Below are 72,089 nucleotides of genomic sequence, written 5' to 3'. Positions count from 1 at the left end.
TGCTTCATTCTTGGGAGAGGAGACTAGCTTTTATTTTTTTCTTTTTCTTTCTTTCTTTTTTTTCCACACAAACCTCTGAACTTATCATTGAGACAGGACAGGCAGGGAAGAAAGGAGAGATCATCTTCTGCAGTCCTGACTATGTGCCGTGCATTGTGCATTGTTCCGGATGGTGACCCGCACGCTGTTGCATTTGGCTCTTCCTCCAGCCCTGGAGGTGGTCATAATAATGCTCAGTTCCACTTAAGGATACTGAGATTCAAGAGACAGCAGATGCAGTAGGTAGTTGCTGTAATGCCCCCCTGGGTCCCTGCTTCCTGGTCTTCATGCTCCTGAGCAGGTCCCTCTCTGGTAGTGTGGGCTGGACCTAGAGACTTGTTTCTAACAAATGGATATGGCCAAAGTGGTGGGATGTCACTTCTAAGATTAGGTTATAAAAAGGCTGTAACTCCATGGTGCCCCTTGCTGACTCAGTCTGATGAAAGACAGCTACCACGTTGGGAGCCCATGAAAAGGTCCACATGGCAAAGAACTGAGGGAGGCCTCTGGGCAACAGCCCGGTAAGGACTGAAAATTTGACAATCACGTGAGTGATCTTGGAAATGTCTCCTTCTTGGTTGGGCCTTGGGAGGTCTGCAGCCCCTGCTGACACCAAGATTGCAGCCAGGGAGACCTTGAGTAGCGGGCCCAGCTAAGCAGCCTCTAGATTCCTGACCTACAGAAACTAAAATACTAAATGGGTGTCATTTCAATCCACTAAGTTTTGGAGTATTTTTATTCAACAATAAATAATAACACAGAATGGTCAAATAACAGTTAAAAAATGACAGAGTTCAGACTCAAACTTGGGGTTGATTTTAAATTATCATGATCTTTTCAGGATACTACATTGGTTTTTTTAAAAAAGATTGACATGCCTGACTAGTTGGTAGTGCAATGGATGGAGCATCGACCTGGGATGCTGAGGACACAGGTTAGAAACTCAGAAGCCATTGGCTTGAGTGCAGGCTCATCTGGCTTGAGTGCAGGCTCACTAGCTTGGGTCGCGGGCTTGAACGTGGGGTCATAGACATAACCCAATGTCGCTGGCTTGAGTCCAAAGGTCACTGGCTTGAGTCCAAGGTCTGTGGCTTGAACAAGGGGTTACTGGCTCGGCTAGCGCCTTCTGGTCAAAATACGTATGAGAAAGCAATCAATGAACAACTAAGGTGCTACAATTATGAGTTGATGTTTCTCATCTCTCTCCCTTCCTGTCTGTTCGTCCTTATTTATCCCTCCCTCTCTCTCTCTCCATCTCTCTCACAAAATAAACAAAACAAAGAAACAAACAAAAAACAAACAAAAAAATGATTGACACATGCCTGCAGCAGCATGAGGAGCCCCATAGAGGTGAATGGAGTGTGCTGGGCAGGGACCTGAGCTACGCAGAGGCAGCTCTCATGGAGAAACATGGGTTCCAGTGTCTGTCTGTACCAGCCAGTGGGCCTGGGCCAGACAGAGCTACAGGGTGACTGTGCATCCCCTGAAGTCTCTTTCCTATCAGTTGGACTGTACTTAGGAACATCTGCCCAGAAGCACTCCAGCTGACTTCAGCATCTTTGCTTTTAATTTTTGGTACTTCTCAGAAGGAAGGAGAAAAATAAGGTAGTTTCCTGAAGTGTAATTGTTTCAGGCAGTTATTTATTAATGAAAAGGAACAACATGTCAACAAGCCCTGGGTTTAGCTGTAGAACTAATGTTAGCCAACACACAAGTTGTAAGAAAGGTAAGCCCGCTGTCAGTCTGTATTTGTCCAGGCCCATGAACACCCATTAATCACTTCTTCTCTGGGCCTTGCTTGGGGGAGGGTCTCTGCTTTCTCTCCACCAAGGGTTGCTGAGCTCCCAGGGGCAGGAGATGCACCTTTCCTGACATAACCCTCTGTGCAGAGTTTTACGGTCTGACAGCTTCCCCCAAGATTCGGAAGACTTGATGTCTGCCTGAGGCCCAGGATGATGAAAGAATAAGGTCGACTGCTTCCTTTGTTGAGTTGTGTGAATCTATTGCATTTGGAGTCAGTGAGATTATGGAAACTTGCTTTAAGTTTCCTCATGTATAAAACGAGGAATTGTAGAACAGGCCTCAAAGGGATTGATAGAAGGATAAATGTGAGAGTGTACATGAAAACTCAGGCGACAGAAAGCCCTCTCCAAACTGTGCGTATGTTCCTTGAGTTTGATCCAGTTGGAGTTATGCTCATGGAGGCACCCACGGGAATGGAGTATTTATCTGGTGAACTCACTTAACTAGCAATCAGAAAGGTATGTAGGGATGTTTTCAGCAAAAGTGTCTTTTTTATTTTTCAGAAAAAAATTTAACAAAATTGCTACTTAATAATAGTTTAAACACATGAGGGCATTAATAATTCTTTTGCTGGGACAGTCTCACAGCACTGTATTGTCACCAAGGAGCTGGGCTGCTCGACCTTGGGAGTGCTTTGTCTGCATGCTCACCACCTTGTTACTGTAAATGGCTCACAACTCAAGAGAACAGGGAAAAAGCAGGGCCATCGTAAGAACCATCTGCCCATTTTATCTTGGAAAGAAAAAAAGATTCTCCGAAGTCTCTGTCCAGAATTGTTCACATGGTTACTTGTGTTGTGTGGGGACCTGGGAAAGTAATTGTCTTTTCATTTTACTTTACATTTTCAAAAGCAGGAAGATGGCAAGGGAGACGGGACGTAGAAGTGGATGTGTTAGCTTATCAGTGGGGTCTTCCACAGGGCATCAGAGGCACGTGATGTTAGACTTGGAAGGGACATTGAAGATGATGTGACTTAACCTCATAGAAAGAGATGTGATGCCGAAAGTGGTTATTGCTGGCCCCAAACCACAAATTAAGTGGGCAGTACTACTGTGCTTCAAAGGAGCATGAATAGACTATTTCCGTGTTTCACATGGACTATGAGGCATTTGAGGAAAAATTCCTTGTATAGAATACCTGGAAACCTATCTGTAGTTTCTACCTAAATAGTTATGTGGGTCTCTAGAGTATGAAGGTAAATTAAGCTCCAGATTTAAAGGGGAAAACAGAGGGTATTGGCCATTGAGGAGCTGACTGTTTGGCAGATGGCCAGGAAGGGTTGGGTAAGCAAGCTCACTGGAGCCCAGAAAACCATGTACTTCTTCACTATGCAATCATGAAACATGGTCATGGTATGAAGGAGGCTGAGGGGCTTGGAGGTGTTGAGGAGCTTAGTTCAGATCTAGCAGCCAGTATTTAGTGTGTGCCTACACTTTGCCCAGCACCAAGCTAGGCCCTATGATAGCTAAAAAATGAGTGCAATTCAATTCAATCCAACTCAGCTCAATTCAACTTGACCCAACAAACATGTATTGAGCGTGATTCCTCCAGGCATGATAAATGTATAAAGATAAATGCATGCTGCTTTCCCTCTCAGTGCTCACAAGCAGACTGGGCTGCAGTAGGAACAAGTTAGTGAAACATGTCCGGCCTGTGGTGGCGCAGTGGATAAAGCTTTGACCTGGAACTCTGAGGTTGCCGGTTCGAAACCCTGAGCTTGCCTGGTCAAGGCACATATGGAAGTTGATGTTTCCTGGTCTTCCTCCCCATTCTCTCTCTCTCTCCTCTCTAAAATGAATAAATTAAAAAAAAAAAAACAAACAAACAGTGAAACACTCTGAAATGTTTACTGAAATCTAAACATAAATGAAAGGTCATGAGAGTCTGGTGGACCCAGCCAGAGGAGCAGTTTTCAGTTGACCATTCTGGAGCTCAGCAGAGCAGAAAAGAGATTATATCACAAGTTCTCAAACTCCCCAGGGTGAAGGAACTGATTGGGCACACAGTCCAGCACACAGTCCAGGCTTGTTAAGATGGGAGGTCTGATAACACTGTTAGAAGGTAAGAGGAGAAAATGTTGGCCAGGACTGGCCTGACTCAAAAAAGACTTCTTGGGGTTGTGACTTTGTGCTGGAACTTGGAAGATTGTACTTGAAAGAAGAACACAGGATGGGATGAGGGGTTGGTGGGAATTGAGCCACGCCAAGGTGGTGAAAGCATGCATGATACATTTGGAAGTCTTCCTACTGTGCCAAAGGCCCACAGGCAACCCTTTTTCAACATCTCTTCAAGCTCTCAATCACCAAGTTCCAAAGAGCTTTCTCACATGATCTTAAGCCTAGGTCAGGGGTCAGGAAACTTTTTGGCTGAGAGAGCCATGAACGCCACATATTTTAAAATGTAATTCTGTGAAAGCCATACAGCAACCCATGTACATTACCCATTATCCAATAAAAATTTGGTGTTGTCCTGGAGGACAGCTGTGATTGGCTCCAGCCACTGCAACCATGAACATGAGCAGTAGGAAATGAATGGATTGTAATACATGAGAACGTTTTATATTTTTAACGTTATTATTATTTTTATTAAAGATTTGGCTGCAAGCCAGATGCAGCCATCAAAAGTATCACATCTGGCTCGCGAGCCATTGGTTCCCGACCCCTGGCCTAGGTATTCCTCTTGACCTTTGAGCAAAGGAGCCCTTCCTCTGTGTCTGTACTAACAGAGAGGTAGAATGATCAGAGCCCTGTGGAGATAGATGCTCAAATGCGGGAGGAGATTGGTGGCCCATTTTAACTACGTCTCAAATCTGGAAAGTACTTAAAGGATTCATTCTTAGCACCCCCACCCAAGGGATAGATTAAAAATCAGAGAGTTAATAATTTTGCCAAAGATGGGGAAAATGCTGGTGTTGTTCCATATGGCAATGCAGTTATAAGAATTATTTAAAATTCAACATTCATATGCTCCTCTATGTTATCTCTAGATTACTCTCTTCAGGGCATCTAAAGATATAGAAAGCTCATGGAAAGTTCTGGATAAAGATATAGGATGCTAAAGAATCAGTATGTCCTGAGTGCTTAGAGAGTGCCAAGCATAGTTCTCAATGCTTTACATGCACAGCTCACTTAACGGGGAGAAGGCCATGTTGCCGCTGCTGCCAAGCTCCCACTGGCCTCAGCATAGGAATAGTGGGCCGGCCCAATGCAGAACACTGTCTGGGCAAACAACGCTCTTAATAATGGTCAGGAAAAGACATGACCATTGGGAGCATGTCAATGACTTCATTCATTTTGCTCAACCTCACATCTCTGCCCTTTAATCATTTCAGCATTCTTTCTCACACTAGCCAAAGCTTTTCTGTCCCCATGAACTCTGCGTAGGCTGCAGGTTGATCAACCATTGTTTATACCCGTCTCCTTCCTGGGGAAGTGGCACTACTCATTGAGGTTCTGAGCAGCGCTATTGCTGGGGCCAAGATGTGGCACAGGGAAGAAACCCATCAACAAGGGCAGGATGAGAGCACTCCAGAACGTTGTCTGATTGTCATGATGGCATGTTGCAAAAATGGTCACCTTACTCTGCCTAAGGAGAAACCTCTGCACGTGACCACCAATCATGCAAACTAGACTCTTAAAATGAGATTAGGCGGAAACACAACCAATCAAAGTTGAAGTATCAATTTGCTCTGTGACTTCATAGAAAGTCCCCATTACCAGCAGGAAGAAAAAAAGAAATCAATACTACATTCTCTTCATCATCAATTTTGCTTTTTGCTAAATGAAAATGCTTTCATTTCCCCTTCTTGTTCCCTCTGCCATCAAAGAAGTGCTTTCTGCCCATGTTACTATCTTTGCCTCTTCCTGTACTGTTGCTTGAACATGTGCAAAGAGCTGCATGTACCGCGATACTAGGAGTGCTCTCTCTGTACAAGCACTGAAGAGTATTGCAAGGGATGTCTTCTCCATGCACCTAGGGTCGCAAAGTATGGTGGTCCTTGTCAGCAGGCCTTCCTGCTGCTGCAGCAGAGTCCCTCCACATGCTGTGCTCTGGGGGACTGTTGGCTGTTCTTACTTTTGTAGATGAGGAGTCACTAGCACACTTATTCCAAACAGCTCCTGAGGTCCCAGGGGTACACCCTGACTCATTGCCCTGTGCCGGGCTGCAGAACCATGTGTTGTAGAACAGACTCCCACAGGCAAGGTGGGTCCACTTGAACTCATTCATGGCTTTGGTTGGAGAAGCAGCAATAATATCTCATTTTAAGAATGGAAAGAATTTTGCTGAACAATATGGTGGCTGGGCTTCCAGAGCTGTCCCGCAGACGTGACCTGTAAGAGCTTTCAATCAGCGCTTGCTTATACTGGCTCCAGGACAGTACCAATCCAGGACTTGACTCACTTGGCAATATCTGGAAAGTAAGAAAGAAAGAAGAAAGAAAACCCCACTGTTCCTCAGGCTGGAAACCTCATTTCCTGAGGAGTAGGGGCACATAGCGCGCTCTCTGGGACACACCCAGTGCCAGGAAGCTTGACCAGTCACTTAATAAGTCATCGAGGACGTGTGGTTTAATTAACTCGCCCAAAATTCCTCCTTTCCCTTTCTCACTTCTGCTATTAATATTTTTCGATCTCTGATAACGCAGTGTAGTTAATTCTTTCTGGCTTTATAATGAACACTGCCATAATGAAAAAGGTTAGCAGTGCTTCAGGCAGCTTTTAATTATCCAGCCGAGCAGGTAAAAGCACTTTTATTCTTCTCTTTTTTCCCCCTTACTTAGCAATTAATGGAGGAGCTCAGTGGCACTCACTGTACCTTTTTTGTTTTCTAATGGGTGATGCCGCCTGGAGCAGGAAGGCCCTACTGTACCGCGCTGTTACAACCAAGTGGAAGCGCTGGAGGCCGCATGGCCACACTTGGAGACTCTGGCTGGTGTTGCGTGGTGGAAGCGCTTCTAGGCTGGCTGAAGGTTTATGTAATTGAAAAGCTGAGTTACTTAGACTTGTTGCCAAATCCCTGTCTTGTATTTTTTTGGTCTTTGTTTCTGTGTCCAGAGACACCCCCTCACACACACACACACACACACACACACATTCCCCCTGAAATGCTCGTGCAGACCAGCTGGCCTAGTATTAGGCAAGACATTTCCCTGGTACTGTCTCACTGGGCCATCTTCCTTCTGTGCACCCCCCCCCCAGCAGCAGCCTTGAAATTGTACTCCCTACTTTACAGACAGAGAAACTGAGGCCCAAAGAGGCTATCTGTCTGGGCAAAAGCCCTGTCTTCAGTTTTAGTGATACCATCTCTGGATAGGAAGAGAGACACTGTCAAACTCACTGTCACACTGCCTTATGTGAGGGAAGTGTTTAAAAAATTATCTGAGACATGTCCAAGTCTACTAATCAATAAAGTCACAGTATGCAGATTTTTATTACAGGTAGAATTATTTGCATGATTCCTCTTCATTTTGCAAATGTGAAACAAAAAATTGTTGAAGGAATGTATCACACGTTCTTCTGTGGCTTGGTAAAAGCTGGCTGTCCCCCACACTGCATATGTAGGTCTGTCTAGATGGCTGGACCAATTCTTGTGAGATCTCAGGATCTTCTGGGAAGGAAGGGATAGAGGGCCTATGCTCTGTCAGAAATGAAGTTGAGAAAATCTCTAGTGTACAGAAGGGTCTTGTGCAAAATCTGCCCGAAGGAAAGGACCCTAAAAGCAGAAGAAGGGGATGCACCGGGAGGGAAGGCAGCCCAAGTCACCCATCTGTACTTGAGCCCAGACTCCTGGGTTCCTGGGGCAAGCCGATAGTTGGATTTGCCTGGTGATGTGCTGGGAATGACGATGGCACCCTAAACGATCATGGTGAGGGCAGGAGACCTGGTAAAGATGGTTTAAAATGTGACACTCATCACTCAGGGGCACTTGTCTAAATGTCTCTGTCCTACAATATCCCCTTGTTGATAAGCTTCAAGAAAAGGGGAGACAAAAGGCAAATCTTATTGCATCATTTGCACCAAACAAGGGGTGCAGTCTCTCCCCACCGCACACTGGGATCAGAAAATCCTGGCTGCAGAAAGATCTCACTAACACAATGTGGCAAAAGGACTCAAACATTGAACTTAGTAGATAGTTGGTACACCCTATGATATTTTGGTTGCTTGCGGCCCCTGGAATGTGACTTAATTCCACTGAAGTTAAAATACTCACTTTCATTGCCAGTGCAAACTTTAGCAGGAGCAACAGCAGTGCTGATTGTGAAACCTGCCTGCAGGGGCAGTGCGCAATGCCTGGGTCTCTAAATCCACCAGGGTCATCAGCTGCCTGCATTTGAGGGAGAACTCAAGAATACCATCTGGCAGCCCGCAGGTACCGCTGAGATCTCAGGTTCACAGGACTGTGCCGGACTAGCCATCAATACTGGCCTCTCCTGGCAGCCACCAGCACACAAGGCTGGAGGAGTGACCTCACACTCCAGCTCTCCACCAGGCATTTGGGACCAGGACTGGCCCCAATGAGCCGAGTGTCTCACAGGCTCTTGGGCACCTGTGGGTGGGGTCAGAGCACTAGCTTTTCTGGGAAGTCTCAAGTTGGTAAAATTTGTCAGAGCAAATTACTTTACACTTGAAAAGTACTTTGAAGTTTTCAAAACAATATCATATATGTTATCACACCTGATTCAAATAACAATTTCAAGTGGCATTTGGGGAAATTCTCCCCATTTTACAGGTAAAAGAGCTAAAACAATTCTCCCTCTAAAAGGCAATGTTTCCCAATTAGAGGGAACAGGTTGTGCCTGCCCCCCGTCCCAGGCAGAGATATTTGGAAATGTCAGGAGATATTTTTGCTGCCATATCTGAATCGGGGTAGGGCATGCTACTGCTATCTGGAGGGTAAAAGCTAGAGATGCCACTAAATATCTTATCACACACAAGATGGCCTCCCCAAGACAAGGAATTAACCGTCCTAATGTGGCGACAGCGTGGAGATCGATATATTGTACAAATCACGAGGTTGCACACCTTAGGCTAATGCAATGTAACCCTGATCTACGGGCATAAACTAACTGTGGGAAGAGCTGGCGATTTCAAAAACTGATGTCACATGACTATTCATGATAACATTTGTCATTTGTTGAATATTTACTGAGCACAATTCTACGTTACTTCACACTCATCAACTTGGTCCTCAAAACAACCCTGAGTTATTTGACTTGTTTTATGACTCTAGTTGGAAATGAAGTGAATAAGACTCAGGGAGGCCAAATAAGTTGCCAAAGGGCAGGTGACAAAATTAGTCACAGAGCCGGTGCTGCCCCACTTTGGCCCTCTCCTGTCTCTGTCTCTTTGCAGGCTTCCTACAGCGTAACACTGACAGGTAACTCTGCCTTGCCTGGCCGGCACCAAGCACAGAATGATTAGCTGGTTAATTTTTAGATGGTCGGAATTCTTAGGTTCCAGGATCACCACAGAAAACTATATTCAAGAACACTGTCTCAAGAGATAACACACATTAGCATGGATGTGGAGGATGGGGAACCCTTATGTGTCTTGGTGGGCGAAATTGGGTCAGTCAGTATAAAAATGGTATGGAGTTTCCTCACAAACTAGTATTACTATATGATCCAGCAATTCTATTTCTGGGTATAATATGTGAAAGAAATAAAGTCATTATCTCAAAGAGGTATCTGTACCCCATGTTCACTGTAACATTATTTACAATAGTCAAAACATGGAAAAACTCAAGTGTCTATATACATTAGGCGAGTGCATTAAGAAATCATAACTATATGGGGTTATAAATGTTAATTAAACTTATTGTGGTAAACATTTTGCATTATATACATATCTAAATCACGAGGTTGCACACCTTAGGCTAATGCAATGTAATATGTCAATTATATCTCTATAAAATTGGAAAAAAATTACATTGTTTTCTCTTTGCTCTTTCCAGGGTACAAATTCAAGATTCATGGAGCCAAACAGCCTCAGCAATTTCTGTTTATTGACACATGCACCTTCTTCTCTCATATACCTGTGGCCCAATTCCTGATATGCATACACATCCTTTGTTCATTCATTCATACACTCTCAAAATATCTACCAGAAGTTACAAAGAGTAAGGAGATATATACAGTCTCTATTCCCAAGTTACTGAGTCTAAGGGGTCAGATGAGCCTAAGAGTCCTTGGATTACAATGTGCTTAGTGTGGTGATGAAGATGTGACTGAGCTCTCAGCCCCTAGTCGGCCTCTTGGGAGCGGGAGTCATGAAGGCCCTTGGAGATGATGACTGAATGGAGTATTCCAGGCTGAGATGGAATTAGACAAAGGGAGAAGGGGAGAGGGGACAACATGGGAGTCGGCTCACAGGACGAGCCCTTTGTAGTGACAGTGAATTTGCTGGAAGTGGAAGCAGTCGGGTGTTGCTGGAGTGACAAGCACAAAGCAGGGAGATGAGGGTGGAGGAATGGGCTGAAGTCTGAAGTGGAGGTTAGGGAGACACTGAGGAGGAGGACAATGAGTCTTTTGTTTTGTTTTGTTTTGTTGTAGGTGAGAGGAGAGGAGATAGAGAGAAACTCCTGCATGTGCCCTGACTGAGATCTACCCAGCAACCCCAGTCTAGGGCCAATACTTGAATCAACCGAGCTAATTTTAGTGTCTGAGGCTGATATGCTTGGAACAACTGAGCTATCCTTAGTGCCTTAAGCTGTCACACTCCAACAGAGCTATGCTCAGCTCCCAGGGTTGATGCTCAAACCAACTGAGCCACTGGCTGTGGGAGGAAAAGAGGGAGAGAAGGAGGTGAAAATGAGGGAAAGAAGCAGATGGTTGCTTCTTGTGTGTGCCCCAATCAGGAATCAAACCCAGGATGTCCATCCACTGGGCCAATGCTCTATTCACTGAGCCACTGGCCAGGGCCATGAGTTTTAATATTCAGATTACAACCCCTTGGGAAAAGCCACCTTGGATTTCAGTTTAGACTTCACTGAAAGCCTTTGTGGAAGACAAACTCGAGGAACACAAGCCAGGACGTCAGCCAGGATGTTTTTGCAAGAGTACAGGTCAAGAGACTAAACCAGGGTTGGAAAATAAAGGTTAGGGGTTAAAAATATTTCAAATGTAAATTCAGCAGAATTAGGTATCTAGACTCGGGAGCTAAAAGAAAAAGATCTTCTGTGTGGACCTGTTGCAGGAGCTATCTGTGGGACATCAGGGTAGATCTGCCGGTACAGTGACTATCGGATCTACAAATGAACTGAGAAATGGGCCGGAGATTGAGATTTTGAACTTCTCAGTAGAGGAGTGTCCTCCCCAATCCAATGATCTCTGACAAAAGTGCTGAGCAGAAGCACAGACATGGCTGTTGGAGCCCACTCGTATAGGCAGCAGGAGGTCATTGCAAGCTGAACAAACAGCCCCAAATGAGGCAACGACAGCCCTGCCATCTAGCATGATATTCCTATTCTGCATAAACACCACGAAGAGGCTCCATGGGAAGCTGCCTGTTCCCTACTCTCTACAAAGAGATAAAGCTGTTCTTTGGGACACAAGGTTACCTGTTCACCAACTTTACAATCGTTATGGGCTTAGACTTAGACTAGTCTTAATCTATACTCACTGCAGGGCTGTGGACCATGGGGTCTATCTGGGCTCTAGACTCCTGTCCAGGCCTGAAGGTCGTTGAATGTCCCACATCATTCCTCTTTCTACTGTGTCACGGTACCTCATTAACAGCGGGATATGTCCGCTCACACGTGGTTGTGAACATGAAGACACAGGCATCTCCTTGTTCCCCTAACACACACACACATGCTTCGAGTAAGAAAAACATATCTTTCCACATTAACACCTGGCACCTGGTATAAAATAAGCCCAGGTTTGGTAATTATTCTAGGACTTTGCAGCAGCTTTCTTCTGACCAGTGTTGAAGGCTGGTGCCAGTGGCCATAAGTAGGTGTGAATTAACGTCATAGTGTCTGTGCTGCATAGCCCCCTGGGCTTGTGTCTGAAACACAGGGCTGTGTCTCAGAGCCATGGATAAAGTTCATTAATAGGTGCGAGCACAGTTCTCAAAGGGCAGTCCTGCCATATTTCCAGTCACTGTTCAGAATTCTCATTAGCCAATTACCCTGCTTCCATCCTCCCAGCTCCTGTGGTAATGTGTATTTTAAAGCCTCTGATAAGACACAGCATGTTTTAAATATACCTTAATGTGTTGGAAATGCATGAGCCCCCTTCGGGTTTATATATCTTAACCACTGGTCAATTTTGCAAAGTTATAAATAAATGTTACAGGCATCAGCTGCAGTTGTGAATCAGCTGGGGATATTTAAAAGCCAGTCTAAAGTCTAACTTACCTCTAAATCTGAGGTATAAAGCATGGCGAGCAAAGCAGGTAGAAATATGCAGATGATTTTCTGGTAATAAAATCAACAACCTTGACAGATGAAGAGAGATTGAGTGGGAATAGCATTGGTGGGGGCAGCAGCTTGGTTGAATTAACAGATATCTTTGTGCAAATGACTCTGCTCGACGACATTGTGGAGATAAAAAATGAAGAAAGCCATGATTCTGTTTGTCAAAGTGTTTACAAATGTGGACATGGTGATAAGACAAAGTCAAGGTAATAATCAGCGGTTGAGGCGAGTGTTCCTGGAGAAGGTCAGACTCTCATGGGGCCCATATTGGGCAGGTTCAGAAAAGATTTCTTTGAAGAAGTGGCAGTTGAGATGGACTTTGGGAAAATGGGTCGTATTTCATAGGCAGAGATTGGAAACTTACAGCAGGGGCAGCAAGGATATGAGCAGGAGGTGGGAGATGGGGAAACAAGGGCCTTTTGGGTGAGGGTGTTGGTGTATAGAACACAGCTGTGGAAAATAAATCTGGAAGGGGAGATAAGGGTCAAAGTGCTTAAGGCCTGGAATGCTAAGGTAAGAAGTTTTAAACAAACCCAGTGGGAAATGAAGAGATAATTCAAAGCTTTTAAGCAGAGAAAGAATAAGGTAAGACTCACATTTCAAGAGAGTGAATCTGGCATTAGGTACACAAAGGACAAGAATGGGAAGCTATTGACCCTGGCCAGTTGGCTAAGTGGTAGAGTGTTGGCCTGGAGTGTGATGTCCCAGGTTCAATTCCCAGTCAGGACACACAGGAGGAGCACCCATCTGCTTCTCCACCCCTCCCCTTCTTGCTTCTCTCTCTCTCCTTTCTCCTCCTGCAGCCATGGCTCAATTGTAATGAGTTGGCCCCAGGTGCTGATATGGCTCCATGGCCTCCACCTCATGTACTAAGAAGAGCCAGGTTGCTGAGCAACGGAGCAATGCACCAGATGGGAAGAGCATCGTCCCCTAGTGGGCTTACTGGGTGGATCCTGGTTGGGGCACAAGTGGGAACCTGCCTCTGCCTCCCCTCCTCTCACCAAATTAAAATAAAAGAATGGGGAGTTATTGAAGTAAAACACAAGAGAGAGAAGGAAGACCTGAACTAGGGGTTAAGCAGTGGAAATGGAAAGGAAGTGCCTTTGAGAGATCTCAGAAGGGAAGATGAACACTCAGGAGGACCACAGCCATCAGACTGGACATGATAGCATGAGTATTGGGGACCACTAATGAGACAGGCTGTCAAAGACGGAGCCGGTGTTGTTAGCCCCACTGGTTGGTACCATGGACCGAGCCTGGAACAGGAATAATACTGCCTCTGGGGTGGGGATGGGTGTGCAGGCTAAATGAAAAGTTTCAGGAGACATCCCCGTGACGAAAAGCCAGCAAGAACCTGAGAGCAGAGGTAGGTGTCTGTGAGATGGGAAAGTAGGTAAGACCCATGAGAAAGGGGAGAGCAAAATGAGAAGCAGGCCAAGGACAGCTCTGGGGATGCTGTCATTTAGGAGTTTCCCTTCCTTTATGCCTAACAGGGGCTCTTATGAGTGCTGATCTTTTGACCAGCATGTGAATATCTAGTCACTTTCAAGATTTGATTTTGCCACTGTCATTCTTATATGGAACAAGAGAAGACTCGAAACAACATAACCAGAGTCTGCAGAGAGATTAGACACATTTTAGAATGGGAGCACCAGGATAGTGGGGAGGTGGTGTGGGGGGTAGCACTGGAGAATGAGAAGGATTAAGCGGCATATCTTCCTGAGAACTCCTTCAGTGAAGTCCTAGGAGAGGAGTGAGTCCACTGATGCCTCACCTACAGGGGAGAAGAGACACATATTAGTTGTGGAAGAATATTCTTGAAGGTGACGGTGAACCAGTTAGTGTTCACTCAGCTAAGTAGACCATTAGGAGCACTTTTTGTGTGTGTGTACAACCTGTACATATACACACATGACTATATCCATATATATGTTTATATCTACACATCTGCTTACCTCCCTCATTCCCTACCTACCTACGTACCTACCTACCTACATACCTACTTACGGTGATTTGATACAGGATTTGGACCCTACATGGTTGTGGGAACTACTCAGACAGTTTTTGGAAACCTGCCATCTTTCATCTGATGCTGAAACCTAAAGTCCACAGGCAGGCAGGCAGGAAAGAAGAAAGATGGAAGTGGGGAGATCAAGGACGAGCTGAGCCCCCAAGAAGAGCGGGAACACATGAGGGTGGACTGGAATCTGGGCCAGTTCTTAGTACCTCCAAATGTGACAAAATGCAGACATCTCTTGCAGTGAAAGTGGTACCGTTCATGGAACTAGGTGCATCTGGCTGGGAGTTGGAGAAGCTGAGGGGGTCCAGGAGAAAGGGGAGCAGATGCTTGCCCAGCTGGTGCCCGACACCAAGAGCTGTGGGAACTGATCAGAGACAGCATGCATGAGCCAGCACAGCCCCTGCCCTGACTTCCGAGCGTGAAAAAGACACAATTGGCTGCTGCCTCACTCTCACTTCCACCCCCCCCCCCCCGCCCCGTTCTTGTAGAAAAACCTCTCTTGTGGCTCTTCCTAACCAGATCTAGGCAAGGAGGGACGCTGGGAAACGTTTGTTTGCCCTAGATGATCTGACACTTATAAAGGCACCAAGGCTAAGTGAATGAAAGAGAGGGCAGGGAGGGGAAGGAGAGGCCAAAAGGACATGGCAAGGCTAGGAATCCGGCTTCCCTGCTCAGCAGGCTCTGACTGATTCACCAGCCCTTCTAGAGTTTCCTTGTAATTTCTCAAGGCCGAGAGCTACATCATAGCTATCTGTTCTCCTCCTCAGCATTTAAAGATAGGCCACCAAGCACCTATGCACTGTAATATTGTATATGCCTGTGTGAGTTAGTTACTATTCAGCATAACTCCAAACCAGAGAGTTTTATTTTTATTTTGCTGATAGGGAACCCTGGGCTCTGCAAGGTGAGCAATGGGTCCTAGGCCACACAGCTAGAAAGTAACACCTCTTACGTGAGCTTCAACTAGCTTGACTCCACAAAGTTTTTGCTCTTAACCACGACTGTATCTAAAGTGTCCTGAGTTCCCAACTGAGTGTACGTTGCGTAGGAGGCTTTCAGTAAATCGTAATTAAATAAGTGGATGGATGTATAGCTGAGTGATGGAGAAACGGGTGGGTGAGTGGACAAAGGGTGGTGGACAAAGAAGCAGCCTGGGAGACAGGAGAGCTCCAGTGAGCAACAGGGTCAGGGGAGGACGTAAGTGGCGCTTACAAAGGCAGAGTTGCCTCTGTGGCATGCTAATCTTCCGCTGCGTAGGGAGAGGAGGAGGCGAAAGCCAGACAACTGCTGAGCCCAGCTTTCCTCTTGTCACCGAATTAATCCTTAGGCTCTTCCATGAAAAACTGCTTCTAATGGATCATCGTTTGTATTATTCACTGAGGCGAGGTAAGCAGTGAACCAAGAATTGGATGCCTGATTCCTAAATCTGCCTTCACAAGTGACTTGCTGGTGAACTTGAGCATCTAATTCTCCATCTGCCCCTTGTAGTGGCGACGCTTGCCAAACCTGAGAAAAATGAGAGCCTCTTTTTGCTCCTCGGTTACCTCACAAGAGCCAGCAGTCCTGAATGTAGGTGTGGTACCCCTTAGAAATAGGAGGAGACCCGGACCCTTCTAGATTGTTTGTGAAAATGTATTCTGTCTGTTGAACACAGGCCTCACCAGAGCTCTTCCTTGACAGCCTGGCTGTCCCAAGGGCGGGGGACATGGCCCCTCGGAGTGGGAGCTGGTCTCACAGACAGTTTGTCTGCTTTCTCCCCAAGCTTCCTGTGTGTGGGAAACGAACTCCTCCCCTCCATGCCCTCCTTCCTCCTTGGCAGACTGCTTCCTGCTCTCTCTTTGAGGTTCCAGGAGCCTGTGACATTATCTGCTAACTCCCAGGAGAGGCTCTGGATCTCGCTGGATCCCTGATAATGATGGATATGCAGGAAGGGAGAGTGTGCCAGCCAGGGGGTGTGGTTGGCTGGGCCGGGCCTCCAGGCAAGCCGAGGTGAGCAGGGCTGGGCTTGGAGGAGGGACATTTTCTCAGGGTCTGAGCACCCTTGTAGAGCTCAGCACTGTCAAGCTGAGCTCTTCATGTGCCAAGCCCATGTGCCATCCTTAGGAGCAAGGAGCTTGCATGTGTATTTCTGCATTCTCCAGAGCTGTGGACTCTAGAGTCTTAGAAATCTCCCTGGCAGCTAGCTGCACATTCCACTGGCCACAATGAACCTTTTCCATACTAGGTCAGCACCTTTGCAAAGAATGTTTGCTGATGGCATTCTACCGGATGTACTGGAACTGTTGATTCTGGTCCACAGAAAACCTGACATGTCCCTAGTGGCAGAAGAAAGCTAGGAGCAAATTCTGCCTACATCACAGAATCCTTAGGCTGAATGTGACATTTAGAAGTCACCTGGTCTATCTAACTTGCCTTCAGGTAAGCCTGGACATAAACCAGCCTAGACAGATGAGAACAGCCTGTTCTCTTTCTCTGCCTTCCAAAACTTTCACCCCCCCAGAAGGATGTATGGTGCATACCTTTAGCATCTATTATTCATCAGCCTTGAGATGGTTCTTCCTTAGGGCTCATCTGTACTCTTCTTGCTCCCAGTGGTTCTTTGATTAGTATATCAGTGGATATGGGCTAAAGAACCCATCAAATGTATGCAGTGGAGTTCTGGAGCATTTTTCCTGTGGGCTTCACAGAGCCAATGGTGTGAACTCAGGGTTCAGTGACATCACATTGGTAGCTGCCAGGGTAGGAGTATTTACACCATGGAAATTGGCAGACATTGCAAATCAATCCCTTCCCCCAAGGAACCAGTGGTACCTTTAACAGCACACAATGGGTTGTGTATCACAGCACTCCTTCACGGAACTTGAGTGACAACTATTTTCTGTGTACACTTCACTCTAGTGCCTTCCGGGGAAGCTCACTCTTTGGCAGGATGATGGTTTTCCAGAGAACAGAGGCTGTGACCTGCACCCCCCAACACACTGGCTGCATGTCAACTGTGTGCTGAAGGAGTGGAGGACACACGTCAGATCATCAGGCTGAAAGGCTCTAGGTCCCCACTGTTCTAGTCCTAATGTAATCCCACTCTTTGAGACAGGTTTGCCAACAGGAGACACGTTTCTCTCAGTTACTGCTGAGCTGTGGAGTTCAATTCAAGCAGGATTTATAAAACCTCTACTCAGAGCTTCCCCCGTTCTAGGTTCTGGAGCCCAAGGGAAGCAGAGGTTTATGAGTAACAATAGTCTATCACTTCTTTTCTCAAATAACTTTATAATTTGATTTGGATGCTATGCGTATAAGCAGAGAGTAAGAGACCAATATATATATTCTTGAAGACTTGTGCTTGAGGGGTTTGGTGTGGTCATATGACAGTGTAGGAACAAGGGGCTTCGGGGTCAGAGGGCCTGTGTTCAAACTCTGGGTCGCCACCTCGAAGCTGTGTGGCCTTGGAAGAGTTGCTTAACACCTCCCACCCTGCCCCAGCCCAACTCGGGTCCCTCATTCTAAGGGTATGAGGAAATTTATCTCATAGATTGATGTTCGAAAAGCACTTCACACGTCGTCGTGATATAGCAAGTGTAAAATAGGTAGTAATTATTATGTTTATCTAGAGCCAACTGGCCTCTTTAGAAAATATGAATAAACTGAGGCCCAGAAGTGGAAAAATAACTATTTACCAGTGAGCAGTCAACCTGGGATGAGCAGCAGGGACTAATTTGGTCAGGATAGGAGAAGGCACATGCTGCGGTGACAAATCTCCGAAGCCCAATGCCATGACACAATATGTGACACCGACCAACTGTGCACAGTCAGCGGCCCGGCAGGGGCCTCTGTTCCTTTCTGTAGCTGCAGCTTGGAGGCCAGGGGCTCCGAGGCTTCTGCTACAGGGCAGATAGAGGTGGAGGAGGTGGCGGGCCAGCTCCTAACTTACCTGGCCCCCACCCAAGAATGCTGGGAGTTTGGGCTGGCATAAGGAGGCCTGCTGAGCACAGTGCTTGCCACACTAACTATGTAGAAGATGCTCTAACGTGGCACAGGATTAAGGGCTTAATGGCAGGACAGACACCTTGTGCAACAGCCTGTGATTAAGTAGCCCAGTGAGGGGTCTAGACAAGTGCTGCTGGAGATTAGAGATTAGAGAAGGGCAGATAAAAAAAGGACAAAAGGGCCAAACAATACTTGTTGAAGGACCCAGGATGCGAACAAGACTGAGAAAGACGGGTAGAATCAAGCCATGAGGACAGAGGGGGTGCCCTCTTAAAGCAGCATGAACGGAGGGGCCGACTTCCTGGGGTAATGATCCTGACCATCCCCAACCATGGTCACCGGAGATCAGGGTGGGGGCAAAGGAGGACATCACTGGGATCACTGGCAGTTCCCAAAACTCAGGCTGCAGCTCCTGTCTCTATTATTCGTCTGGAGAAAGTCTCACGAAACTCAGCTTCCTTGCTCGTCCCGGAAACAAACGCTTCCCGGTGGAGCACAGCCATGGAAGGAAGAGGACTGCACACACCATCAGTACACGTGAGCTTCCTGATCCTGCTTTGGCCCCTGGCTCCTGTGTGAATTCGAGCAGCCTCCCACCTCTCTGGGCTGCAGTCCTGTTGGTGAAATGATGAGTTCCTTCAGGCCCTTTACAGATCTAGGGCTCTGAGCCTCTTACAACCACCACTTCCAGGATAAAATTTTTAAAGGGCTAGCCTGGGACTATCCCCTGGGGAGAACTCCAGGGGAGGAGAGGATCTGACCAGGGACATGGCTGAGAAGGAGAGCAGAATAGAGCAGGGCATATGCACATCTTCTGAGAGGTGGGACAAGGAGGCAGCTCTGGAAGCTGGGCCATCCTCAGATCTCAGCACTGACATATTCGTCAGTCATTTCAATCAGTGGCAACATTTATTTTTTCTTTTGGAAATAAAGAAGAAGGTAAGTGATACCATCTAAACAGGCAACTACAGACTAGGGTGGATAGTCACATGGCCCCTGGCTCCTGGAGCTGGATTCCGACGGATGCTAACAGGCTGTGTCTGATAAACCAGGGGCCCGGGTCCAGCAGATCAGGCTCTTGTTTCATCAACAGAGACTTACTGCCATTCACTTGTTCACGGGTGAGATGCTGCGTCAGAAGGTTAATATATAAATCTGTTATGTACGAGGATTTCCATGCTTGGTTTTTAAAAAATCAAACTTATAAATCATATACGTCTCAGAGAGAAATTTTTCTGGTGTAAAGTGTCTCCTTTCTTCTATAAATCTGGCATTTGCAATCCTTCCTGATCAATCAGACTTCGCACACTTGGGGCAGGAGACCTGGGAGTGAGCGGGCGGGGTGGGGGGATGCAGATGGGGAGGGAAGGGAGAGGCTGGAGGCAATGGCATGGCTGGGCTAGGGGGTCCGAAAGAGCACAGGAATCATTTGTTCCCCATTTCAGTTTGGACTCCTTTTATTTATTTATTTTATAGCCTATCTGGCTCTGGAAGTTCACTAATCTAAAAAAATGTTTCCAGTCAATAAAATATGCAACAGGAGATGAATTCTGGAACTGGTTTATTAGGCAATTTCCTGCCTAGTTCCCTGGGGGAACACAGGGACCTCAGATCTCCACACACCATTCATGGGGACTCTTGTCCTACATTAACCCTTTCAGGGCCTCCAGGCTCCACAGGGTGCCAGAGCCTCACTCCCTGAAGGTCCCAGGCTACCTGCTGCTGTCTTGGCCCAGGGTGCTCTCTTTCCCAAGGCGAAGGTTTTTCTAGGGCCCTGAAAAGGACAGAAATATCCCTGCTACTACACCAGTCCTCTACCTTCCTGTCTTTGTTCCCTTAGGATGCCGCCTCCTCCAAGAAGTCTTCCTTCCCTAAAAGTGCATATTGCCGAACATATTAGGGTTTCTATAAACAGCAACAGTGAAGCAGACACTTTATTAGAGGATGAAGTGATAAAAGAGAAGCTCGTGTTTTTAGGAGTTACTTTGTGTTCATCATATGGAGACGGATACTTCCAATTCTGTGCAGAGCAAGGCAGGAGATGGAACACGGACATGCATCCTGGGACAGGCTCCCACCAGTTGCCTACGGTACAGGCAGTGCCTCCCTCCCTCTCGGGCACTGGACCTTCCAGCTCCTAACTGCAACAGGACTTTTATCCATTTCTGGCCTTCTGCCCCTGCCCGAGACACCCTGCTCTGAGCCACCAGCCTTGGGAAGGACATACCTTCCTCTACAGTCCTCTATGCTCAGGTGGACTATTTCAAGAGGGCATTAGTCTCAAAGAATGTCTTCACTGAGGTATTGAAGTGGTTTCATTTTATCTATGGGGGGGTGCCTCTCTTAACACACTAAATAGATTTTTGAAAGGTTGCAAGTAAAAAAAATCCTCTTTTAAAAGCATGGAGAGAATTTCTATTTAAAGCAATCTCATGATAAATCCTTTTGCAAAGAATTGCTCTGCTCCTGAGCAACAGATTTGCAGTTTTATCTTTTTGCTGGACATTTCCACCCAGATAATAATAATGCTAACAGTACTGGCTGATTGTCTGATTGCCTGATTACTATGTGCCAGGTGTGTGTGTGTATGGGTGTGTGTGTGTGTGTGTGTGTATATATATATATATATATATATATACTGTATATAAAATTTTCCACTACAACCCTATCATGTAAGTCCTATATTATGCCCATTTAACACAGTGGTCCCCAATCTTTCTTGGGCCACGGACCAGTTTAATGTCAGAAAATATTTTCACGGACCGGCCTTTAGGGTGGGACGGATAAATGTATCACGTGACTGAGACAAGCATCAAGAGTGAGTCTTAGACGGATGTAACAGAGGGAATCTGGTCATTTTAAAAAAATAAAACATCGTTCAGACTTAAATATAAATAAAACAGAAATAATGTAAGTTATTTATTCTTTCTCTCGGACCGGTACCAAATGGCCCACAGACCAGTACTGGTCCGCGGCCTGGGGGTTGGGGACCACTAATAACAGATAAACAGACTGAGGCATACAGAATAAAATTAACATAGCTAGTCAGTGACAAAGTCAAATGGTCTATTAGCAGCTTTAAGTCCATGTGTCTAAAAGCAAACTTGTTGTAGCTCACCTTAGCCTGTCCAGACTTGTCCTTACCTTCGTGTCTAGCACAATTGTCCCAGCTGGGGGCAGAGCTAAGCTTTAGAGTGCAGTTTTCATTCCCTACCCACATTCCTGCTCTGCTCACTCAATTGTTAAGTCTGGTGATTTAACCACAATTCCACTCCCCAGGCCATGTCCATGCTCCTTTGCTCATCTCCCTCCTGTCATGAGCACCTCGTATTCTGTTGTGGTAGCTTACTAACCAGGGTCCCTGCCTGGTCTCCTGGTGTCGTGTCACCCTGACCACTGTGGACGGACCAGAGCACTAAGACTCACACGTCATGTCCCATCCTCAGAACTGCTCAGGGAACCCAGTGCAGCAGAGGAAGCCCAGCCCCCTTGGCCTGCATGCAAGGTCCTCCAGTCCATCCTGGCCTGCTGCTCCATGCTGTGTCCAGCTTCCACCCTGTGCGGTCACCACCCCATGCTCCAGCCTCGGCCATGAATACGAGGCAGCCTGGGCCAGAAGTGTTTACCTTGGTGGTTTTCAAAGTATTGTTTGTAAACCCCATATAATGCTCTCTTTAAATGAAGCCTCTGTGGTGCTGTCCCGGGAAGATTCCTGGCCAGAGAGTGGAATGATTTTCTCAAAGTCCAAGAATTGGTTTTGGTGCTAAAACTAGTGACGCTCAAGCCACTACGTGTTCTGCCCTGCCAGAGCCTCCTAAAGTGTCCTCCATCACCAGGCTGTCTGTACCTTGTTCGGACCTGTGGCGCACCAGCCTTTTCCCCATTATGGTTCAGTCTATCATTTTTGCTCAGGTCTGTCTTTACCCCAATGGGACAGACAAGTCATTGTGCAGAGATGTCCCCTGAGGCAGATGGCCCGGCAATGGGCTGACTGTGGCAGGTGCTCCTACATTCCAGTAGGAGGGTGGGTGTCAGCTGAGCTCCCCGTCGGGCTGAGGGCCCCTCCCCTGGCAGCCAGCACCCACCTTTCTCAAGGCTTCCAGGTGCTAACAGCTGGCACGCTGACCTAATTCCCCACACAGCTGGCATTGGCATGCCACTGCTTGGCACCTGGATTGTGCTTGTCACTCCCAGGCTGTTCAGCTTACACTAGGAGTAAAATCCTTCCCCTCGAAGCATAACTCCATGGTCTGGTCCCCAGTCGCTTGACCTGTAAGACCCATGAGCCTTCTCTTGTTGTCTTTCACTTGTAAGTGTCTCTAATAAAGGCTCCCCTTCACCCCATGACATGATATTATAATATCATCCACTCTCATGTTGGTCCCATTGCCCATTCTACTTTCTTGCCTTTCCGATTGGCATTTCCAGTGGAAAGTGGGCATGAGACAAAATCAGCAGGTCCTCCACTGGGAAGTCTTCAGGGCCAGAACAGAACTCCCCCTCTCTTTCCTTTTGACCCTGACCATCTCCAAAAGGACCGTTTGCCTTCTAGAGTATCTCCTAAAGACACCTTTCGGAGTGTCACCCTCAGATAAGCGGAGACCATCAGGAGAGAGGTTTCCAGAACAGTGGCAATGGCCTCCAGCTGACTTACAAGTCACTATTCTCCAGCCCTCTCCACTGTATATTGGCTGTATATTCTCAACCCTAACAGTCTTTGAGAAAGCAGGAGTCACATTTGTTGTCCGATACCTACGATAGACCTAGAACAAGTTGACATCATTACAGTGGCCTGTAAATCCCTACCAATTTGTCAAGTCCATTCCCCATTACCTCTCGTACCTCTCTCTTGCTCTACTGCCCCTGCTTACCCTCATGGTGGTCCAGGTTTCTACTGTTTCCTGCCTATTTTAGGCCTCTTGCTGCCTCAGGCCCTCTGCATGGCTGTTTCATCTCTGGCATGCACTTCCCCCAGATATTTCCAGGTTTGCTGTCTCACTTCTTACTGGGATTTTGTGAAAAGCCACTTTCCCCATAAGGCCATTTCTGACCACCTATTTAAAATAGGTATCAAACATACTCTCTACCCTGCTTATTAAATTAATTTTTCTTCGAGGCACATATCCACTGGCATACTATACATTTTGCTTGTTTATTTTATGATTCTTTCTATAATTCAGAGGACAGGAGTTTTTATTTTTCTGTTTTTTTCACTGCCCTACCCCGGATGCCCAGAACAAGGTCCTGCACATAGCAGATGTTTAGTAAACATCTGCCGAATAAGTGCATGAATCACACTTAGAACTGGAACAGCCTGCAGGCTGATTTCCGTCTCTGTCTCTATTCCCTCAGGATTTAGGGAACTCAATGTGTAAGAATTCATGGAGGAGCAGAGCTGGCATGTTCACATTCCTTCACTTGGGTTCCTTTTCATTTCCTAGTAAACCACCTAACTAGGCTTTATGTTTAAGAAGTGCCTGCCTTCCTGCCTGACCAGGTGGTGGCACAGTGGATAGAGTGTCAGACTGGGATGCAGAGGGCCCAGGTTCGAAACCCCAAGGTCACTGGCTTGAGCATGGGTTCATCCAGCTTGAGCATGTATTGTAGACATGACCCCATGGTCACTGGCTTGAGCCCAAAGGTTGCTGACTTAAAGGCCAAGGTCACTGGCTTAAGCAAGGGGTCACTACCTTGGCTGGAGGCCCCCGGTCAAGGCACATATGAGAAAACAATCAATGAATAACTAAGGAGCTGCAATGAAGAATTGATGTTTCTCATCTCTCCCCCTTCCTGTCTGTCTGTCCCTGTCCCTCTCTCTGTCTCTCTCTCACACACAAAAAAGGTGCCTTCCTTCCCAGCCTCACTTTGCGGAGAATATTTATTCAAGTTTGATGTTGGCAATACATCAAAATCAAATCATCAGGCCATAGAGCAAATGCATCAAAGGGTGTGCAAGCCATCCCGTAATAACATGTAATCTGAACATCAGGACTGCAAAGGCAAATCTATAATTTCATTTTATTTATTTATTTATTTTTCCAATGTGACAACCTCACACATTGCTTGGAATGGCGGAAGTTGGGACAATTTGAAATGAGGGAGATTTATGAGCTGTGTCAGCCGAGTCTTGGGATGCCTCCTTGGTCCATGCTTGCGAGATAGGCCTGAGCAGTTTCTCCTTTTACTGCAGCAAAGGACCCTGACCTGTAAGCATATTAGCAGGCTCGTTTCCTTACCGGTGTGTCAGTTTCTCTACACCGTATGTCTTCTGGACCTCAGGGACCTGTTCATCGCTTTAAGCTATTTAGAGGCTCTGGTTGTGCAGCCTGTGTGGAGAAAGCTCCAGTGTGGTCTAACCTTGTAGAAAGTGGAGGGTGAGGGACAGTCTGGGAGTTCTAAAAAATCAGCACTTTTTTTTTCTGAACATTGGGCAGGAGCTGGCTCAAATGAAATAACACACACACACACACACACACACACACACACACACAATTTCAAAGTCCTGTCAGCTGTGGTCCCAGCATCAGGTTGGACATATTTGGACCTACCAAAGCCATCCAAAGTGAGTCAACCAAAGGGAAGCTTACCCGTCTCTCCCCACTCTTTGTGATCACGCCCTCTCCCGAGGATTCCACTGCTCTGAGTCTAGTCTCCCTTGATGAGTGACCTTGTCCTAAAGACAACAGTAATCATGGCAGAAAACCTTTTCTATGGCAGAAATTTTCTGCTATCATCTCATTAACCACTCCACAAGGCAGGACTTCAGTTTCCCATTTGTCCAGGAAGGACCCGGAGCTCAGAGGTTAAATAAATGACTATACAAGTAATTGTAAATGTAGCATCTGAGTCCAGACCTGTGAGTTCCTTCTTCATTGTTTGAAGGTTACCAGATTTGTCATCAGCACTTTCTTTAGCCTTATTCTACTAGAGTCCTGGCTCTCGGATCCATTTTCTATCTTGCTGTCTCCACATCTCTGGCACCTGTGGAACATGACCATCTGAATCTCATATACTTCTTTCAAGACCAAATTCTGGGTCCTTAAGGAGCTCAAATTTCCTCCTTAAATAGCCTTTAGTACACATCCAGTGCCTGCGGAGTCCTCTTCCCAGGGTCTATTCGTGTCTGTGCTAGGCCTGACAGCTAGCCAAAGGCGGGCATTTTGAAAGTAAGGCAAGTCAGCAGACCTTAGGTGAGGTCTGGGCCCTACAGGAGACCTCGGGGAGTCTTCCTCCACTGGCTGACTGCAGAGTTTCTATTTGCCGATCAGGTCACAGAGAAGCAGTGGGCCCTCCTCTCTCTGGCCACCCCTGCAGGGTCCACAGTCCCTGGGGCACTCGTGAAGCTGCAGCACCCAGTGACAAGGAGATCCCTAACTCCAGAGCAGGATCTTTTTTTTTTTTTTTAACTTTTTTTTTTGTATTTTTCTGAAGCTGGAAACGGGGAGAGACAGTCAGACAGACTCCCGCATGCGCCCGACCGGGATCCACCCAGCACGCCCACCAGGGGCGACGCTCTGCCCACCAGGGGGCGATGCTCTGCCCCTCCGGGGCATCGCTCTGCCGTGACCAGAGCCACTCTAGCGCCTGGGGCAGAGGCCAAGGAGCCATCTCCAGTGCCCGGGCCATCTTTGCTCCAATGGAGCCTTGGCTGTGGGAGGGGAAGAGAGAGACAGAGAGGAAAGAGCGGGGGGGGGGGGGGGTGGAGAAGCAAATGGGCGCTTCTCCTATGTGCCCTGGCCGGGAATCGAACCAGGGTCCCCCACACACCAGGCTGACGCTCTACCGCTGAACCAACTGGCCAGGGCCAGAGCAGGATCTTTTTGGAATGAAAAATGTCGTCCAGTGTGTACAGTCTGACTCAGCCTATACTCGGGCTTCCCCAGGGGCTCCTTTTCACCTCTCCTCCTATACCTCCCTCTAACTCCCTAGTTAAACCCAGCCCCAGCTAGGCTGGTTTTCTTGTACATCATTCCATGCACCAAGTGGCACTCAAATCTATTCTTTTTTTTTAATTTTTTTACAGAGACAGAGAGAGAGTCAGAAAGAGGGATAGATAGGGACAGACAGACAGGAACAGAGATGAGAAGCATCAATCATCAGGTTTTTGTTGCGACACCTTAGTCTTAGTTGTTCATTGATTGCTTTCTCATATGTGCCTTGACCGCGGGCTTTCAGCAGACTGAGTAACCCCTTGCTCGAGCCAGCGACCTTGGGTCCAAGCTGGTGAATTTGCTCAAACCAGTTGAGCCCACGCTCAAGCTGGTGACCTCGGGGTCTCCAACCTGGGTCCTTCCGCATCCCAGTCCGACGCTCTATCCACTGCGCCACTGCCTGGTCAGGCTCAAATCTATTCTTGCTTGTACAGTTTTCCTTGTTGAGAATGCTCATCTCATTCCTCTTGTTTTGTGTATGTTTTATCCATCTTTCAAAGCCCTTCTTGGTAGGAAGTCATGCCCTGGGAAGTGTGGTTGAAGAAACTATAGTTGTTTACTCAGGAAAAGGAGGACAAGGAAGACAACAGCGTGCAAGTTGCATGTGAAATGTGGGAATGGTCGCTGTGGAGCAGGCAGCAGGCCTGGTGTCTGTGACCCCAGGAGGTGGTGTAGCTAAGTTCAGTGCAATAAAGGACCTCCAGGCAGTAAGAGAAACCCAAATATGGAACAGACTGCCTCGGACAGTGTCAAGTTTCTGGTCAGACACTCACTATGTTCACCAGGGGGTCTTTCACTGGAGCTGATAGAAATAAAACTTAAGCACCAAGTGTAGGGTCAGTCTTCATGACTCTGTGGGTCCCTCAAACACTGAGACCCAAAGTTTCTAGTGTTATCTCCTCTAGACGGCCTCCTTTACCCACTGCTAGATTCACATAGATTTATTTCTCTGGACGACTTAGAACCAAGACCTCTATATTTAGTTCTTATTATTAATTACCTTGTCTACCCTTAGTTACCCAATGTAGATTAAAAACTCATTGAAGTTAGGGACCATTTCTTGGATAATTGCCCTTCCTGAATATAGCAGAAGGGCTTAATAAATGCATCTCTTTAAAATGATAACTTTTTCTGATATGTAAAATATATTTCTGCTTAAGGAGAGTTTAGAAACTACAAAGTATCAAGAATGATATAAAAATGATCCCTAATCACATCATCGAGAAATAACCACTGATAAATATGTTCTTGTATTTTTTTCATTTTCAATACATATTTATTTTTTGGAATAAAGAGAAACTTGCAGGGGAATTTTGTGCCTTTCAAACTCAAAAGCAATTGGTAACCAAGACTCCCAGTCAGACTCTTGGGATGGTGCAGCTTGGTCCACAGCTTCCTGCTCTTGATGCCTCCTCTGAAGCAGAGGACCGGAAGGGCTCTCAAATCACCTGTGCTACTGGCTATTCCAGGTGAAGTGCCCAAGAGTCACTCAGGAAGGTGTCTTTTGTGCAGACTGTGTTTGCCTTTCAACCCTTAGATGTTCCTCATGGTCCAACTTGCTCTCACTCTCTACAATTACCAGGGGGGTCCCATAGGGAGGATTAGCTTGGCTGGAGGGGTGTGTGTGTGTCTGTGTGTGTTTTTCTTTCTCCCTAGCTCACTGAGAGCTTCGCAAGGCCAGGAGAGAGGCAGCTGATTATTTTTAGTCCCTTGTTCCTCAGAATGGATTGTGCATAACAAAAGAATGCTAATGCTCAGTGTCTTTATGAAAGCACTCCGGTTCATCAGCTTTGCAAAGAAGTGAAATTAAATCAAGATTTAATTGGGATATGCATGTTTTATTCATGCTACTAACCACAGGAGAAGCCAGTAAGCTGAAGGTAAAAAAGAGAAGAAAAAAATCTTTTTGAAAAGTTGTTTCTCTCTGATTAAATAGAGATAGTTTCCAACTTCAAAGGGAACAGGGCTTTAATGTATTTTAAATGCTCAACTACAGTTGGCCTGGGCAACTCTGCTGCAGGTGGGTGACGACAACCTAGGTGCCCCTGTTCCCGCCTTCGTGTCCTGGCCCCCCAAAAATAGAACATAGTTCCTGGTCCTACCTTGGGTGCTTCTGTATGGAGCCCTTCAAACAGGTGTCCAGGGCCCTGGGGAAAGATGGGCATAGCTCAGAAGATCTATAGCTACCCCTTGGGATGTATGCAGTCCTTTCTGCCAAAGACTGAAGGACAAATGACACCAAGGAATAAGACTTTTCCCTTTCATCAGAGATTTCCACTCTTGACGGAGACATTTAGTGAGTATTAAGTGATATAAGGTATAATGATGAGGCATCCAAGCCTGAGCTTCTTGCACCTAATAATATAATAGAACAAGAGATGAAACAAAACCCAAACAACATGGAAAAAAGAGGCAGAAAAGCAAAGGTAACTGGAAAAGTTTCAGATGCTCTGAGAGATCGATGGAAGGAGTGTTCCAATGGGCAGACCAAAGAAAGCTTTAGGGGGAGGTGGTGTTTGAGCTGGGTTAGAAGAATGCCTAAAAGTTCTGTGGGTAGAAATGGGAAGCAAGAATTTTAAGCAGTGAAATTCCAAGTCAAGTTATTGAGGATGAAAGGCTCGAAGGATGTTTAGAGAAAAACAATTGGCTTCCTCTGATTGGCTATAGTTTGTCGTACATATCGTGAAGCTGTGGAAGAATTTGGAAATGCAGAGACAAGAGAGGAGCATGGAAACCTTAAACTCAGGCTGGATATTTTGTAAAATGAGAGAGTCAGCTGATGTTTAGGGTACAAATGGCTATTTATATTCATAAATTCAAAGGCTCATAGATTAGAAGAGATATTCAGAATTATCTAGTCCAAGGATTGTCTTTCCTGTGGGTCACGACCTCCTATGGTTTTCACCCACCCATCTTTGACATTCTTTTCTTTTGAGCCCAGAAAGAAGCATCAAGTCCTATTGAACAAAGTGCACCAGTAGCCACTGCTAGATTTTGGATATCTGCATCTCTTCCTGGCATTCTTGGCTATATCTTATCTCAAAACTATCTGCATGAGATGGATTAGACAGGTGCTTTAGCTTGCTATAAAGTGGGGTGGTTATTTGTATCTAATTAACCATTGGGAAAAAAAACTATAAGTCCCCTTAAAAGTGTCAAATAGATAACAAAATAGTACAAAATTACCAGGAAAATTAATTAAGAGAAAAGGTAAGCCTGACCAGGCGGTGGCGCAGTGGATAGAGCGTCAGACTGGTCAGACTGGGATGCGGAAGACCCAGGTTCAAGACCCCGAGGTTGCCAGCTTGAGCGCGGGCTCATCTGGTTTGAGCAAAAGCTCACCAGCTTGGACCCAAGGTTGCTGGCTCGAGCAAGGGGTTACTTGATATGCTGAAGGCCTGCGGTCAAGGCACATATGAAAAAGCAATCAATGAACAACTTAGGTGTCGCAACAAAAAACTGATAATTGATGCTTCTTATCTCTTTCCATTCCCATCTGTCTGTCCCTATCTATCCCTCTCTCTGACTCTCTGTCTATGAAAAAAAAATGTGAAAGGTAAAGGTAACGTAGAAGACATTTTTGCCTTAAGAGCTTAGACAATTTGAGTCTTGAAACAGGTAGTGTTAGCTCTACAACTTTGCTCCTCTTTTTAAAATTCATTTTGGCTATTTACATCCTTTGCATTTCTATGTGACTTAGAATTAGCTTGTCTTTATTTATCCCTCCCCCAAAAAAGGTTCTGGCATTTTAAATAGAAATTGTTTTGAATCTAATTGAGGATAATTGACATTTTAACAACACTAAGCCTTTTGATCTATAAACAAGGTATGTCTTTTCCTTTTAGTTAAGTCTTCTTTAATTTTTTTGCAATATCTTTTAGTTTTTAAAGACAAGTTTTGCATAAATTTGTCAATTTTATACCTAAGTATTTTATGTTTTGATGCTATTATCTTTTTAAAATACTTCAATTCCTGATTGTTCATTGCTAGTATACAAGTGAATTTTGTATACTGGTACTGCAACCTTAAAAAACTCACTTATTAATCTCAGCAACTTTTCTGTAGATTATATCTCATTTTCTAGATAGACAATCATGTTGTATGTGAACCATATGTGTATGTGAAGACAGTTCTACTTTTTCCTTAGCAATCTTAGATGACTTTCATTTCTTTTTCTTGACTTATTGCACTGGCTAGACACTCCAATATATTGAACAAAAGTAGTGAAGGTAAACATCTTGTCTTGTTCCTGATCTTAAGAGGAAAAGAATTTATTCTTTCATGATTATGATGTCCATTGAAGTATTTTGTAGATGCAATTTATCTGTTTGAGATTATGTTTTAATTATCAGTTTGATGTAAATCCTTTTATTAGAAATAAGAAATGGATTTTGTCAAGTGCTTCTTCTGCATTTATTGAGATAATCTTATGGTTTTTCTTTTTTAGTTTATTAATATAGTAAATTATATTGATTTATTTAAAAAAATTTAAATCAATTTTGTATTTATTAGATAAGCCCTACTTAGTCAGGATATAATATTGTTGATTTGATTTTCTACAATATTGTTTATAATTTTGGCATTTATGATGAAGGATATTGTCCTGTAATTTTCTTTTCTTGTAGTGTTTTTGTCTGGATTTGTTATTATGGTACTGCTGGCTTTAGAGAATGAGTTGAGAACTGTTTTTTTATTTAATTTTCTGAAAAAGTTTAAATATAATTATTATTATGTCTTCATTATTTAACAGAATTCAAAGAATATTTGACACTAAAGTTTTCTTTGATGGAAGGATTTTGTTTGCAAATTTAACATCTCTAACAGATATAAGGCTATTCAGGATATTTCTTATTAAATGAACTTTCATAGTTTGTGATTTTTAAAGAAATTTTGCATCTAATTTGTTATTATATTTATTAGCATAAAAGTGTTCATATAGTCTCCTATTATCTTTTTAATATCTGTAGAATCTGTAGTGATGTCACCTTTACATATCTGATATTGATAAGTTGTGTCTTCTTATTTTTCTCTTGATCTGCCTGGTTAAGAGTTTATCAATTTAATCATTATTAAATAATATATACTAATTTTTATTACATATAAAATATATACAGATATTTATTTTTAAAAAATGTGGTCTCATTGATTTTTAAAAATGTTTGTATTTCATTGATTTCCACTAATATTTATTTCCTTTATTCTATTTACTTTGGGTTTCATTTGAATTTTTTTTTCTGTTTGTTAAGGTGGAAGCTGAAAGAATGTATTTGAGATTTTTTTTTCTAAAATAGGCATTTAGTGGTATAAATTTGTCTCTACTTTATACTTTATACTCTGCTTTAGCAGTATTCCACAAATTTTGATATGTTGCATTTTTATTTTCATTTAATTTGAAATATTTTCACTTTATCTTTTAATTTCTTCTTTGACTTTTTATGAAGTGTGTTGTTTAGTAACCTAATTTTCAAAAATTTTCAGATCTTTTTCTGTTTTTTTTTGTTTGTTTGTTTTAAAATCTTATTTTTATTAATTTTAATGCAGTGACATTGATAAATCAGGGTACCTATGTTCTGAGAAAACATCTCCAGATTATTTTGACCTTTGATTATGCTGCATACCCCTCACTCAAAGTCAAATCGTCCTCCGTCACCTTCTATCTGGTTTTCTTTGTGCTCCTACCCTCCCCCCACTCTCTCCCTCTCCTTCCTCGCCCCTTCCCCACCCCTCCACCCCACGCCCTGTTACCATCACATTCTTGTCCATGTCTCTAAGTCTCATTTTTATGTTCCATCTATGCATTGGTTCATAGAGTTCTTAGTTTTTTTTCTAATTTACTTATTTCACTCCTTATAATGTTATCAAGGTCCATCCATGTTATTGTAAATGATCCGATGTCATCATTTCTTATGGCTGAGTAGTATTCCATAGTATATATGTACCAAAGCTTTTTAATCCACTCGTCCTCTGATGGACACTTGGGCTGTTCCAGATCTTAGCTATTGTGAATAATGCTGCCATAAACATGGGGGTGCATTTCTCCTTCTGGAACCATTCTATGGTGTCCTTGGGGTATATTCCTAAAAGTGGGATAGCTGGGTCAAAAGGCAGTTCGATTTTCAATTTTTTTGAGGAATCTCCATACTGTTTTCCACAGTGGCTGTACCAGTCTGCATTCCCACCAGCAGTGCAGGAGGGTTCCCTTTCTCCACATCCTCGCCAGCACTTATTCTGTGTTGTTTTGTTGATGAGCGCCATTCTAACCAGTGTGAGGTGATATCTCATTGTGGTTTTAATTTGCATTTCTCTAACGATTAATGATGTTGAGCATTTTTTCATATGCCTATTGACCATCTGTAGAAGAAATACAAGGCATTCAAGTTGGAAAAGAAGAAGTAAGGCTATCATTATTTGCAGATGATATGATATTGTATATAAAAAATCCTAAAGTCTCAGTCAAAAAACTACTGGACCTGATAAATGAATTCAGCAAGGTGGCAGGATATAAAATTAATACTCAGAAATCAGAGGCATTTTTATACACCAACAATGAACAATCAGAAAGAAAAATTAAGGAAACAATCCCCTTCACTATTGCAACCAAAAAAATAAAGTACCTAGGAGTGCATTTAACCAAGGAGACTAAAGACTTGTACTTGGAAAATTATAAAACATTGATAAAAGAAATCAAGGAAATACAAACAAGTGGAAGCATATACCATGCTCATGGTTAGGAAGAATAAACATCATTAAAATGTCTATATTACCCAAAGTAATTTATAAATTCAATGCAATACCAATTAAAATACCAGTGACATACTTTAAAGATATAGATCACATATTCCAAAAATTTATATGGAACCAAAAGAGAACACGAATAGCCTCAGCAATCTTAAAAAAGAAGAATAAAGGGGGAGGTATCACACTTCCTGATATCAAGCTATACTACAAGGCCATTGTACTCAAAACAGCCTGGTACTGGCATAAGAACAGGCACATAGATCAATGGAACAGAACAGAGAACCCAGAAATAAACCCACAGCTCTATGGACAACTGATATTTGACAAAGGAGGTAAGGAAATACAATGGAGTAAAGACAGCCTCTTCAACAAATGGTGTTGGGAAAATTGGACAACAACCTGCAAAAAAATGAAACTAGACCACCAACTTACACCATTCACAAAAATAAACTCAAAATGGATAAAAGACTTAAATGTAAGGCATGAAACCATAAGCATCTTAGAAGAAAACATAGGCAGTAAGCTCTCTGACATCTCTTGCAGCGATATATTTGCTGATTTATCTCCATGGGCAAGTGAAATAAAAGACAGGATAAACAAATGGGACTATATCAAATTAAAAAGCTTTTGCATGGCCAAAGACAATAAGAACAGAATAAAAAGACAAACTACGCAATGGGAGAACATATGTGACAGTATGTCTGATAAGGGGTTAATAACCAAAATTTATAAAGAACTTGTAAATCTCAACACCAGAAAGACAAACAATCCAATCAAAAAATGGGCAAAAGAAATGAATAGACATTTCTCCAAAGAGGATATACAGATGGCCAATAGGCATATGAAAAAAAATGCTCTTTTCTGTTTTTAATTTCTATTTACTTCTATTTTGGTAGCAAAACATACTTTATACAACTTATATCTTTTAAAATACATTTGGATTCATTTTATGGGCCTGAATACGTCTTATATTGATAGATATTCCACAAACACATAGAAAGAATGTGCATTTTACTGTTGTTGGATGAAATAAAATATTTTATAAACATCAATTAAGTCAGGTTGTGTATAATGATAATGTTCAAGTCTTTTGTATCATTGGTGATATTACATTGCTTGCTTTTTTAAGAATTAAGAGAGAAAAAAATCTCCAAGTAGACATGTGGATTTGTCTATTTCTTTTCTTAGTTTTATCCCTCTTTGTTTCATGTATTTTAGAGATCTATTATTAGGTACATAAACATTAGTTATATCTTAACAATCCTAAATAACTAGAACCTTTTAATAATTATATTACAATGGCCATTATCCATGCTAATACTTTTTGCATTTCAGCTTCCTTTTAACTAATGTTAGCCTAGTATGTCTTTTTCTATCATTTTATTTTTTATAAAATTTACTCTAATTCATGATAAAAGAAAACAGTAAAGTAAGAATAAAAGAAAACCACTTTATGTTGATAAAATATATCTACTAAAATCTATAATAAACAGTATACTTGATGAAGTTCTGGAAGCTTTCTCGTTGAGAGTAAGAATGAGACATGGAAGTCCATAACTCCCAATTCTATCAATGTAACATTGTACTAGAGGACTTGGCTAGCACAGAAAGAGTATCTTTCATCCCCCCACATGATTCAAAAGATAAAAGTACCATTACTTAAAAATGATATAACTGTGCACATAGTCCAAATTTTTTCATAAGTACATTTTTAAAATTAATGAGAGGGTTTTAATAAATGTCCTGGATACAAAATATATATAAAAATATTGTTAGACTATTTGCACCACTGTATGTCAAGACTTAATGTAAAGATATGATAATTAAGTTGATGTGTATTGGTTCAAGGATAATAAAATAAAGCAATGATATAGAATAGAAAGCCAAACAATAGACTCTCTCCATACAGTACAGAGTGAGGCCTGCAGAGAATTAGATAAAGACAGACTTTTGAAAAATGGTTCCCAGACAATTGGGTATCCATATGTAAGAAAAAGATGTTGGATATCTTGCATCTTACACTAAAATCACTATCATATAGGTTAATGATCTGATTATGAAGTCAAAATTATATTGCTTTCTAAAATTTTATTTCTAGAACAAAATACCATAGACTGACTAAATATAACTAAATACTCATCAATTATTAAACAGAATAATAATAAAAGGACTCTGAAAGCTGGAAACAAAAAGGCAGATGGCCTAGAGGTCTTAGAACTTGAGGACTGACAATGTATCTTTGAACGGGGCACTGAAGAGGCTACAACCCAGAACCACTGACAGGCAGAGAGAGAGAGAGAGAGAGAGAGAGAGAGAGAGAGAAAGAGAGGGAAAGCCTTCTTTCTCTTACCAAAGGACCAGAAAAGGAAAATCCAACAGCTATCTAGTGACTCTCAATCCCTGCTCTATACCTAAGGACTCAGCAAGGGCAGCAGTGAAGACACAGTCACCTTAACAGGACCCCAGTGAGTAGTCTGATCTGCTTGTAGCAGCAGGAGCAGCAGCAGAAAATCCCCAGGCCATTCAGCCACTGTTTCACAGGACAAACTCATTCCATAGGTCTAATCCATGGGCAGCAGTGAAGTCCTAGACTATCCAGGCTCTAGTGTACAACTGGGACACTGGCAAATTATCACATCCAACAAAAGTGGCAATAGCAGTGAAGCACTGTTTCCCCCTGCTTTCCCCTATTTGTACAGGGAGACCCAGGCTAGGGTTTTTTCTCTTATCCTTCACCAAAGGTCTCTCAGCTAGCAAATGGCTTAATGAAATCCCTTTTTTAATTATTATTATTATTAATTTTAATGCAGTGACATTGATAAATCAGGGTACATATGTTCAGGAAAAACATCTCCAGATTATTTTGACTTTTGATTGTGTTGCATACCCCTCACCCAAAGTCAAATTATCATCCGTCACCTTCTATCTGGTTTTCTTTGTGCCCCTCCCCTCCCTCAAACCCCTCTCTGTCCTTCCTCACCCCCCCTACCCCCCCCATTACCCTCACATTATTGTCCAAGTCTCTCAGTCTCATTTATATGTCCACTCTATGTATGGATTCATATAGTTCTTAGTTTTTTCTGATTTCCTTATTTCACTCTGTATAATGTTATCAAGGTCCATCCATGTTATTGTAAATGATCCGATGTCATCATTTCTTATGGCTGAGTAGTATTCCATAGTATATATGTACCAAAGCTTTTTAATCCACTCTTCCACTGACGGACAATTGGGCTGTTTCCAGATCTTCGCTATTATGAACAATGCTGCCATAAACATGGGGATGCATTTCTCCTTTTGGAACAGTTCTATGGTGTTCTTAGGGTATATTCCTAAAAGTGGGATAGCTGGGTCAAAAGGCAGTTCGATTTTCAATTTTTTTTTTTGTATTTTTCTGAAGCTGGAAATGGGGAGGCAGTCAGACAGACTCCCGCATGTGCCCGACCGGGATCCACCCAGCACACCCACCAGGGGGCCACGCTCTGCCCATCCGGGGCGTCGCTCTGTCGCGACCAGAGCCACTCTAGCACCTGGGGCAGAAGCCAAGGAGCCATCCCCAGCGCCCGGGCCATCTTTTGCTCCAATGGAGCCTCAGCTGCGGGAGGGGAAGAGAGAGACAGAGAGGAAGGAGAGGAGGAGGGGTGGAGAAGCAGATGGGCGCTTCTCCTGTGTGCCCTGGCCGGGAATTGAACCGGGGACTTCTGCACGCCAGGCCAATGCTCTACCACTGAGCCAACCAGCCAGGGCTGATTTTCAATTTTTTGAGGAATCTCCATGCTGTTTTCCACAGTGGCTGCACCAGTCTGCATTCCCACCAGCAGTGCAGGAGGGTTCCCTTTTCTCCACATCCTTGTCAGCACTTATTCTGGGTTGTTTTGTTGATGAGCGCCATTCTGACTGGTGTGAGGTGATACCTCATTGTGGTTTTACTTTGCATTTCTCTAATGATTAGTGATGTTGAGCATTTTCTCATATGCCTATTGGCCATCTGTATTTCCTCTTTGGAGAAGTGTCTATTCATTTCTTTTGCCCATTTTTTGATTGGATTGTTTGTCTTCCTGGTGTTGAGATTTACAAGTTTTTTATAAATTTTGGTTATTAACAACTTATCAGACGTATTGTCAAATATGTTCTCCATTGTGTAGTTTGTCTTTTTATTCTGTTCTTATTGTCTTTAGCTGTGCAAAAGCTTTTTAGTTTGATATAGCCCCATTTGTTTATCCTGTCTTTTATTTCATTTGCCTGTGGAGATAAATCAGCAAATATATTACTGCGAGAGATGTCGGAGAGCTTACTGCCTATGTTTTCTTCTAGGATTTTTGTGGTTTCACAACTTACATGTAAGTCTTTTATCCATTTTGAGTTTATTTTTGTGAATGGTGTGAGTTGGTAGTCTAGTTTCATATTTTTGCAGGTAGCTGTCCAATTTTCCCAACAGCATTTATTAAAGAGGCTGTCTTTACTCCATTGTATGCCCTTACTTTCTTTGTCAAATATCAGTTGTCCATAGAATTGTGGGTTTATTTCTGGGTTCTCTGTTCTCTTCCATTGATCAATATGCCTGTTCTTATGCCAGTACCAGGCTGTTTGGAGTACAATGGCCTTGTAGTATAACTTGATATCAGGAAGTGTGATACCTCCCACTTTATTCTTCTTTTTTAAGATTGCTGAGGATATTCGTGTTCTTTTTTGGTTCCATATAAATTTTTGGAATACGAGATCTATATCTTTAAAGTATGTCATTGGTATTTTAATTGGTATTGCATTGAATTTATAAATTGCTTTGGGTAATATAGATATTTTTATGATGTTTATTCTTTCTAACCATGAGCACGGTATATACTTCCATTTGTTTGTATCTTCCTTGATTTCTTTTATCAATGCTTTGTAATTTTCCGAGTACAAGTCTTTAGTCTCCTTGGTTAAATGTACTCCTAGGTACTTTATTGTTTTGGTTGTAATTGTGAAGGGGATTGTTTCCTTAATTTCTCTTTCTGACTGTTCATTGTTGGTGTATAAAAATGCCTCTGATTTCTGAGTATTAATTTTATATCCTGCCACCTTGCTGAATTCATTTATCAGGTCCAGTAGTTTTTGACTGATACTTCAGGGTTTTCTATATATAATATCATATCATCTGCAAATAATGATAGTTTTACTTCTTCTTTTCCAACTTGAATGCCTCTTATTTCTTCTTGTTGTCTGATTACTGTGGCTAGGACTTCCAGAGGTATGTTGAATAAGAGTGGTGAAAGGGGGCACCCCTGCCTTGTTCCTGATCTTAAGGGGAATGCTTTTAATTTTTGCCATTGTGTATGATGTTGGCTGTGGGTTTGTTATAGATGGCCTTTATCATGGTGAGGTATGTTCCCTGTATTCCCACTTTGCTGAGAGTTTTGATCATGAATGGGTGCTGGATTTTATCAAATGCTTTTTCTACATCTATTGAAATTATCATGAGGTTTTTCTCCTTTCTTTTGTTTATGTGATGAATCACATTGATTGATTTGTGAATATTGTACCAGCCTTGCCTCCCAAGAATAAATCCCACTTGATCATGGTGTATGATTTTTTCATATATTGCTGGATCCTGTTTGCTAATATTTTGTTGAGGATTTTAGCATCTAAATTCATCAGGGATATTTGCCTATAATTTTCTTTCTTTGTGTTGTCTTTGCCAGGTTTTGGAATCAGAATTATGCTTTCCTCATAAAAGGAGCTCAGAAGTCTTCCTTCCTCTTGAATTTTTTGAAATAGCTTGAGAAGGATAGGAGTTAGTTCTTCTTTGAATATTTGGTAGAATTCACTTGTGAAGCCATCAGGCCCAGGACTTTTTTTTTTAAGGAGTTTTATGATAACTGTTTCAATCTCATTTGTTGTAATTGGTCTGTTTAGGTTTTCTGATTCTTCCTGATTAATTTTTGGAAGATTATGTTTCAAGGAATTTGTCCATTTCATCTAGGTTGTCTAGTTTTTTGACATACAGTTCTTCATAGTATTTTCTTACAATATTTTGTATTTCTGTTGTGTCAGTTGTTATTTCTCCACTCTCATTTCTAATTTTATTTATTTGAGTCCTCTCTCTGTTTTTCTTGGTGAGTCTGGTTAAAGGCTCATTGATCTTGTTTACCTTTTCAAAGAACCAGCTCCTGGTTTTGTTGATCCTCTGTATTGTTTTGTTAGCCTCTATGTCATATATTTCTGCTCTGATCTTTATTATTTTCTTCCTTCTACTACATTTGGGCTTTACTTGCTGTTCTTTTTCTAGTTCTTTTAGATGCATGGTTAAGTTGTTTATTTGAGCATTTTCTAGCTTCTTAAAGTGTGCCTGTAGTCCTATGAACTTCCTTCTCGTTACTGCTTTTGCTGTGTCCCATAAATTTTGAGTTGTTGTATGCTCATTATCATTCATTTCTAGGAATTTTTTTATTTCTTCTTGATCTCATTCTTAATCCATTCATTATTTAACAACCTGCTATTTAGTTTCCATGTGTTTGAGAATTTTTTAGTTTTTCTGTTGTGGTTCATTTCTATAATAGTTTCATGCCATTGTGATCAGAGAAAGTGCTCAATATGATTTCAATCTTCTTAAATTTATTGAGACCACTTTTGTGCCCTAACAAGTGGTCTGTCCTAGAGAATGTACCATGAGCACTTGAAAATAATGTATATTCTGCTGCTTTAGGGTGAAAGGTTCTGAAGATATCTATTAAATCGAGCTGATCTAGTATGTCCTTTCAGTCTGCTGTTTCTTTGTTAATATTCTTTCTTGAGCATCTGTCTGGTGATGTTAGTGGGGTATTGAAATCCCCTACTATTATAGTATTGCTGTTGATCTCACCCTTTATATCCATCAAAGTCTGCTTTATATACTTAGGTGCTCCTATATTAGGTGCGTGGATATTTATAATGGTTATATCTTCCTGTTGGATTGCTCCATTTATCATTATGTAGTGGCCTTCTTTATCTCTTACTATATCCTTTGTTTTAAAGTCCATTTTGTCTGATATAAGTGTTGCTACCCCAGCTTTTTTTTCATTTCCATTTGCATAAAATGTTTCTTTCCATCCTTTTACCTTCAGTCTATGTGCATCTTTTGTTTTAAGGTGTATCTCTTGTAGACAGCATATGTATGGGTCCTGTTTTCTTATCCATGCAGCTACCCTATGTCTTTTGATTGGATCATTTAATCCATTTACATTTAAGGTTATTATTGATATGTAGTTGTTTATTGCCACTTTATTGTTTAAAGCTGTATTCTTCTTTTGCTATACTCTTTTCCCACTTTGATCTGTTTACAACAAGTAACATTTCCTGCAGCATTGGTTTGGTTGTAATAAATTCTTTGAGGTTTTTTGTTTTTTTTTGTTTGTTTTTTTGTCTGGGAAGCTTTTTATTTCTTCTTCAATTTTAAATGATAGCCTTGCTGGATAAAGTAGTCTTGGTTGTAGGTTCTTGTTCTGTATTACTTTGAATATTTCCTGCCATTTCTTTCTGGCCTCAGGTGTTTCTGTTGAGAAGTCTGATGTCATCCCTATGGGGGCTTTTTTGTAGGTGACAGACTTTTTTTCTCTTGCAGCTTTTAATATTTTCTTTTTATCACTTAACTTTGATATTTTAATTATAATGTGTCTTGGTGTAGGTTTCTTTGGGTTTCTCTTTAATGGAGTTCTCTGTGCTTCTTGAATTTGTGAGAGTTTCTCTTGCATTAATTTAGGGAAGTTTTCAGCTATGATATGATTGAACAAAGTCTCTATCCCTTGTTCTTTCTCTTCTTCTTCAGGAACCCCTATGATGCCATGTTATTTCTCTTCATGTCACAGAGCTCTCTAAGAGTTTCCTCAGACTTTTTGAGTCTCTTTTCTTTTTTCTTCTCTGCTTTCATGCCTTCATTCAACTTGTCCTCCAACTTGCTGATTCAATCCTCAGCTCCATCCATTCTGTTTTTAATTCCTTCCATTGTGGTCTTCATTTCTGATATTGTATTTGTCATCTCTGACTGATTCTTTTTTAATATTTAAATATCCTTTTTTATATTTGCTATTTCTTTATCTAGGTGTTTGTAATGACCATCCATTGTTGTTCTAAGATCCCTAAGCATTCTTACAATCATTATTTTTAACACCGCATCTGGATGTTTGGTTATTTCCATATCACTCAGTTCATTTCCTGGAGGTTTCTTTTGTGTTTTCATTTGGATTGCACTTCTCTGTCTTCTTATTATGTCTCTGTGTTTGAGTGTTTTGTTTGTAGAGCTGGTTGAGTCTAGGCTTGTTGTTGTCTGCTTCCAGTTTTCAATTGTGTTATTTCTAGGTCTTTTTGGGTTGGCATCAGCTATTACTTGTAATCCACTTTCGGATTTGGGCCATTTTGAAGTCTTGATCTGTTGTTTTCTGAACAGGTGATAGTCTTGTTTACTGATCTCAGCAGGGGGCTTATTTGAAACTGTATTCAGGAGTGAGGTGGTCGTAACCTGAGACTCTGAAGGCCTCTTCTGCCAGTGACTCACTCTGGGGGCAGGGTGTTTTCTCAGCTTCAGTAGGGGAAGGTATATCTCAGATCTCCATGGAGACCTGAGTTACTGCCCCTCCTCCCCACTTCTTGTTTTCAGCTGTGTGTTGTTGCACTGAGTGGAGCTGGAGAGATGTCTGGAGATCTGTGACCCAGAAGCATTTTATTCTTTTGTTTTGTGGAAGGATCAGCCCCTCACCCAGCTATGGCTGCCTCCAGCACTGGATGAGTCAGCTTCTTAGGTTGTCCCCTGCATTCCTCTGCCCCTCACCATCTGTCTCTCTCTTCCCCTTTCTTTTTGGAAGACAAGCTGGCCCTTTCAACACACCTCGTTCCCTGGTTGCCAGGCAAGTGGCTGTGAGCAGTATTTCTGCTCTTTTCTTTGGAGTGAGAGCCCTTCTGGGCTCTCAGCCTCACCCTCCCCCATTTCTGCAAGCAGGGGAAATTCAGGCGCTTCCTACCAGGTTTGTTGTGGCTTCTTCTTTTCTCCTTGGTTTTTGAGAGCTGTTCTTGTAGTCCAGAGTTGGTTTTTCATGCTGATTGTTCCTAAATTATTTTGTAATCCAGTTCGGTGGTGTGAGCTGGGAGTCTGTGCATCTGCCTACTCCGCTGCCATCTTCAGGTCCAATGAAATCCCTTTTGTCACTGCAGGGAGAGCTAGCAGGTACTGAAAGAACAAAGCAGTCCAAAATAATGTTGCAAGAACTCAGATAACTAAACTATTGTTAAAACTAAAACCAAAAATGTAGGGCAGATCCTATATGACAAATTTAAAACAAGAGACTTCATGCTAAAATCAATGTAGATAGGATCAAGAGCCCTTTAACATAATTACCAAAATTACCATCATTACAATAAAAAATCATCTTTCATACTAGGAACCAGGAGAACAGCAATTTGAAAGGAAAAAGTCAATCAACAGATGCTAACTCTAAAATGCTGGAATTATCTGACAAGTAACTCTTATAAAAATGTTCCAGTCTTAAATTACAAATTCTCTCAAACATTGAAAAAGATAGAAAATCTCAATAAGTACATAGGAGTTATAAAAAAGAACCAAATAGCAATTATAGAATTCAAAAAGCAATAGCTAAAGTTTAAGAACTTGCTGGATGAAATCAACAGCAGAGTGAAGATGGAAGGGCACAGAATCCATAAACTTAAAGACTAATCAATAAAACTGAATCTGAACAATAAAGAGAAAACAGGTGGAAAAAAAAAAGAACACTCTCAGTGATTTTTTATAATAAATATCTAACATTTATATCATTGGAATCCCAGATAGAATAATGGTTGACACTTTCCAAATTGATGAAGCCTACAGATCCATTAAACCGAGTGACTCCAAAACAGGATAAACCAAAGAGAATTAATTACACACCAAAAAATGTTATAATTAAACTTTTGAAATTTAACTGCAGGGAAAACAATTCTTAAAAACATCCAGAGAGTTATGCTACATTTTAAAAAGTATCCCCAATTTAAATGACAGGGCATTTCTCTCTGAAAACATGGGTCCAGATGGAAATTGTACAACATTTTTCAGAAAAGAAGTGGCAACTCTGAGTCTCAAGAAACAGCAAGATAGTTGGAGCTAATCACAGGTGCAAAATGGATCTTGGCCTAAACCATGCATCCTATATACAAATTTAGCTCAAAATGGTTCACAAACCAAATTCTAGGAAATGAAAAGCAAAAGAGAAAGTCTTTGGATTCCAAGGCTAGTCAAAGTGGTCTTAGATTTGTCACCAAATAGTACATTCTGTAAAATAAAAAGGGTAAATTGTACCTATCAAAATGAAAAACTTTACTTGGCAAAAGAAGACCTTATTAAGTAGACAAAAAGACAAACAACAGACTAGAAGAAAATATTCGCAAACCACATGTCTAACAAAAAAATTGTATCAAGAATGCGTAAAGAACTACTAAACTCAACATTAAAAAACCAAGTAGTCCATTTAGAAAATGGGCAAAAGATATGCACACACATTTCATCAAAGAGTATACACAAGCACATGATATCTAATGTCATTATCCATCTGAGAAATGCAAAGAAAACTACCATGAGATAGCATTACATATCTATTAGAATGGCTAAAGTAGAACAAAAAATAGTGATAACACCAAATGCTGACAGGGATGTGAAGAAACTGGTTCATATATATATATGGCTAGTGGGAATGTAAAATGGGAAAGCCACTTGAGAAAATAATTTGGCATTTCCTTCATAACTAAAAATTGACTTACCACAGGATCCAACAGTCACACACTTAGACATTTATTCCAAAAAAAAAAAAAAAAAATTGAAACCATTTTCACATAAAAGTTTGTACAAGAATGTTTGTAGTGACTTTTTTTTTTTTTTTTATAAAGGCCCAAACTAGAAACTACCCTATGTCCTTCACTAGGTGGAGACTAAATAGGCTGTGGTACATTTACATCATGAGTTATTACAAGCAATGAAAAGTGAACTTGGTACTGCCACCTGGATGAACCTCAAGGAAATTATGCTGCATTAAAAAAGCTTTTGTCCACAGGCTAGATGTTGCAAGTCTATTTGTGTAGCATTTATGAAATAGCATAATTATAGAAATGGAGACAGATGAGTGGTTACCCAGAGATAAGGGCTGAGGGAGAGGAGGTAGCTATAAAGGGGTAGCATGAGGGAGTCTTGTGATGATGATACAGTTAAGTGTACTGATTGTGGTTCCATAATGCGCCTCATGTGATAAAATTGCATAATGTGATACAAATATTCACCCACACATATATAAATGTATATACATAAGTGCATGTATAATTGATGAAATTTGAATATGCTCTATAGGTTGCAGCAACAATTTCCTGTTTGTGATATTTTATTCTAGTTATGCAAGATATCAACTATCTTGTTTGTGGTGTTTTATTCCAGTTATGCAAGATAGTAACATTGGGGGAGCCTTGATGAGGTATGTATGAGACTTCCTTGCACATTTTTTAACACCTTCTTGTGACTCTAGAATTATTTTGAAGTAAAACAAAAAATTTAAATTATATTGCTTTTAGATAATAAAAGAAAATATCCTCATATCAATTTTTCTTAAATTTAGTACAAAAAATTTTAGATATAAAGGACATGTCCTCAGTTTTCAATTGTACTCAAACTCTTTGTACCATTTATTTGTCTTAAAATCTCATTTGAAAATTATTTTCAACTTGACTTCTATGGTACTTGAACCTATCTAAATTTTCCTTGTATCGCTCAGACTTCTTTATTTACTTGTTAAACAAACACTAAACAATAGTACATGCCAGGGACTCTCCCAGGTGTGGGATACAGATTGAACAAAACAGAATTCTCAAACAGATAAGCTCTCAATCTTGACAGAGCTTACAGTTTAGTGCCAGTTGGTGAGTGAGAAGAAAAAAATGTATAAATGTTAGTTGGTGATAGTGTTATGGAAAAAAACAAAGAAATGGGGACTAAGTATGCTGGGAGAGAGATAGGGTGTGCCATTGTCAGCAGCGCGGTTAATGGGGTCCTCCTGGAGGAGTGATTGGAGCCAAGCATTGAAGGAGGTCAAGGACGAGCTGGGAGGCTATCAGCAGGGAATGGGCAAGTGAAGGCCACCCCAGGAGGGAGTCTGCTTTTCCTGCTCAAGGACCAGACAGGGGGCCAACTTGTATGGAGCAGAGTGAAGGACCAGGAACAGGAGGTGATGTGATGTGGTAATGAAGCCAAGTTCCTGTGATGGTGCCATGAGGGCCACTGTGATTAATTCCTTTTATTATATATCACTGGTCTCAAAGTGTGGTCCTGACCAGTGGAATAATCAGTCCCAGGAGCATGTTTGAAATGCTTATTCCCAGGCCTTGTCTCATTCCTGCTGAATTAGGAACTATAGAAGTAGAGCTAGCAATCTGGGTTTTTTAAAAAGTAAAAATTTTAATTTATTGTGTTGACATGGTTTCAAGTGTCCCACTCAATATAACACCCTCCACATGCAGCATAATGCACTCCCATGCAAAGTTTCTTTCTCTCCTCATTCTTCCCCCATCCCCCCAGCCCCCTACCTCCACCTCCCCTTTCCCCCTGGCAATTGCTACCCTGTTGTCTGTATCTATGTGTTATGTATATATGATTTTGGCTAATCCTTTCACTTTCTTTGATCCCATCCCCTCTTCCTCTTTCCTTCTGACAAATGCCTATCTGTTCTTTGTGACACTGCCTCTGTTTCTATTTTGTTCCTCAGTTTACTTTGCTCATTAGATTCCACATAGAAGTGAGATCATATTGTATTTGTCTTGTTCTGACTGGCTTATTTCACTTAACATAATAATCTCCACGTCTATCCATGCTGTTGCAAAAGGTAAGATTTCCTTCTTTTTTTTTTTTTTTTTTACGACCATGTAGTATTCCATTGTGTATATGACCACAGCTTTTTTATCCACTTGTCCACTGATGGAAACTTAGGCTGTTTCCAGAGCTTAGCTATTGTAAACAATGCTGCAATAAACATGGGAGTGCATATCTTCTTCTGAATTAATGTTTTAAGATTCTTAGGTTATTTATATTCCTAGAAGTGGAATAGCTGGGTTATAAGGCAGTTCCATTTCTAAGTTTTTGAGGAAACACCATACAGTTCTCCACAGTGGCTGCACAAGTCTTCATTCCCACCAGCAGTGCAGGAGGGTTCCCTTTTCTCCACACCTTTGTCAGCACTTGTTGTGTATTGGTTTGTTAATGAGTGCCATTCTGACCGGTGTGAGGTGATATCTCATTGTGGTTTTAATTTGCATTTCTCTGTGACTAGTGAAGTTGAGCATTTTTTATATATCTATTGGCCATCTGTATGTCCTCTTTGGAGAAGTGTCTATTCAGTTCCTTTGCCCATTTTTAAATTGGATTGTTTACCTTCCTGGTGTTGAGTTTTAGAAGTTCTTTATAAATTTTGGTTATCAACTGTGATCAGATGTATTTTAGGGTATGTTCTCCCATACAGTGAGTTGTCTTTTTATTTTATTAATGGTGTCTTTTGTTGTGCAAAAGCTTTTTAGTTTGATACAGTCCCATTTGTTATTTTGTCTTTTATTTCCCTTGCTCGAGGAGATATATCATCAAAAATATTGCTTTGAGAGATGTCTGAGAGTCTACTGCCTATGTTTTCTTCTAGGATTTTTGTGGTTTCATAACTTTCATGTAAGCCTTTTATCCATTTTGAGTTTATTTTTGTGAATGGTATAAGTTGGTGGTCTAATTTTATTTTTTTGCATGTACCTGTCCAACTTTCTTAACACCATTTATTAAAGAGACTGTCTTTAGTCCATTGTATACTCTTGTCTCCTTTGTCAAATATTAATTGACTGTAAAGGTGTGGGTTTATTTCTGGGTTTTCTGTTCTGTTCTATTGATCTCTAAGCTTGTTCTTATGCCAGTACTAGGCTGTTTTGATTACAATGGATTTGTAGTATAGCTTGATATGGGGAAGTATGATACCTCCCACTTTGTTCTTCATGTAAGATTGCTGAGACTATTCAGGTTCTTTTTTGGTCTTATATAAATTTTTGGAATATTCTAGATCTGTGAGGTATGCCATTGGTATTTTAATAGGAATGGTATTGATTCTATAGATTGTTTTGCATAGTGTGGACATTTTAATTATTTTAATTCTTCCTTTCTTCCTATCCATGAGCATGGTATATGCTTCCACTTGTTTACCTTCCTTGATTTATTTTTTCAATGTCTTATAATATTCTGAGTACAAGTCTTTTACCTCCTAGGTATTTTAATTATTTCATTTTTTTGCTTTTTGTTGTAAATGGAATTTTCCTTCATAATTTCTCTTTCTGTCTACTGTTTATTTTTTCCATTTTTTTTTTCCAGAGACAGAGAGAGAGTCAGAGAGAGGTATAGATAGGGACAGACAGACAGGAATGAAGAGAGTTGAGAAGCATCAATCATTAGTTTTTTGTTGCGTATTGCGACACCTTAGTTGTTCATTGATTGCTTTCTCATATGTGCCTTGACCGTGGGGCTACAACAGGCCGAGTAACCCCTTGCTCAAGCCAGCGACCTTGGGTCCAAGCTGGGAGCTTTGCTCAAACCAGATAAGCCAGTGCTCAAGCTGGCGACCTCGGGGTCTCGAACCTGGGTCCTCCGCATCCCAGTCCAGCGCTCTGTCCACTGCGCCACTGCCTAGCCAGGTGGTCTAGTGGGTTTTTTTATTTTTTATTTTTTTATTTTTCCGAAGCTGGAAACAGGGAAAGACAATCAGACAGACTCCCGCATGCGCCCGACTGGGATCCACCTGGCACGCCCCCCAGGGGTGACACTCTGCCCACCAGGGGGCGATGCTCTGCCCCTCTGGGGCGTCGCTCTGCCATGACCAGAGCCACTCTAGCACCTGGGGCAGAGGCCAAGGAGCCATCCCCAGCGCCGGGGCCATCTTTGCTCCAATGGAGCCTTGGCTGCGGGAGGGGAAGAGAGAGACAGAGAGGAAGGAGGGGGTGGGGGTGGAGAAGCAAATGGGCACTTCTCCTGTGTGCCCTGGCCGGGAATTGAACCCGGGTCCCCCGCATGCCAGGCCGACGCTCTAGCACTGAGCCAACCGGCCAGGGCCTGGTCTAGTGGTTTTTTGATGAGACTATAGGGTTTTCTATGTGCGGTATCATGTCATCAGGAAATAATGACAGTTTTACTTCTTCTTTTCCAATTTGGATACCTTTTATTTCTTCTTCTTATCTCATTGCTGTGGTTAGGACTTCCAGTACTGTGTTGAATAAGAGTGGTGAAAAAGGAACACCCTTGTCTTGTTCCTGATCGTATTTAACTTTTGCCCACTGAGTCTGATGTTGGCTGTGGGTTTGTCATAGATGGCCTTTATTATATTTCGGTATGTTCCCTGTAATCCTACTTTGCTGAGAGTTTTGATCATAAATGGGTACTGGGTTTGATCAAATGCGTTTTTTGCATTCATTGATATAATCATGTGTTTTTTATTCTTCTTTTTGTTCATTGCACCAGCTTTGTCTCCCCATAATAAATTCCACTTGTTTATGGTGTATAATCTTTTTAATGTATTGCTGGATCCAGTTTGTGATATTTTGTTGAGATTTCTAACATCTACGTTCATCAGTGATATGTTCATCAAGGATAAGAAGCTCTCTAGGTGAGTCTGATACACACTAAAGTTTGAGAAACACTGCTCTAAGACTTATAAAACTGTCTGAGTGCTTGGAGCAGAATGATACAACCAGATTTACCTTCTGGCTCCTATGTTGAAAGTATAAGGAGCAAGCATGACCATAGGGAGGCCAGTTAAAAGGCAATGATCTGTAGGAGACTTGGTCTCTGGTCACAGTGGTGGAGATGGAAAGGGGGTACAATCACTGATTGTCACTGGCTCCTCTCTCTATGTGAATTATTTTCTTTATAGCTTGAGAACATGGCTTTGGTGTAATTTCCACAGAGAAGATGCTCCTATTTCTGTACTCACACTTTGTTGAGCTCTGTCACCTACATTGAACTCCAGGATATTTTTTAAGGAAATACCACCATATTCTCACTTAGTAAAACTACTCTGAGTACTTCAGTGTCTGTAGAACATACTTATACTGACATATTCAAAGGAGTTTAACACTTCCGTGTCTGCACTTCATTATATTCCATAGGTACCATCAATTCCCTTGCTCCAGGAATCAGATCGCTCTGACTCCAAAGCCCATTTTAATAATATATTTTATCATCTATTATCCCAAGAACTGAAACCCAGGCTAGGATGACAAATCTATCATTTTGCAATAGTGAAGTATGCTTCCTCAAGGATGGTTGGGCTGGTCTTCATGGAATCACTACCACCAATGAAATCACAAGCCTTTCATTGGCTTAGCTATAAATATTGGCAGTGACAGGTGACAAGAATGAAATAAGTGTTTATAGGAATTACAGGTGTCTGATTATTTATTTGATATTTGAAATTAATCCTAGAATTTCTATAGCATGTAAAGCTAAACCCATGTCACTTATTTTGAATTCATTGCCACTGATGGAAATGTTTATAAGAATTAGAAGCACTGTAGAGTTTGTCATGAAGACAGACTGTTGACCCAATCCACTCACCCTCTTAAACCTGTCTTTAGTCACAAACAACTATAAGTTGCTCTTAGAATTCAATCATTGAAATCATTGTTGTGTCTGAGAAAATGAGATTGTTAATTGTATTTGTAATAAAATATAGGAAAAATGAACAAAGGACATTAATATTTTATTATAACTGTTATAATTTGCTAAAACAGCATTCATTACACTGGGTACAACTGGTAGATTTTACTTCTCATGCCAATTCCTATTGACTCTTAATGACTGCTTGGAACATTGTGAGAATGATTCTAAGACTGAATCCCATTATAGCAAGAAAGGGAGTCATATATGGTACCAAGTGTTTGCCATTGGTGTGGGTGGTGGGGACTTTGTAGCCCCATCCTTTGCTGATACTTTATAGCCGTTCCACTGAAGCAAAAAGTATCAGCCCTATTAAGATAAATTTAAAATTTTCAGAAGTGTATGTCTCCCTTGGCACCGCACTATGAATGTGCTCATCCTTCTCTGCTATGTGTTTTTCTCGTGACTTTACCACTCATCTAGCTGCTATTCTATATAGCTTAAAATTCTCAACTTGGCTTTTAGGGTCCTTATAATCTCTCTCTATCCCTCCTTCGCAGATTAGATCCAATAGGTCCTCCATGCATAACCTTATTCCAGTTAGTCTGGCCTCCTTGTTGTTCCACACAGAAATATTAATAATTTTATCTCTGAGCATTTGTTTAAACTATCCTAACAGTCTGAAATTCCTGCCCTCCTTCTCTTGTCTATTTAATTTCTATCCATCTTTTAAGATGTGGTACCAGTCCTTTATAGACTATGAAGTCTTTTGTGATTACCTTGACCTCTCTCTCCTGACACTTCAATTCTTGATTTATCAGAAATCTTGGGTTAGCTGCAGAAGACATAAACCATGTATCTTTCTTTAACCAAAAAATAGCTGAACTACAAAGAGTTGGGTGGTGTCGGAAAGTCTGGAGTTGCATGCTCTAGGTCGAACATCTGAAAAGGCTCACTAAATATCACAAAACTCATCCGCCTGGGAAGCTGCTCCCTAGACCCAACCAAAAAAGGTGAGGAATCAGGGAGAAAATACCCTAGATCATTTGGTTTTAGAGACATAATATTTTAGGTAAGGTCTACCCTACAGCTTTTGTCTTAAGACCCATATCAATCCTGCTAAAGCACACTGGAGTACACTGGAGGGGAGGAAACAAAGGATGTACTATGCCCGACATCTTGGTACCCCAGAATCTAGTGACGGATTCTGGAACATGCTGCACAAACATCATACTTCATGGTCACAACTGCCAGCAGAAGACAGCAGACACTTGCAAGGCTGCCCCCCCTCTGCCCCTCTAGATTTTGCATGGGTAGATATGACTGCCTGAACCAAAAAATCTCAAAATCCAAGCGTCAGAGTCTGGAAATGTAGTTTTTAGCTTTCTATTACTTCCACACAGGAAGGGACACCAGAATAAGGGTGTAATAAATGTGTGTACCTATCTACCATATTGGTTATGTCCAGGACAACTTGTATTTTAAAGTTGTGAATCAACTCCTGCCATTGTCCTGTTTAAAACCATTTAAATTTTCTGCGTAGCCTACAGTATGCAACCCTAACTCCATAGCATGGCATATAAGGCTGTGTGCTGGGCAAAGGGGCACAGACAGTGCAAACATAAAGTAGGGCTTATTATGGAGGAAGGGCCACGGTAGCTCTCTAGCTTCAGGGCACTAGTGTTCCCTCCTTTGTTATTTCGCAAAGTGACTTTCTGGTATCATATTTTTTAAGATATGGTGCCTCTGATCCTCTCTCTCACTTTTATCTGAAGCTTTGCCTTCCTAATTGTCCCATTGTCCCTGTCCACCCTATTTTGGTTGTACTGCTTAAGTTTTTCCTCAGTGTGATTAACGCTTTGCCTTGAAAGCAAGCTTTAGTTGGTGAGTTCCATTAGGTTTCAGGGTCCCTGCTAGCCCAGTACTATCTGCTCTTATTGCATCACCCACACTGCACAGTCAGTATTGTACATATTTTGTTGTCCCCTTGTGTTCACGCATACATTGGGTCCTGCACAATCCCTTCCCATTTTTCGCGGAAGTTCTAGGGTCCCCAAAATTCCAGTGAAAACCTCTTCTAATGTTAAGGTTGTCACATTCTTGGGACTATCAGAGCCCAGTTGCCTCCCCTTCTTTCTTCCAGCACAGACGCTGAGATCTGCTGGAATTTTGTGCCTACCTTCTTGGGTGCTCACTGTAACTCCATGGTTTCTAGCTGTGTTGCACATGTTGTACATGATTCTTTGGCTTTGACATTCTAGGTGTTTGGTCATTTTTTTTTCCAATGAGGAAATTAAGAAAAAATAAAAATCATTCCATCACTGTCACCATCTTTTTTTTCTTCTTTTTTTCTTTTTTTAGAGAGGATAGAGAGAAAGGGAGAGAAAGAGAGAAGGGGGAGGAACAGGAAGCAACAATTCCCATATGTGTCTTGACCAGGCAAGCCCAGGGTTTTGAATCGGTGACCTCAGCGTTACAGGTCAATGCTTTATCCACTGCACCACCACAGGTCAGGCTATCATCTTCTTTTAAAAATAACAAATAAATGGCCTGACCAGGTGGTGGCGCAGTGGATAGAGCCTTGGATTGGGATGCAGAGGACCCAAGTTCGAAACCCCAAGGTTGCTGGTTTGAGCACGGGCTCACCAGCTGGAGCACAGGGTCCCTGGCTTGAACACAACATTACTGGTTTGAGAAAAGAATCACTTGATCTGCTGTAGCCTCCCAGGCAAGGCACATATGAGAGAAATAATCAATGAACAACTAAGGTGCCGCAACGAAGAATTGATGCTTCTCATCTTCTCATCTCCGTTCCTGTCTGTTCCTATCTGTTCCTCTCTCTCTCTCTCTTTCTGTCTCTGTCACAAAAATAAATAAATAAATAAATAAATAAATAAACAAATAAATAAATAAATAAAAATTATCTGTGACTGAATTTATTTCCCAGTCTTTTTTTTAAAGATCTTTGTAAGGTTTTGATTTCATGAACAATAATGGGTTTGCAGGTATCCCTCCAACAACCAGTCAGCAGCGTCACTGATTAGGCATTTTTGATCTGTCTTTCACTCTGCCCAAAGGGCCTAACACAGTCCCTCTCCTCCACTACTTTTTTCCTGTGAAAAACAAGTGACGTTTTGGTTCTCTTAAAAATTTTTTTATGTGCTTCCAGTGGAATTAATACAGACAGAGGCTGAACATTGCTATCAATGGTGTTAAGGAATTCTAACTGTCTTTCATCTTCTCATCATTCACTCAAGAGTCAAGGTCTGAGACAGGAAAGGTTAGGTGCAACTTACTGGTCCAGTTCCTGTGATTTCCTGGCTAGCAGTAGAGAACAGAAAAAGTGCTGCCTTGTCAGCTGCCTGTGAGGTGACACTAAAAAGAGGCAATTCTTCCACAGCAGGAAAGGGTTAAGTACTGGGAAGGGAAGAGGGTGTGGAAGACAAATTTCTATTGCAACCCATCCACCTGGCTAATAAAAACCCACTTACTCTTTCTTAAACCTTACAAGTTTCCAAAACATGAAAGGAGAGAAAAAAAAATAAAAATAATAAAATGCACCTGACCAGGTGGTGGCGCAGTGGATAGAGCATTGGACTGGGATGTGGAGGACCCAGGTTCAAGACCCCGAATTTGCCAGCTTGAGTGGGGGCTCATCTGGTTTGGGCAAAGCTCACCAGCTTGAGCCCAAGGTCGCTGGCTCAAGCAAGGGATTACTCGGCTTGCTGAAGGCCCACGGTCAAGTCACATATGAGAAAGCAATTAATGAACAACTAAGGTGTCACAACGAAAAACTGATGATTGATGCTTGTTATCTCTCTCCGTTCCTGTCTGTCTGTCCCCATCTATCCTTCTCTCTGACTCTCTCTCTGTCTCTGTAAAAAAAAATAAATAAATAAAATGCAACCATTTTTTATACAACTGAAAAAAATCTTTCACCAAAGGGAGACAGACTAAAAGCTTTCTGTTCTTGCTTGACAGCCACATACAAGATTCCTCCTGGTGATGTTTTTAGCATGCGGCCATCCACATTGTGAATTTCAACACCACCAGTGTACATTGTACCAATCCGTGAAAAAAAAAAAAAAAAAGAAGAAGAAGAGGAATTTATTACCCACAAGGAAAGAAATACAGATAAAGGCTATGTCAATTTTTTTTCTATAGCTGGTTATGACACTGTAGTTAATTTTTATGACTTCCTTTCTCTATTACCCATTTAATGTTTCCTTTGACTTGAGATAGCACCTCAGCTACTTGGGATTCTTTCTTGGGGGAGGAGGTGCTGTGAGCCAAGCCTTCAGTTCCGAAGTGCTAAGCTGCTGATGGTCCTGCCTGTAGAGACTTCCATGAACTTTCGCTCACTAGTATGTGTCCCAGGGGAGCCCCTGAATTTATTCCTTTCTCTTTCCTGCTCCCATTTTGTGGCAGCAACCTTATTTTCTCTCCAGACTGAAGGTTAACCATCCCACGTAACACTGTAAAATGCATGGTCTCACAAGAGCATGAGAAGCCCAAAACATCTAGGAAGCAATTATAACTTCTGATTTGGTGGAATAATTTTTGTGTTTCCTCATAGAAACACACCTCCATGGAGAGGTAATATAGACAGATTAAGGGCATGGGCACTGAACATAAACTGTCTGTGTTCAAACTCCAGCTCCATCATTTACCACTTTTTGTACACAGTTCTCTAATATGCAAAATGTGGACAATATAGTATTTACTTATAGAGTTGTTATGATGACTAAATGAGTTAGTCTAAGTAAATCATATAGAACTGTGCCTGGCACGTGAGTGTTTATTGAGTATTAGCTGTTATCACTGGGCACTAAGCAAGCAGAGCGCAGTTATGAGGACAAAAACAAACAAACAATTAAGATTACCAGATCTAACTGTGAGCCTGGTCCAACCCTTCACCAATCCATGCATGAACACATTCACATCTTCATTTCTGGGCTGGGAAATTACATTAATGGGAGAAATATCACTATATATTTGTTGCTTAAAATATTGCCAAATATTTGTTGTAAATTTGAAGCATACAATTTACCCTATAAAATGTATTCCAATCTCCCAGATTGTCCCACTACTGCACTGATTTTTACAAAGGTCCAATCCTTGTCCTATAAGACCATCTATTTCTGGGTGATGGGCCTTGATAGGACTAACCAAGCCATGGGAATTGACCAATTGTCTTTGTTTTTGAACCCATTGTTTTTATTCTTTTCTGTAAAAACATTATTGTATTATTAATATTTGAATTATTTGATAAATAATGTTGTGTGGACTGTCATAATGATGTATAAGGCAGTACTTAGACTACAGATGGCATGTGACAACATCATTTTGAGAAAGAAAGAAAATCCTAAACCAGAATAACTTCTCTTCCAAGAGGCGGGTAAATCATCACCCCTTCATAGAGGAAAGGTTCAATGTAATCAACCTGCCAACAGGAGGCTAGCTGGTCACTTTGAAATATGGGACTATTGGTTGTTGCTTCTACAAATTGATGAAGGAAAGTCCTTATTCTTAGTCTCCGTTCCTGTCAGCTCTTGGTTAATGGACCCGGTGTTCCATTTGTGACATGGCACTATATATATTGTTCACTGCTTCAGAACATGACTGTACCCTGAAGAACAGGACCCCAGCACCGATTTCCCTTTGTTCATGAGAACACTGAGCAATGTTTTAGTTATCTATTGCTGCCATAAATAATTATCACAAATGTGCTGTCTTAAAACAACACATATAATCTCACAGTTCTGTAGGTCAGAAGTCTTACACAGGTCTCATGTCGCTAAAATCAAAGTGTCACAGGGCTGTATTTCTTTCTAGGGGCTCTGGGGTAAATCTACTTCCTTGCTTATTTGAGGTGTAGACAGAATTCAATCCCTTGAGGTGTACAACTGAAGTTTCTCCTTCCTTGTTGGTTGTCAGCTGAGGGCTGTTCATAGCATTTAGAGGTCCTTGCAATTCTCAGCTTGTGCCCCAAGCTATCCATCTTCAAAGCCAGCAATTGTGGGTTCAGTTCCTTTCTCTTCAAATTGGTCCTGACTATTCTGTTACATAACTCAGACTTTTCTTCCAGGAGAGTATCCTAACTTTTAAGGCCTTATACGTGATTAGATGGGGTCCTCCAGGATAATAGAAGATAATTTTCCCATCTCGAGATTCAAAACCTTAACCACATCTGTGAAGTTCCTTTTGCTAAGTAACATAACAGCCGCAGTTCCAGAGACAAAGGCATGATGTCTCTGGAGGGCCACTGTTTTCCGTACCATAAACAAGTGTGGCAGTGGTTGGGGAGGAAAGCGGAGAAATGTTGATCTGATGCTCTGCAGTGGGAAATGATGCTTATTTACATGGGACGCAACATTATCACACTGCTCGACACTCAAACTTTGCTCCTTCCAGTTTCTTAACCATTTGGCAATTACCCAGACCCTTGACTCAGTTCACCAGTCTTTCTGACAATGTGGAATAAGAGATGTACTAGTGAAAGGAGAGGTAAGACATTTCTGAGAAAGTCATAAACGTGTATACTTGTCCCATCAAGTGAAAGAAAATTGCTTCTAGTGCCCTCTATTTGTTGGAAATTGAGGAGAAAAGAAGCATTCGTCAGATTAATAACTCCATACTCAATATCAAGGGCTGTGCTGATTTGTTCTAATAAGAAGACCATGAAAGGGAGAGCACCTGCAGTACAGTCATACATTATTAAGCTCACAATAATCCACTGCTGTTTTCCAAGGTTCATCTACCCTTGGCAGGATAAACCAAAAAAAAAAAAAAAAAAAAAAAAAAAAAAAAGAGCCCGTGAATCAAAATCATCACTTCTGCATTTTTCCAAGTATCTGATGGTGACACTGATTTACATGATTTTCATAAGGATGCTGCTTCTATTTTGACTTCTTATTTCAGTAGGAAGCAGAAAGTGTGGAGTCTTCCTCTTGTCCCTTCCTGCCATGACATCCCTCCCTCCACTGGGCCAAAGAACTAAGAAGGATTATTGCTGAGTAGATGTAGGTCAGTAACTGCCATGGGTTTTGATTCCTGGGGGTCTGCTACCATAACCCATGTCAAAACTCCATTTGCTAGCTGTCTAGCCTGAGCCTGTGTTCCGACTGTCCGATCACTGTGGTGTCTGAGTCCCAGACGGCAGTATCAGTATAGACCTGAGATCCAATACACAGAAAGAATTAGATCTTGGCCTTTTTCAGAGGTTAGATGTCCACAGGTACCTTTTGAAAAGGATAGGAGGAAGATTCTAAGTATGTACTTGGATATTTTTGAGGGCCTTTTCATCAAGTGAAACCAGTCTTACCTTCATCCAATGGTTTCTGTTTCTTTGAATAGAATTGAGTAAAGGATTATAACCACTATAACATGGTGGCAGTTGAAGTCAGGCCTCTGCTTATGCAGTTATAGTCATAAAGTGCCTTTAATATCAATATGTATGGCAAAGAAAGTAATGGTCACAAATATTCCACCTGGTCCTTCTCTTTCTCTGCCCCCATAAGGAAGTGGCGCCACATGACAGCTCTGCTCAGTGGGCTGTGAGCAGAAAGAATGTGTGTAACTTCTGGCCTGGGGCCTTGAAGAGCAGGTATGAGTTCACCATGCAGTTCCTTCCCTTACCATGGAAACTGAAATTAGATCGCAGGAATGAAGCAGGCTCTGCCTCTAAGTCACAGCATGAACAATAGCCCCAGGGAGTCACTCAGACTAGTAGCAGACTTGGTGTAAATTAGAAATAAACTTTTAAGTACTAAGCCTCTGACACTGGAGGTCATTTTATTAGCACAACATGTCTAATTCACTGGGGAGCCAAGCCTTACCGTCAAAGAACCCCACGAGCAATCAACCACTATTCCATTTACCAGGACAATACTTCTTTCTGTTAATGGTAATCAAGCTCATTCTGCCTCTGCCAGTTAAGTTTCTCTGCTTGGTTTCCTCCACCCTGGAAGCCCTCCACCACACTGAAACCAGGACGCTCATTTTAACCACAGCAACCTTCCCTTAACATCTCCGGAAGACATAGAACAGCCACCGAGTTGTTCCTCAAAGATGTTCTCACTGTTGTTTCTTTCCCCTCCTTCTCTTTCCCTCCCCACAGGGACTTAGGGAGTGAGTAGGTGCATTGTGATTAATCCATTTCAGACCCTCTGTACCTTCCAAATTCAAATTTCTTTATCTATGTTAGGCCAAAAATTTTTCTACTACCTCAATTTTATTTAGTGAAGTCAGCACTGAACGCAAGTGTACATTAACCAGTTATACAACTGTGCCCATATCAGCAAGCACATAAAAACAGAGATCTTTGATAGATTCATCTATATTGAGAAATTCAGTCTAATCTACAGTTATGTTTCTTCCAACTTGATGAGGATCTTTGAAATTCATTCCCACACACATTCAAAAGACTTCTGCAGATATAAATTAACAGTCCTACAATTCTTTTGGGATAAGGCCTTCCTTCCTTGATTTGATTTATTGTCTCCTCCTTAGAGTATGCTGTAATCTAACCCAATTACAGTTTTGGAGTAAAGAAGGAGTGTGTGTGTTTGTGTGTGTGTGTGTGTGTTTGTGTGTGTGTGTGTGTGTGTGTGTGTGTGTGTGAGGGGGTTGCAGAAGTAGATGGGTAAGATCAAAGGAAAGCTGGCTCATTGTAGTAGGGTGATTCTCTTAGTTATAGGGGCAGGGAGGTTGTTTCTAAGGTATAGGAAGTTCAGTGACAGATGAGGTCCTAGATTACAAAATGTCTCCAAATCCTGTCACATATATCTAATCCAGGGTTTCAATGTCCTTTACTTTCCCAAACAAGAGCTCAACTAAAGAGACATTACAAGTTGGCTAATTCAACAGATGTCACAATTTGGCCATCTAAGGGGGGGGGGGGGTAAAAACAAAAAACAAAAAAGCAAAAAAACCCCACCTCTGATAAATTTGTTTTTTATTGCCTAAATCTTAAAGATGTAACTGCAAAGAGATTTTTTTATACTGTCTACAACAACCCTGATAAATTAAAAATTTAAGTGCATTATTTTCTTTTAAAAAATATTATTGCATGCCAAAATAAGTAATTCTCTTACCCTGCAGTCCTTGAATCGGCAGCAACCACAGTCTCCGATTCTCTCTGTGAGCACTTTATTCCAGATGACCAAAGGTAATAAATACTCTAACTGGTTTGCTACTGTATGCCGTAAACTAGAACTCTAACCTAGAATACTAACAGGACACTCATTACTTTCTGCCTGACATGGGCTAGATATCCAATCCCAGCTTTCCCACAATTTACCAGAGATGTGTTCATTACAACACGCTTACTGTATTCTAGGAAATGTTCTGAGCAGTTTTCACATATTAACTCTATGCCTTCAAACAACCTCATGAGAATGGTACTATATCTAGTGACGCTTAAAAATCAGAAACTGACACACAAAGAGGCTAGTTCACACAATATGTAATTGGCAAAGCTAAAAATTCAAATCCAGGCAGTCTGGCTTCTGAGTTCATGTTTTAACTAACGTGCTTTGCTGTCTCTCATGTGGAAACTGGATTTTTATCAGTTGGTATCCTGTCATTTACAAGAAATAGAAACTAACTTTTGCTCTCTTAACAAAATGACGTTTCATCAGAAGGTGTCAGAATTGGCAGAAGCAGGCCAGCAAACCGAGTAGCAAACAGGCACTGAATTCCCTTTGGTAGTCCAAAGAGGAGGGAAACACAATAAGCATTCTGTAGGGAAAAAAGTCTGGCTTGGACATTGCCACCCTCATGATAGAATTCTAACTGCTCCGTCATCATATTGCCACTTATCCAAATGTCAAATTCCAGGGAAGAAGTCTCTGAGCTGCTGAGTTTGCTCACCTGCCTGTGCCCTGGCTGCCAAGGAATGGACAGACAGAGGATTAGACAGTTTTGGCTTCTCTAACGGGAGAGAGGTGAAGTATAGCTTCAAAATGAGATGAAATATAACAAGGCAATCTTATAAATTTACAGAGGCTGCTTGATAGACATCAAAATGTGAATTCTTTACTATAACTTGTAACTATAACTTGTAAAGATCTAAAGAGCCTGTGACCCTATAGTCTTATTTGTAGCTAAATATATAAGGAACCAAAGAGATATTGCTCAGCCATCCCGCCTTCCAAATCTCTCCCAGTTCCAATGTACAACTGCATAGACTGTAGTAAAGAGAATCAAGACCAACTGTCCTTGCCCCTCATCCCTGAAACACAGCAGGCTAGATGCAAATTTTAGGCTCAGTCTATTTAAGGCGGCTATTTTTTTCCCCAATGAGTTTGCAAACCTGGAACACACCCTAGACTATTTTAAGCTTGAAGCTATTTCTTACATCCCATGGAATGTTAGAATTACCCACATTCTCGTGGTCCCAACCCAAGCCCCAAACCATCTAACTCAGCCCATCTGGCTTTCAGACAAAATCTGATGTACTGTCAGCAACTAGCTCTTAAGAAACTCTGGGTTACTGAAGAAGTTAGAATAGGCCAACTGCCTAGATCCCTTGCACTTTCTTCCTATCCACCCCAATCAACCTGGAAGAACTGTAAAAAGGAACATCAGGACAGTAGACTCAGGTGATGCTGTAGGCAGAAAAGATAGGAAAATAATTAAGAAAGTTCTACTCTTGTTTCTTTCCACCATTGCCTTAGAGAACTCTTGCACAACAGTATGACCACTCACAGCTTTGGGCCACTTATCCTCAGGAGTAAAATCAGGAAACACAAAAGCTGTGCCCGTGAAGAGCTGATATCAACAGGTGTGAACTCAAACTCTGGGCTTTTATTTCTTCAGCCTTCCCATCCTCTTCTCTTTGAAAAGTTGCCTTTCTCTGTAAGAGATAGGCAAAGTGCTAAAGTAATTAGTTGTTTGTAGTGTAAAGAATTACTGATTGTGTTTTTCAATGCCTGGTTTCTTTATTCTAGGGCTCAAACATCTCTTACCTTAAAAATTCACTGAAACTACCACGAACTGGGATCTGACTTTACCATGAATCACATTGCTGCCAACAGAATACTACAACATCCAGAGGTCTAGAAACCTCCTGATAAGAGTATTTGAACTTGAAGAAAAAATGAAGTAGATCTTGAGTAGAAAGAAAAAAGAGGCAACTCCACTTAAAAGAAAAACACCTCCCAAATTACTCCATCAAGCAGAGTGGTGCTCTTTTCATTGTTTAGTTTCTTCCTTGCTAGCCTTCCTGTTTGCTCATTCTTTACCTGAAGACCCTACAAAGAACTCTCCCTGCCAACATCTGCAGCCAGTCTTTCTAGTGCCTGCCTGCAAATGTGAAGAGAGGGCTTGTGAAACTTACACCAGCTTACTAAACTAATGTGCAGAGTTCTTCACTCAGACATGTCAATAAGTAGCCACTAGATACATGAGTGAAACCTATACTAGAAAATGAAGGTGCGAGGTGAACCACCAGAGCTGACCACTGATGAAACAGAGATGATCAAGAGAGAAGAACAGAACTTCGAGAGTTTATTGCAACCATAAAAAAGATGTAATCAAAAAATAAAAAAGGGGGAAACTAGGTAATCTATATTGTTAATAACTTAAAAATTACAAGTTAATAATAAAATGGACATATTCAAAGACCTCGTTGGGTACCTTATTCTTATTTTCTACTCCCTTAATTATCCGTTTCTTCTGTGGTTAATTCTGTTTATTCCCTAAATGTGAGCAAAATAGATTTTCAAAGATCCACTTAGAACCTCTAATTCTGGTCTTGGCCGGTAGGCTCAGTGGTTGAGCATAGGCCTACCCTGTAGAAGTCCCAGGTTCAATTCCTGGTCAGGGCATGCAGAAGCACCCATCTGCTTCTCCACCCCTCCCCCTCTCCTTCCTCTCTGTCTTTCTCTTCCCCTCCCACAGCCAAGGCTCAATTAGAGTGAGTTGTCCTCGGATGCTGAGGATGGCTCCATGGCCTTTGTTTCAGGTGCTAAAAATGGCTCCGATTGCAACAGAGCAAGGGCTCCAGATGGGAAGAGCATTGCCCTTAGTGGGCTTGCCAGGTGGATCCCAGTCAGGGTCCATGCAGGAGTCTGTCTCTGCCTCTGCTGCTCTCACTAAAATTAAAAAAAAGAAAAAGAAAAAGAAAAAGAAAGAAATTCTAGTTCCAATCATGATGAAGCAGCTGGTATTGGGCTTATACTTCTGCCATAAACAACTATAAAACCTGAACAAAGACATGTAAAACCTTTTGTTTGCTGGCACTGAGGAACAACCAGGGCAGAAACAAAACAAAATTCAGGAAAGAAGGTATACACAGGATGTGAGACCATCATCATCTCTACTCACTTCCTCCTTGAAGGCATTTCCCAAACTGAGGTACAGAGAGCCCAGGCAGAGGGTGGTAGTGTATTAGAACAGAAGAGACATTAATCAGAATTTAGACCTGCCAAGAGAATTGGCAATTGAGATTGGGTTACAGGTAAGGAAAGACCTTCAGCCAAATCCCAGAAATCTAAATAAAATACCTTTTGTTCCTTGGACAATTTCTAAACTATCCATGCACAAGGAGACATTCTCAAAGAAAAGTTTCAGTTTGGGAAGTAAAGGTTGGGATTCTGACACAGACAGAATGGAAATATTTTGGTGACTTCCATTGAATTTCAGCAAAATCTAAGAAAGTCCATGTCCTAATATTGTAGTAAGTGTCAAACATCAAGAGTCATACCTACAACTTAAGAGTAGTGCAAAACTGAGGTTAACCTGCATAAAAAATCCTAAAGCTAAGCTTCTGCAGGATAAAAATACTCCTTCACTAATATTTTTCTTTAAGTTTTAAATCAATTTCCTGAAGATAAAATGTACATATAATAAAGCATTTTACCAAGTTATAGTAATTGTAAAGTTGTATAAGTTTTGAAAAATGTTTAAGTCTACATGACACCACTTGAGTAAAAATGTAGCTATTTTCAATGACCCCAATATTTCTTTTGTGACTTTTTGCAGACAATGACCCTTACTGTTTTTTTCTGGACCTAGGAAACCATTAATCTGATTTTCATCTGTTAATATGTTTTGTCTGTTCTCTTATACAGTGGTACCTTGAGATACGAATTTAACTCGTTCTGTAACCAAGCTCGTAAGTCAGTCAACTCGTATATCAAACTGCTGATACTGGATCTGTATGCCAAGGCACCAACCTAGTGGCAGCTTCCCAAATCACAACTTGTATCTCAGAAATTTGCTCGGATCTCGAATGAAAATACGAACGGAGTCGCAGCTTGTATCTTAAAAATGCGTATGTTGGTCTGTTCATATCTCAAGGTACCACTGTATCTTTTTGTATCTGTCTTCTTTTTGCTCAGCATAATGTTTTTGAGCTCATATATATTGTTGTATATATTAGAAGTTTGTTACTTTTTGTTGCTGAGTAGTGTTTATCATATAATGTAGTACAATCATTTATCTATTGATAAGTTTTAGGTTGCTTTCATTTTTTATTATGTATAAAACAGCTTTAAACACTAATATACAAACTTTTGTGGCATGTATTTTTATTAAAATTTTTAAATTATTTTATTTTATTTTTTAGAGAGCAAGAGAGAGAGAGACAGGAAGGGAAAAGGATGAAAAACATCAACTTGCAGTTGAGTCACTTTAGTTGCTCATTAATTGCTTCTCATACATGCCTTGACCGGGGGGTTTTCAGCCAAACCAGTGACCTCTTGCTCAAGCCAGCAACCTTTGAGCTCAAGCCAGTGACTGTGGGATCATGCTGATGATCCAATGCTCAAGCCAGTGACCACATTCTCAAGCTGGATGAGCCCATGCTCAAGCCAGCGACCTCAGGATTTTAAACCTGGGACCTCAGCATTCCAGGTTGGCGCTCTATCCACTGTGTCACCACCAGTCAGGCTTCACTTATTTTATATAATATTTAGTAGTAGAATTTCTTGGTCATAGGGAAGGTGTAGGTTTAACTAAACAAGACACTGCCAGACTGTTTTTTAAAATAATTGTGCCATTTTACACTCCTACTAGCAATGTGTGAGAATTCCAGTTGTTCTACATCCTTGTCAACTCTTAGTATTGTCAGACTTTTAGTTTTTAATACTTTAATGGACATGGAATACTATCCCATTAGCTTTTTACTTGCATTTCCCTGATTACTAATGATATTGAATATATTTTAAATGTTATTGGCCATTGCATATCTTCCTTTGTGAAGGTTTGTTCACATTTTTTACCCATGTTATAAAATTGAGCTGTCTGTGTTCTTATTATTGAGTTGTAAGAGTTCTTTATATACTCTGGATACAAGTCCAGATATTTTTATATTGCAATATATCTTTATCTGAGATTATGTATTGCAAATATCTTCTCCCAGTGTGTGGCTTATCTTTTAACTTTCTTAATAAAACCATTTGAAGAGCAGAGTTTAATTTTGATGGCCTAAATGTTTATAATTTTTTTCTATTTATCATTTGTTTATGTTCCAACTAAAAATCTTTTGTCTTGATATTGATCACAAAAACTTTCTCTTCTGTTTGTTTTTTCCTACAGGTCTTATCATTTTTGCTTTTTTAGGTTGACAATCCATTTTGAGTAAATATTAGTTTATGTTGTAAAGTAAGGGCTGAGGTTTATTTCTACTCAAAAAGAAATCTAGTTGTTTCAATACCATTTATTAAAATAATTATAAATCCCCACTGAATTACCTTACTGCAAGTCAATTGAACATACATATTTTTCCCAGTGAATTTTTAATGGTTCATTTGGTTCTATTTCATAGTTTCAATTAATTTCCTTATTATGATGATGGGTTTCTATAAATTTTTGAACTTTTTTATAGAATGTGTTTTAAATGGTCTGCTAGTTTTATCATTTTTTCATGTTTCTGAGTCTGCTTTGTTAACTGATTTTTCTTCTGACAATGGGTTCTATTATCCCACTTCTTGGTATGCCTGTTAAATTATGGTCAAATGCTAAGCATTATAATTTGTATTTGTTCAATGACTAAAATTTGTTAGCATCCTAAAAGTGTTCTTTCTTTTTTCTTTTTTTGGAGTGGGAAGCAGGTAATTCTGTGTTGATTGGCTTACTTGATTGAGGCTTTCAAAAGACTGCCACATGTGGAAGTATATTCGCTTAATAAGTAAAGTAACCTTTACTTTACCTTCTAGCAAGACATAATTATTTTGGGATTTCTATGTAGTATCTCCAGTGTTCAACAAGGTCTCTCCATTATCCTTGGTCATAATTGGAGAATCTCCAAACCCTATGTAAATTCTGGAAGCTTTTTAGCTGTTTTTGTTTTTATCTTCTTTGCTTTGACAACCTAGAAGTTGTCATGTACCCAGCCTCATGGAGTTTCACTTCATACATGTATAACTGGTATTCAGCTAAGAAATCAGTAACATCCTTATGCATATTATAGAACTGCTTCTTCTGCACAGCACTAGTCTCTCCACTCCTATGTCTTGCAGTATCCAGCCACCTTGGCCTCCTGGAGATTCTACTTATGTCTTCCCACTCAGCAGGACAACCTTTATCTGCTTGAGCTTCTTTTCTTAGTGCAAAGTCTAGAAGTCATATTCTGGCAGAAGGTTAGGGTGAATAGGGCATAGGATACATGTAGAACATACCGCCAGGTTTAATATATACGAGGTGGGGAAAAAATAAAGTCTTTACAGGTATTTGTATGAAAATGATACAATAATTAATAAATAATAATATAAAAATAAATTCTGTGTTTTATATACTCAGAACTATAAACTTACTTTGGCCCCACCCTGCATGTACTTGGTGTGTCAGATGTAAGGGTACATAATGGAACAGACACAATACTTTCAGAAGTAACAACTGAAATTTTTCCAAATCTAATGAAAGGCCTCAACCTACAGATTTATAAAGCTCAAGAAGAATAAAAAAATTTAAAAACTTATGTCTAGGCACATAATAGTCAAAATGCTGAAAATTAAAGAGAAAAATATCTCAAAATATTTAAAGAAAAATGACTGATAAGAACAAGAACAAAAAATGAAAAATAGGATTGCTGATTTTTTAACATGAAATAGAAAAGCCAGGAGATATTAAAATGACATATTTAGGGTACTAAAAAAAAATAAATAGAACTGCCAACATAGAATCACATACTCCATCAAACATAACCTTTTAAAATGTAGTGGTCCCTCATCTGCAAAGTAGTGACCTTATATTTATTTAATTATTTATATATATTTTAAGGCTTTATAAACCCTCCCCACACTCTTATAAACACTTCTCATGCTTTTAAACACTTTGTATACTCTTAAAGCTATGTAATTTTAACAACATATAAAACTCTATATGGGTACTCACCAGTGAATATACATATTTCAATTTAATATTCTTTCAATATGTTTTAATAAATACTTTTATATTGTTTCCAGTTTTGATTTTAGGCTAGAAAATGCTTATTTTACCCCAAAATAATTAAAATAATAAATATATAAAAATTCCTACATACCACAAAAAATCATGACATAGCAAAAAATCTGCAATACAAAATTAGATATATACAATTTTAAAATCTGCTATACAGTGAGACTACAAAAAGTTTACCGTGACATGGCGAGGGATGACTGTATGAGCAAAATACAAATATTTTAACATAAAATACTGAAAGAGTTCATTTTCAGCAGACTTTTACTATAGTAAATACTGAGAAAAAATAAAAGGCTAAACATATGTCTGGATATTTAGAAGTTTAAAACATCAAGAAACAATAAAGAGCACTAAAGAGGATAAATAAGTAAGAAAATATAAATTAATACTGACTTTTACATACAATGGTAGTAAAAATGTCTTCTCAGACTTTAAACATATATAAAAGTAAACTATTAGACAACATAGCACAAAGAAAGTAAGGGGCAATTCATGGAGCTAAATTTTTATAAGTTTATCACATTCTTGGAAAAGTAGTATAATTATTAATTCAATATATTATAATAAATTAAGTATAAATATTAAACTTTCCAGTATTTAAAAGATTATAAAATAAATTTTATTAAGAGACATGTTGGTTGTTTCCGTGTCTTGGCCACTGTGAATATGCTGCAGTGAATATGGGGGTGCATGTGTCTTTGTGTGCCATTGTTTTCAAATTTTGGGGGTAGATACTTAGTAGAGGGGTTTCTGGGTCATATGGTAGTTCTATTCTTAGTTTTTTGAAGAGTAAATCAGAAAATGATAAGACCTACATGATAAAATAAGTTTTAAAGATCTCCATATAAAAGAACACTAGAAGATACAATTAAATAAGCAAAAAAGAGAAGGAAAATGAAAATATGAATAACCTTGGTTGATTTAAAAGTGAGCAAGAAAGTAAGTATTAAAAAATAACATATGAAATAAATAGAACACAAACACACTCACAAAATAAAATAGAAGGTTTAAAGTTGACTAGACCAGTAATATAAATATAAATAATTTAAAGAGAATACTATAAATGCAAAGCATTAAAAACTATAATTAAAAGAAAAAGCTTGTCATAATAGATAAACAAATAAACTTCAACTATATGTCTTTTGTAAATGGTACTCTTCATTAAAAACCACTGAAAATTGAAAATAAAATGATAAAAAGAATATTATATGTAATTACAAACACAAAGAAAGTTGGTATAAATATATTAATATTAAGTAAAGTAGACTTCAAGATGAGATATTATGAAATATAAAGGGTACATTTTGTAATGATAAAAAGGCTAACTCAACAATATGGTAAAATATTGTTTAATTTATGTGCACTCAATAATGCTATTTCAAAATATATAAAGCCATATTTGACAGAACTAAAAAAGAGAGTGAGACAAATATACAGTGATGGTTGGGGATTTTAACATATATTTCTAAGTAATTCAGTGAAAAAGTAAATGAAATCGGTAGGATATAGAAGATTTCATATACATGATTTGTCAAAGTGACCAACTTGATATAGAAGATTTCATATACATGATTTGTCAAAGTGACCAACTTGATATAGGACACAATTTCAGCAAATGGGGAACATACATTTTATTTTAAATAAACATGGGTATTTAGTAAAATAAGCTCTATCATGGGTCATATACAAATCTCAATTCATGTTAAAAGATTGAGATAATACAGAGTATTTCCTCTGATCACTGGATACTCAATTAGAAATAAACAACAAAAAATTGATCATAAAATCTCCAAATACTTTTGGAATTTTAGAAGAAAAAAATACTTCTAAATAAATTCTTCTTGATTCAAAAAAAATCACAATGAAAATTACACACTGGATGACGTCAGAGTAATGGCGCAGTAGGAAGCGATACCGATAAATCTCCCCCAAAACTCAACAAGATCTTCAACCAGAAACAGAAAAACCTATCCTTGGAGTCTCCAGATGTTTCGCAATACACCCGAAGGTATGGTTGAGCGAAATATTGGCTAAATATATAATCAAACCCCGAAGGAAATAGGGAGTAAGAAATGCTCCACCTTCTTCACTAACCTAAACAGGGCGACTTTCACTAGGAACTGAGAATATAGAAACTAAGGCGGGCAAAGTGGGTGAATAGATCCATGCTGCGGCACAAACTGCTGAACCAGGCTGTGGCACAGAGATGTTCCTGTGGCAACCCGGGCAACACAAGCTAACACTCGCGCCAAACCCAGACAAAGAAAGACAAGTGGGGCAGCCATTTTCCCCGATCTCCTGGTCGGCGCACGCAGATAGCGGGCGAGAGATTCCTTCCAAAGCCCCGGGAGTGGGCACCCATGTTGTCCCACAGAGGGGCAGAGTCAGAGGCCTTTGTGTGGGCCGAAAGCGAAATCTCAGGCCGCCCCAGTGCCCTGGGAAAGCCGCGCACAGGGAGGGAGCGAGAGTCAATTTCAATGCTGGAACTTTTCCATGCGGAAGGGGTTTCACTCAGAGTGTGAGGTGGCCGGCCTGATATCCTGGTCAGCGCGCATGGAGAGTGGGCAAGAGATACCTCCAAGCACCTCAGGAGTGGGCGCCCATGTTATCCCACAGAGGGGCAGAGTCAGAGGCCTCTGTGTGGGCCAAAAGCAGAATCTCCAGACCGCACCAGTGCCCTGGGAAAGCTGCACATGGGGAGGGAGTGAGAACTAATTCCAATGCTGGAACTTTTCCATGCGGGTGGGGGTTTCACTCAGAGGGTGAGGCGGCCGGCCTGATATCCTGGTCTTCGTGTGCAGATAGTGAGCGAGAGATTCCTCCAAGTGCCTCGGCAGTGCACGCCCCTGTTATCCCGCACAGGAGCAGAGTCAGGGACCTTTGTGTGGGCCAAAAGTGGAATCTCGGGCTGCCCCAGCGCCTTGAAAAAGCACACGGGGACAGAGCGAGAGCCATTTCCAATGCTGGAACTTTTCTGTGCAGGTGGGGGTTTCGCTCAGAGTGTGAGACTGCTGGCCTGATATCCTGGTCTGCGTGCACAGATAGTGGGCGAGAGATTCCTCCAAGTGCTTCGGCAGTGTGCGCCCGTGTTATCCCACAGACTGGCAGAGCCAGAGGTCTTTGAGTGGGAGGAAACCCCACCTGATTATGCTAGCAGCTCTGACTGATTGAGCCTTACCCAGAGCCCTGTGCTGAGTGGGAATAGAGTGGGGAGTTGCCAGCTCTTTGAGCCTCTTACTATCCAGGCAGAGGCAGCAGCAACCCCATAGCTGGATTATCAGGCTACTAATTGAGGAAGGAAAGACTAGGAGAAAGGCTCCAGGAACACGGACTCTCTCACTGGCACAGCCTATAAATGCTAATGAGCCTCGACTGCCAACGAGACTAAAGCACAATACATGACATTGCCATAGAGACTTATCAACTGCAAACCTCTACCTGAGCGTGCCAAAGGGGCAGAACCCGGGGTACAGAGTCACCGACCAGGAAGAGGAAGAGAAAAGAAAAAGCAAGAAGATAACCTCTCAAAATCAAGAATAATCTGCAGACTTTATAACCTATCCCATTTTATTATATTTGTTCATTTGTTTCTCTTATCTTCATTCTTGATATTTTTTTTTCCTCCTCCAATTTGGTCGTTTAACTCTCTGCCAGTCTCACTCTCTCCTCTCCTTGAACTACACTACCCATAAGTGTTACATCTCCCATTATCTTTTCTTTCCTCTTCCTTTCTCTCTATGAGGGTTGCACTCCAAAACCCTTAACTCTCTCTCTCTCTCCCTCCTCTTTTTTCTTCTTTTAGTGGTTCCCTCTTTTTTTCTCTCTCTCTCTTTATTTTCTCCCTCTATATTAGTTTCTTCCTTTCTCCTTTACGTCTCCTCTGATTCAAACCTCAATAACGAACAGTATCTTATCTGAAATTCAAACTTATGTTTGTGGCATTTTGGGGGTTTTTTACTTCAACTTTTTAACACACTTGCAGTTCTCCCATCCCTGGCTCTCCATTTATCTAGTTCTTGTTCCACTAAATACAATAGTAATTTTTTAATTTGTCCCCCCATTTTCCTGTTTCCCTCTTATTCCTCTCATCATAACTCTTAGTCAACCAACACCTAAAAGCAAATCATTTTATTCTTGACTCAAATTTTTTTCTTATTTGCTTTTTGTGGGTCCATACCCCCTTTTTTTCTTTTTTCTTTTGCCCCTTTATTACTTCTCCCTAATTCAGACCCTCCATTACAGGTATTATTTGTTCTATTTAGTCTCAAGAAAGAGGGGAGAGGAGAGGAGAAGAAAAAAGGAGGGGGGGAATATTTTCCTTTTTTTTAAAATTTTTTATTTTATTTTATTTTTCTTCATTATTAATTTTTTTAAAAAAACAACTCTTTTCGATTTTTTTATTTTTTTAAACTTTTTATTCTTTATTAAATCTCATTAATACTATCAACAAAACCACCCTCAGATGCCATTAAGGAAGAGAAAATCGAATATCATGGATACAAAAGAAATAGAGGTAACACAGCTAGATGAGGAAAAATCTATGGAGAAAATATTTACTATATTGGAAACCTTGGAGCTAAATGACAGAGAATTTAAGATAGAAATCCTAAAAATCCTCTGAGATATACAAGAAAACACAGAAAGGCAATTTAGGGAGCTCAGAAAACAACTCAACGAACACAAAGAATATATTTTCAAGGATATTGAAACTATAAAAACAAATCAAACAGATATGAAAAACTCAATTCACGAGCTGAAAAATGAGGTAACAAGCTTAGCTAATAGAACAGGCCAGATAGAAGAGAGGATTAGTGAAATAGAAGACAAGCAACTTGAGGCACAACAGAGAGAAGAAGAAAGTGACTCAAAAATTTAAAAAAATGAGATAGCCCTACAAGAATTATCTGACTCCATCAAAAAGAATAACATAAGAATAATAGGTATATCAGAGGGAGAAGAGAGAGAAAATGGAATGGAGAACATACTCAAACAAATAATAGATGAGAACTTCCCAAGCCTGTGGAAAGAACTAAAGCCTCAAATTCAAGAAGCAAACAGAACTCTGAGTTTTCTTAACTCCAACAAACCTACTCCAAGGCACATCATAATGAAATTGTCACAAACCAACGGGCAAAGAAAAAATTCTCAAGGCAGCCAGGAAAAAGAAGAATATAACATATAAAGGAAGGCCCATTAGATTATCATCAGATTTCTCAGCAGAAACTCTACAAGCTAGAAGAGAGTGGACCCCAATATTTAAAGTCCTGAAAGAGAGGAACTTTCAGCCACAAATACTATACCCATCAAAGCTATCCTTCAAATATGAAGGAGAAATAAAAACATTCACAGATACAGAAAAGATGAGGGAATTTATCATCAGAAAACCCCCACTCCAGGAATTACTAAAGGGGGTTCTCCAATCAGATACAAAGAACAAAAAAAAAAACAACAAAGCCACAAGTAAAAGCTCCAAAAAGAACACAATAAAACCAAATTTAAACTGTGACAACAACAAAAAGAAAGGGGGGGAGAGGATGGAGATTAACAGTAGCAAAGAACGATGGAGTGCAAAAGTACTCACAGAATAGTGTGATACAATGAACAGGGTAGGAACCCTTTCAATTACTTAAAGGTAACCACCATTGAAAAAACCACCACAGAAGCACATGAGATAAAAAAGATAGCAACAGAGGAAAGATGTATGGAATACAACCAAATAAAAACAAAAGATAGAAAACCGAAAGAGAAGGATCAAACAAGACACAAAACTAACAGAAAGCAATCTATAAAATGGCAATAGGGAACTCACAAGTATCAATAATTACACTAAATGTAAACGGATTAAACTCACCAATAAAAAGGCACAGAGCAGCAGAATGGATTAAAAAAGAAAATCCAACTGTATGCTGCCTACAGGAAACTCATCTAAGTAACAAGGATAAAAACAAATTCAAAGTGGAAGGCTGGAAAACAAAAACAATACTCCAAGCAAATAACATCCAAAAAAAAGCAGGTGTAGCAATACTCATATCTGATAATGCTGACTTCAAGCCAGCAAAAGTACTCAGAGACAAAAATGGCCATTTCATAATGGCTA

The sequence above is a fragment of the Saccopteryx leptura genome, chromosome 1, assembly GCF_036850995.1.
Source record: "Saccopteryx leptura isolate mSacLep1 chromosome 1, mSacLep1_pri_phased_curated, whole genome shotgun sequence".
Lineage (NCBI taxonomy): Eukaryota > Metazoa > Chordata > Mammalia > Chiroptera > Emballonuridae > Saccopteryx > Saccopteryx leptura.
This window is presented reverse-complemented; position numbering follows the sequence as displayed.